The sequence below is a fragment of the Myotis daubentonii genome, chromosome 12 (genome assembly GCF_963259705.1).
Source record: "Myotis daubentonii chromosome 12, mMyoDau2.1, whole genome shotgun sequence".
Taxonomy (NCBI): Eukaryota; Metazoa; Chordata; class Mammalia; order Chiroptera; family Vespertilionidae; genus Myotis; species Myotis daubentonii.
The window spans coordinates 72938742-73009507 of record NC_081851.1 but is presented as its reverse complement, the minus strand read 5'-3'; the positions used below and the strand labels follow the sequence as shown (position 1 = coordinate 73009507).

At 52.3% G+C, this 70766-nt stretch overlaps 1 protein-coding gene across 2 annotated transcripts; it reads left to right on the top strand.

Moving 5' to 3' along the window:
- Positions 1-46132: 46132 nt before the first annotated feature.
- Positions 46133-53596, top strand: LOC132213612 (uncharacterized). 2 transcript variants are annotated; one of them, XM_059660478.1, is made up of 5 exons: positions 46133-46293; positions 48251-48375; positions 48794-48938; positions 51621-53007; positions 53408-53596. In XM_059660478.1, the coding sequence occupies exons 1-4, from the start codon at positions 46260-46262 to the stop codon at positions 51935-51937; spliced, it is 621 nt and encodes a 206-aa protein (XP_059516461.1). In that variant the 5' UTR covers positions 46133-46259; the 3' UTR covers positions 51938-53007; positions 53408-53596. The 2 variants fall into 2 exon arrangements, 1 of the variants encoding a protein (XP_059516461.1); XR_009448036.1 differs by lacking the exon at positions 48251-48375.
- The last annotated feature ends 17170 nt before the right edge of the window (positions 53597-70766 follow it).

Here is a 70766-nt window from a genome sequence, read left to right as displayed (position 1 = left end):
GATTTTGTATTTGCAAGAGATTTATGACTTTTTTCCTTTAAAAAAACAAAATAGTCGCGTCCAGCCAGTGTGGCCCAGTAGGTTGAGCATCCTCCCTGCACCAAGAAGTTCTATTTCCATCAGGGAACATGCCTGGGTTCAGGCTGGGCTCCAACCCCAATAGGGGACTTATACAGGGGCAGTAGATTGATGTTTCTCTCTCCATCTCCCTCTCTCTCTCTCAAATCAATAAAAACATTTTTAAAATATATATGTTTTCGAATTAAGAAATGTCCAAACTTGTAAGGAATTTTTACAAGGTGTTATTTGAGCCAAACTGGCAGCAATGCCAGGCAGCAAGATCTCAAATGATCTGGACAATGACAGTTTTGCAGCTTCTTTTATGCTTGGGAGGGAATATAAGGAAGATTACTTTAAGGTGGGAGAAAGCAAGGCAGGGATTGGATTATAAGAGCGTAAAGATCATGTGTTCTCTCTCTTGAGGGTAGTTACACTTACGTGGAAGGTGAGTTAACCTAGATGCATGGAAACAATGGACAGGGCTTGCTTAAGGGAAATAGAAACCTTTTACTAAGAAAGGTATAGTCCTGGCCAGTTTGGCTCAGTGGATAGGGCGTCAGCCTGCAGACTGAAGGGTCGCAGGTTTGATTTCAGTCAAGGGCACATGCCCGGGTTGCAGGCTCAATCCCCAGTAGGGGATTCAGGAGGCAGCCAATCAATGATTCTCTCTCATCATTGATGTTTCTATCTCTCTCTCCCTTCCTCTCTGAAATCAATAAAATTACATTTTAAAAAAAGTTATATGCCTGGGGCATGACTAATCACCATGACTTTTCCCAGTAAGAAATCTGTTATCAGATCACCCTGTGAGGTTACTTTTCCTAGAGCCTCTTTTTCATTTACACTACAGTTTAACACTTTGGAAGGACCTACACTTCCTTTTTAGGGAATAGACAGGCCTTCTCGCTGCCAAATATATTCTTAGCTGGAGAGACCACAGTGAGTTCAGAGTAAAGGTTATTGCATTGGCATGGCTTCCGTAAGCACTGCCTGAAATTATATGTTGATTTGTTGATTATTTTTCTCACCTACTAAAATGTAAATTCTGGAAAAGCAGAGACTTTGTTTATTTCCTCAAGTGAAAAAATTGTCCATGGACAATTTTTCTAGTTTGGATAGTACTTCAAATTTTAAAAATATGTTTTTATTGATTTGAGAGAGAGAGAGGGAGATGGAGAAACATCAATCTACTGCCTCCTGTAAGTCCCCTGTTGGGGTTGGAGCCCAGCCTGCAACCTGGGCATGTTCGCTGATGGGTATAGAACTTCTTGGTGCAGGGAGGATGCAGGGAGGCCATAATTCACCCAAGCTACACTAAAAGGTGGAGTGGGATGGTAGTAATTTAACTCGTAATGAATTTGGACATTTCGCCACTATCAGGGAGTAGACTATAATAATGCCCCCCCCTGAAAATTTACATAAATTTACATAGCCCTTACTGTGTTCTATGCATGGATCACTTTGTTTCTTTTGAATAATTTCCTTGCATCCCTTGGCCAGCATCCCTTATTTCTCAAGGTAGCTGTAGGCATAGTCATTACCAATTAAATGTGAGCAGAATGATGTATATACAACTGGGTCAGGGCTTTTAGGATTTGAGAACTGAACTACCTGCTTTATTCACACCACGGTTTTTACTTGAAAGAACAACTGACCAGCAAATATTAAAATTCAGACATGCATATCTGGCATTCCATTTTTTGGAAACAAATGTAATTAAGCCTGTCCTAACTGGAATATTTGTTGCCAATGATAAAATTGGTCTTTCAAAGGAAAAAAATGCAAAAAAAAACACATTATATTCACCACCGTGAACTTAGAGATTTTTTCTGATGAGAATGGAGGTAAAATAAACTGTTATTTTTTTTAAGTTAGTTAATGTCAACATTTGAATATCTGCACAACTCAGTGAACCAACATCTCCCAGGTAACCAATGCACAATGTTGCAAAACCATGCATAGTAAAAGAACCAGTCATGTTTAATGTAACTATGAAAAGGTCATTGATATGGTTTCATATTCTACATTGTAACTGAACTTTAGGGAGTTATTACTAAGTTTTAGTGTAGAATCAAAGAAGAATAGCCACAAATATCTAAAAGGGCTATTAAAATACTCCTCCTTTTTTCCAGTCACTTATCTATGTGCTACTAAATTTTCTTTGTATAGTTCAACTAAAAGAACATACCACAGATTGCATGCAAAAGCAGATGTGAGAATGGAGCTATTATTTTTCTCCAGCAAAACACTAAAGAGATTTTCATATAAATATAAAATAATGTCACTCTTCTCATTACTTTTGTAAACTTCAGAAAATATAGTTATTTTCCATAAGATTATTTTATGTTAACATGTAATGGATTATTGTTATTTTTTCATCAATTTATAGATATTTTAAATGATCTCAATTTTAATTTCTAGTATGATAACTATCAATAGCTATAACCCATATAAATAAAAGCTCTTTGGTGTCCTCTATCATTTTTAAAAGTGTAAAAGGTTCTGAGACCAAAAGTTTTGAGAACCAGTGAGCTGGGCCTCCTAACCACCACAGTGGACAATGGTTCCTGATATTTGAAGTGGGGACTTGGAGGTAGGAAGAGCTGCCCTCAGATTATTTTTTAACCGAAGAGGAAAGTGAATTTAGGGTTTTCAAAATTCTTAATAGTGTGGGTTTATACAACTCTCACATTAACAGTTCGGATTACTGGCTCATCAGCATTTGCCTGGACAAGAAGCTGGTCTGAATCTGTTTTTTTCACCTGTAAAATGGAAATAAGATCTGCTTCCTAATGAAGCTTTAATTTCTTTGCTCTGATGAAAGCAGAGGCAAATCATGCCTTGAATATTCCTACCATGATTTCCTTATTCATCTCCAGTCCCTCAAGGTATTTCTTGTCTGCTAACATTGGTAATTATCTCCTTTAGCCAAATTAAACACATGGTTTCTATTTTTAATTGCTCCAAGGTATTGAAAGGAGTAATTGGTAAGTGCTGCCCAAGGATCTTGAAGATGAAAAGTACTATGTAATTATCACCGTGGGAAAACTACTTTCCATGCACTGGGCTAAAATCACTACTTGGGCTGTGGAATTACATTCTAAACCGGGGATGGCGAACCTACGACACGCGTGTCAGAGGTGACACGCGAACTCATTTTTTTGGTTGATTTTTCTTTGTTAAATGGCATTTAAATATATAAAATAAATATCAAATATATAAGTCTTTGTTTTACTATGGTTGCACATATCAAAAAATTTCTATATGTGACACGGCACCAGAGTTAAGTTAGGGTTTTTCAAAATGCTGGCACGCCGAGCTCAAAAGGTTCGCCATCACTGCTCTAAACTGAAGGGCTGCTGGCACGCACACGGTGACGTGGGTTTAGCATCTTTCTGTTTCTTCGCCTTTAAATCTACAGAAGCATCAAGAAGAGTGCCAAATCAGTGAACTTGATGTTCAGCAAAACTAGCAGCGGATATCTGTGGCCTTCAAAATACAAATCGGGGCGGCTAAGCGCAGCTGAGATTAGACAAAAGCCACGGAGGAGGAGGTGAGGGAGACAGGCCCACGCCGCGGCAGAGTTTAACACACAGTAACAGACCTGTTTCTCCAGGCCCGTAAAAGCTATCAAACTATCACCCAGAGGGCCCCGCGTCCTCATAAAAATGGGAATCTGGACACTGACATGTACACAGGGAGAACGCCATGTGATGATGAAGGCAGAGGTTGAGGTGGGCTTGGAGGTACCAAGAGCGGCCCTCAGCTTACTTTTTTAACAGAAGAGGACACTGACTTTTAAAGTTTTCAAAATTCTTAATACTCCGGGTTTATACAACTCTCACACTAACGACCGACCACACCCTGGCAAAACCAGACAGAACAGCCCCGTGGCTGGCATTAGGACCAGATGCAATGACCACCTACCCCCTACCCTAGAGCCAACCATCACAGTCACCGCACCCCCAACTCCATCATGTTTGATGGCTTTCAGTCATGCCCTGGAAGCCGTCAGGGGCCAGGTCTTTGAGCGTTAGCTCACCTGTGACTCGGTGCAGCACCATTTTCTTGGCTGCAAACCCCTTTTTATTGGGCTTGGATGCGCGCAGGTGAATGAGCTCCCTTAGTCTGAGAGCAGTGAGGGCAGGGCGGGTTCCTTCTGCGAGCCGCGAGAGGGCATCTGTGCCAGGCCTCTTGCCTCACCGCTGGTGATTTGCTGGCGATCTTTGGCATTTCTTGGCTTATAGAAGCCCCACCTCGACCTCCGCCTTCATCTTCACACGGCGTTCTCCCTGCGTACATGTCAGTGTCCAGATTTCCCTTTTCATAAGGACGCGGGGCCCTTTGGATGAGGACCTGTCCTGATGGCCTCTGTTGTCCCTATCGTGTAGAAAGAAGTCATTTGCCTTATTAAAAAAAAAAAATCTCAATAGAGTCTTTAACTAAAAATTCAACTTTCTCATTCAAGGAGTTGCAAACGAAGTTTAAATAGAAACTTTCCATGGCTTTAGGTTGACAGTTTTAAAACTCTCCAGTTTCCCGAGGGAACCTATCAAAATGTTTTGAAGGCATAAACTTTGTAATTAATGGGTCTACTGCTCTGCTCCCATGCCCGTCCTGCTGGGAGAACAGCTCTCTCTGCTCTGACCTACAGCTAGAGCAGGAAGTAATGTAGGCACCAACTAAATCCTGCATCAGCTGCTGAAAGAAGAGTGGAGGTAACTCGGGGTGGGAACGTTATGTGTCATTATCTTACACAGTTTTACTCCTTCAAGAGTGAAAAACCACCCCAAAAGCTTTCCCCATCGCTTTAAAAATGTCCTGAACCACCCCCTCCGAGAAACGCCTTCCTTCCTCCAGGAAAATGTAGAACTAGGGGTTTCCCTGGTGGCCTGGCTGGCGGGGCGCCCGGCTCCTCGGGCTGTCACAGGCCCGGAAAACAAAGGGAAATCCCAGCCAAGTCCTCCTGGGCCTGAGCGTCACTAATGGCCTCTTCTTAACGTAGCTAATTCCATCGGCAGCGGCCCTATTTCTTCCTTTTTATTCTTAATTTTTTTAAAAAAATATTTTTTAATTGATTTCAGAGAGGAAGAAAGAAAGAGAGAGAGAGAAACATCAATGATGAGAGAGAATCATGGATCGGCTGCCTCCTGCACGCCCCACACTGGGGATGGAGCTCACGGCCCGGGCATGTGCCCTGACCGGGAATTGAGCCGTGACATCCTGGTTCATAGGCCCACGCTCAACCACTGAGCCACACCAGTCGGGCCCTGTGGCCTTATTTCTAAATAGGTTGCATTCTGAGACACCAGGGGTTTGGATGTCAACATCTGGATTTGGGGGATACACATTTCAACCCCGAGGACCATACGCTCAGGAAGCAGTCTGTTGCTGCAATAGCAGAAGAGAGCCTGCGGGCAGTGAAACCCGAGGGCAGGGCTGCCTTAGCCTCTCCCTGTAGTCAAATTGCCTTTTAAAGTAACTTGAAGTAATTCCTCTCTCTCCGTGGTATGTCATCAACTGAATGTACAGCTACATGTAAGTACGTTTTCAACATTTAAAAAATGGACAGGATGCTGCAGAACCAGGGCCCAGCCAGGCTCCCACCTTGACTTCTGCCGGCGGCACCGTGCGCGGGGCACACCCTGCCGGTTTTCTTCGGTACCTGCGTGTGAGTTTGCCGCACTACCTTGGCCAGACAGCTCCTGCCGGTCCGGGACATGTTTATACATCGTTTAATATACCAAACCACCGAGCGCGGAGCCGAGCTTGATAAATATTTGCTGATGGATGGGCCATCCAGAAACAGGGTCCTTGGCCCCGGGCCGCAGATAAATGGATTCTTTTGTCTGGTGAGAGCATCTCTTTCAGAGCTCTGCACACCGGCTCCTGCCCAGCTCTGGCAGCTGGGGCTTCCTTACATGAGGCACTTAGGAAGGGGCCCTTCTGTGCGTGTCTGAGCAGCGGTGTGGGCGACCCATGCGGCGCTCTGCCCCTGCCATGAGTCACAGGGGGAACTGACGCACTCTGCAAAACCCAGAACGGGGTTTGGATTAGTCATGCTCAGAACCAATTTCTCCCAGAAGCCCAAGCTATTTCAGTGTGATTTTTTTTTTTTTTTTTTTGGAAGCATGAGACAGCAAAACCATACTTGAATACCTCTCCTCTAACATAAGAGCTTCAGTCGCTAAATTCTACCTTATTGGCCCTCTCAGGCCGGCCTACCTCCCATCTGGCCACCGACCCGCAGCAAGAACACTATGAAGGCGCCGTCTATATCAGTGGTTCTCAACCTTCCTAATGCCGCGACCCTTTAATACAGTTCCTCATGTTGTGGTGACCCCCAATCCCATTGTTACAAATTGAACATCATTAAAGCACAGTGATGAATCACAAAAACAATATGTAAGTATATATGTGTTTTCCGATGGCCTTAGGCAACCCCGTGAAAGGGGTCACGACCCACAGGTTGAGAAGCGCTGGTCTATATGTTGGGCTGGGATCAATGAAAATAAGTGGCAATAGTGGCGGGGGAAACAAGAACAAACACAGAGACAATGAACTGAGAATGAGAGCCGTGGGGTTCTCAGTCCGTAGCTGTTGGATGTCCTTGAGCCGATGATCTCTCTGAGCTCCCTGTGGCCTCTGTAAGGGGCAGGAGAGGCCTAGGCCGGGGTCTCTGCCCTGCCATCCCCAGGACACCTGTCCAGAGACGCATGTCCCTCCGGGGACGAGAACCGGGGAGGGCAACACAGGGGTGGCCTGCACAGAGCCACTCAGCCCTTCCTGGTGCCTTGGATTGGACGGCGGAGGTGGGGCTGTCACCTGAGAACACAGGACAGACTTGGCTGTATTTGTTGAGGCAGAGACTCAGTTTGGAATTGTTCTCCTGGCACCTTCCCCAAGCCCTCTGGTTCCTAAAGGAATGATCTAGATTAATGAATTGATTCTTCCAAAGGCCTGAGGGTGAGAGTGCAGCCTTTTGTGTCCCCAGTTCCCTGGGGGGGGCGGGGGGCAGTGGAGGGCCCAGCACTGTCCCAGGAGGTGTGGGCCTGGCTTCGGTTCCACCCTTAAGTCGCAGAGTGACCTCAGCTCCCCATCTGTGCGATGAGGGGGTGAGCCTTGGGAGCCCCAGCCCTGAGCTTGGAGGATCTGTTTGCCTTTCCTTCTTCGTCAAGCCTGTTCCCTTCCTTCCTTAACCTCTCAGTCTTCACTTTCCTTTCCTCACCCTTGCAGAGGCGAGACCTCGATTCCTTTGCTGGCTGGTCTCGGCTATTTCATGATCAGGGCCACCGTTCTCTCAATGGCGATGAAAGGATTTGACGAAGGGTCTCAAAGGCTTGCCATCTGTGATGCTCTAGGCGTCCTGGGAGTCCGTGTGCAAAGTCCCCTGTGGTGCACAGCTGGGTAGAGCTGGGTGCTCTGGGCTGGGGCCACTCCATGCACCCAGCACAGGGCCCTCATCCCTCAGGTGCCCCAGCTGTCACTCACCTACTGGGCCACCACACTTCTCAGGAGGCCTCCATGGAAATGGTTGAGAAGGAGGCCAAACATGCTGTAACGGTGTTTTATAGGCACCAACCTGGTTGAGTAACAGCCTCCACTCGTTCAGTCAAACACGATGTAGGTGTTGCAGTGAAGATATTTTGTAGATGTGATTCGAGCCCGTCATTAGTTGACTTGAAGTAAAATAGATGATGGTAGATAGTCTGGGTGGGCCTGATGACATCGGTGGGAAGGCCGTGAAGGCAGAGCTGAGGCCTCCCTGCAGAAGAAGCCCTACCTGTGACAGGAGCTTCCCCCGGCGCCCCTGAGTCCCAGCCTGCTTTCCTGGGGGCCTTCCCTACGGACTGCAGATGTGGTCCTCCCGCCCCCACAATCACATAAGGCAATGCCTTGCAATACATTTCTTTTTTTTTCTTTATTGATTAAGGTATTACATATGTGTCCTTCTCCCCCCCCCCCCCCATTTCTCCCTGGTGTCTGTGTCCATTGGTCAGGCTTATATGCATGCATACAAGTCCTTTGGTTGATCTCTCCCCCTTACCCCCACCCTCCCCTACTTTCCCTCTGAGGTTTGACAGTCTGATCGATGCTTCTCTGTCTCTGGATCTGTTTTTGTTCATCAGTTTACCAGTATGTTGCTCATTACATTCCACAAATGAGTGAGATCATGTGATATTTATCTTCCTCTGACTGGCTTATTTCACTTAGCATAATGCTCTCCAGTTCTATCCACGCTGTTGCAAATGGTAAGAATTCCTTCTTTTTTACAGCAGCGTAGTATTCCATTGTGTAGATGTACCACAGTTTTTTAATCCACTCATCTGCTGATGGGCACGCAATACATTTCCTAATATCTACTTCCTACTCATTCTGTTTCTCTGACTGACCAGTACACTCTTCTTTGAGGCCTCTGGTTCGACCTGTAGTCGCCAGGTTATTTCTGAAAAATGTGAAACTCTGCTCCCTAGTTCTCTAGTCCTGACCCTCATGACCTTGACTATGTGTGTCAAACGTTTCCGACCAGAATAAATTTGCCCCTACCCTCAGCCACATTCTGGTCAAGGCCAGTGAGACTCTTGAACTCTTGCCTTGGCTTGGTTTTTGCTACCTCACAAGTACTTGACCTTGGAGTTCTTGGTACATTTCGTTTACCCAATGTTACCTTTAATGGCAGAATCCTGTAAATACCTCTTCCTGAGAATGAATATTCCACCACTCTCACCATTTCATTTAACAGCTGTTCCTGAACATCTAAAATAAAGACGAATGGCCAAGTGTAACTAAGCATGGGAGTCCCCAGAGAATACCAGGATCCTGTGTCTGTGAGCGAAAGCAATCCTGCAAATGAGGCCTCGAGGCCTAGAAAGGGATCCTGGAAAAGTGAAACCAAAGAACTCAGAGTCCTTTGCCTTTTTATTTCCAAGAATTGAGCTTTTAATCATCTCTCTCTTCATCCTGCAAATGTGAACTTGCCAAACATCTGGACCATAATTTAAAAAATTTAAAAAACGCAGATTCCGTCCATGTTTGTCCCTGCTGGCTGAGCAGGGGATGGGCAGGACATGCTGACCTTTTTCTAACAGCTCATAACACGGAGAATATTGTCCTCTCAGGTCCAAGAGAACCTGCACCCAGAAGATCCCTTCTTTCGGGGGTTGAGGGGCTGGACTGGGGAGCGAGGGGGTCCCTTGCACTCACATGGGCATCAGTGAAAATGACACAGAAGACAAGCAATGTTTGTCTTGTTGGAGTCTTCAGCTTTCAGACAATCCCAGGCGATGGGGCTCAGGGCTTGCTGACCTACAGTGAGTGTGAGATTTCCCAGTAGAAAGGCTGCTGGCCCTGTCTGGTCTGCAGCCTCGAAGGAGGGCTGGGCCAGCTGGTGTGGAACCCTTTCAGCCCCTCTTCCTCCTGCACTGGGTGCATCCATTTGCTTTGTGCTTCTGGCCTGTGCTGACCTGGAAGGGGGGGTGGGAGGCGGGGGTGGGGTGGGAGGGATGGGCAGTGGCTTCTCCCAGGAGCTCCTGGTTACTCACCCAGCTCTAGATCCGGGGCAGCTGCTGAGGGCCTGTCTGTGCCTGGCAGGGCTGCCAGGAGTGAGGGCTGCCCGGCCTCTGAGCGCCACGGCCCCTTGCAGGCTGCACTGATTCATCTTTCTCCTCCCACAGCTTGCAGCCAGGCAAGGAGGGCTCAGCTCAGAGCCAGGAAGGGCATCACCCCTTGGACACCCTCAGGCTTCTGCCCTTGAGGGGGCAGCAAGCTCCTGGCCTCAGCTGTGCCCACTCCACTGGTCACAGTGGGTGTGCCTGGGAAACTAACAGTTCAGTAAGGTGTGGCTTAGCTGGCACTTGGAGTGTGATGGGGATGAGGCTGAAGAGCCGGGCGGGGTGGGGGGGTGGGGCCCATAAGGCATAATCACAATATAAATTTGTAACTCACCGGGCTGATACTTGGGGAAAATGTTAACGTGCTTTTCCTTTTTGCCTTTCTGAGTATGTGATATTCTCTAGTCCTCCCGAGCATTCACTTCCATGGGGGAGAGGAAGCTGGTTCTAGAAGGAACACAGAAAGAAAACTTTAATATTCACCCTTTGACATTCAAAATACAATTTTTACAGCTTTGTGGATATGTATAGAATTGAAATACAATAACTGCACATATTCCAAGTGTGCAGTTTGATATGTTGGCATATGTGTGCATGCATGAAGCGGTCATCCTAATCAAGACAGAGAATGTATTCAGCACCCCAAAAGTTTCCTTGCTCCCCCACTCCGCTCCCAGGCAACCACTGATTGTTTTCTGTCACTATGGATTAACTTGTTATTTTCTAGAATTTTAGACACACGCAGTATCTACATGTGTTTTGCCCAGTTTCTTTCACTCTGCATATTATTATTTTTTAATATTTTTATTGGTTTTAAAAGAGACAAAGGGAGAGAAAGAGACACATTGATGTGAGAGCAGAACTTCGATCGGCTGCCTCCTGCACACCCCCTACCGGAGACCGAGCCAGAAACCGGGGCATGTCATGTCCCCTGACCAGGAATCGAACCAGCAACCTTTTGGTGCACAGGAGGGATGCCCAACCAAATGAGCCACACCGACCAGAACTCTGTGTGTTATTTTGGGACGCATCCTTGATGTCGCATGACTCAGTAGGCCATTCCTTTTTGTTGCCGAGTAACATTTCATTGTATGAATATCCTACGATGTGTTTATTTACCCCTTGATGACCATTTGGTTGTTTCTGGCTTGGAGCTGTGACAAATCAAGCTGCTCTGGACAGTTGTGCACAAGTCTTTGTGTGTGTGTATGCTTGCATTTCTCTTAGGAACATTCCAAGAATGGAATGGCTGTGTCCTGTCATCACTGTGTTTTTGTCTTTTAAGAAACCGTGAAACTTTTACAAAATAGGTGTCATGTTTTATGCTCCCACCAGCAGGGCAGGAGAACTTCAGCTGTCCTGCATCCTCGCCAACACTTCCAATGGCCAGTTTTTATCATTTCAGCTGTCCTACTGGGTCTATAGGGGTGTTTCATCATGATTGCAATTCTGAATGACTAATAACATTCAGAATAAGGTTTGTAGCAAGATGTTACCCAAGCTAGCCTGGCTATTGCTTGGGGAGAGGCTTCCTAAATTCCTTTATACGGAAGCAAAATACTGAGGTGGTTAAAACAAGGGCTTGGCATGTGCGTAAAAGTGATGGCAAGGTGGGATGGGCCGGGATGAGGCCAGAGTGTGCTCCCAAGGGGACAGCAGCCCAGACTGCAATTCGCCCTTCTGTTGTGGGGTGGATCGCCCCGACCAGGGACTGGAGAGGACAGGGCTGGAGCCAGGATGAGGCCGAACCACCGAGAAGTCCACAGGCTCCACCTCGCAGTGCGGTTTGCTTTGCAGTCAAGTCTGGCCTGCTCACTTCTTGGCCCAAGGAGAGGAAAGATGACATAGGTCTCCGAGGTATTGAACCCCACCCTGAAGAATCTCTTCCTGGTTACACACTAGACTCTGCCCTGACACTTGGGGTTTACTCAGCTGTGTAGAGACCCCTTCCTCATAGGGGGCCCGGAGAGGAAACCCCTGCATGGGGTGGACAGGGAAACCCTGTGCTTTGCCGAATCTAAAAAAAAAAAAAGGAGGGGGGGAGCAGCGGGTGTTGCAAATTCACGATGAACATATGGTAGTAGTTAGTAGCGTGCTGTCATTTGCCAAGTCATTCCAGATTTCTACAGCCCTCCCTACTCTCCCCCCCCTGCTCCTACCTCCCTCTTCCCCATCTCCTACTTCCCCTTCGGTCCCCCCACACTCTAGGCTGACTTGAATCCCTACTTCCCCTTCTCAGCCTGCCCACCCCGCCCACCCCTTCGTCACGTGTGTTCGAAGCAGTGAACAGAACCCCAGCCCCCACTGCCACGCACTTAGTCGACCCATGAGCACATTGCCAAGCTCCGTGTTTTGGTTTTGTTGGACTTTCTTTTGGGAGGTGGGGGGACCGAACATTTTTAATAGATGTCTTTTTCTTCTTTTCCTTTTTTTCTTCTTTCCAGAAAACCAGCATTTCCTGGCTCGGGACACTGTGGAGACTCCAACATAAGTCCCAGTAAAATCAAAGGAAAACGTTAAAAAAAAAAAAAAAGAATTTGTCCCTTGGTAAAACTGTCTTTTAAATTGTAAGGTGTTTTTGTTTGTTTGTTTGTTTTTCCAATGTAAATTATAACTAAAATCTTATTTCTTTCCTGAGTTATTTTGAGAGGCTTAAGCACATTTTTGTCATTTTTGAGAAAAGCACCGCATGTGCCTTCACCATCTTGCCTCATGTGTGTTGGGCACCGCATTCCAAAAGACAAATATAAAACCAGGTGTAATAAAGACAAATGTGTCTCCAGGGAGGATGTAAGCCAGTTTGCTTGCAGCCCATCACAAAAAATCGGGGCTCCCTGAGCTTGGGGTTCCCCAGCTGTGACACAAGCCCACTGCACGTCCAGCATCCACCTGGGCCCTCTGTGTCACCCTCGTGGGACTTGAGGGGCAAGAAGAATGGGCACAACAGTGAAGCTCCTGCCACCTGCTGTGTTGTAATAAAGTCCTTGTCTGTGGTCCAGGAGTCTCGAGTCTTCCATCAGCATCCATGAAACGGTAGACAGCCCGTTCCCAGATTGCACGTGAGATCATGATTAGCGCCGCCACAGTTCTTGATACGTACAGAACCTTGCACCCAGCAGCAGACAGAACACCGACCTCTCAAGCAATGCAGGGACGTGTGCAGATTACTTAGCAGTTTCCACAGCGTGTGCAACCCTAGGACTCGCTCAGCTGGACACAGGCTGCTCCTGGGCTGCTCTCCGACTCCAGGGGTTTTCTGCATCCATGATGGTGCTCAGTGCTTCTCGCAAAGGGGAGGCTGAGGGGCAGAGAGCTGAGGTCATTGCTGGGGTCACCCAGCTACAAGAGGCAGAGCCTGCTCAGCTGAGCTCTCCTGTCTCGAGCTGGAGTGTCTCTTCCACTTATTCGGGTCATCGCAGCGAAGGAGATGCCTGTGCAGTGAGCCACTTGCCCAGCCAGTGAAAACCCTGAGATGTTTCTGGTTCCCACTGGTCTTTGGGAAAGGCAAACGAAACAGAAAGGGCAAATTTCTTGTTCTTGATCCAGGGCAAATTATATGTCTTTAGATAGATATAGATATAGATATAGATATAGATATAGATATAGATATAGATATAGATATAGATATAGATATAGATATAGATATAGATATAGATATAGATGATATAGATATAGATATAGATATAGATATAGATATAGATATAGATATAGATATAGATATAGATATAGATATAGATGATATAGATATAGATATAGATAGATATAGATATAGATATAGATATAGATATAGATATAGATATAGATATAGATATATGGGGGTGGGGTGGGGGGAGAGAGAGAGAGAGAGAGAGAGAGAGAGAAACATCAATAATGAGAGAGAATCATTGATTGGCTGCCTCTTCCTACTGGGGATTGAGCCTGCAACCCAGGCATGTGCCTTGCCTGAGAATCAAACTGTGACCTGGTCCACAGGTCAAGATTCAAGCGCTGAGCCGGGGCAAATATTTGAGGCGTTTGGTAATACCTACCCAGTGACCCTCTAGAAAATGTCGCCTTGCCTGACCCTCCGTATCCATGGTTACGGGGTTTTCAGTCTAGTAAGTGGAAACTATTCATTAACCAACTCATCCTTTCTTTCAACTGGTATTGAGTAATGAGGGGGATGAGTCTGTCCGCGAAGAGCTCCCAGTCTTGCCGGGGATGGTGGTGGGTGGGAGGGTGGTGTGTGTGATCGACAGGTAACCCACGACCACAGTGTGATATGTCCCCAAACACCAGGGGAACACAACCCGTAACTAATTCTGCTGCGGGAGGGGCCTCACCGAGGAGGTGACATCCGAGGACCCAGCTGGGTCTGAATGATGTTGTCAGGTGGAAAGTGAGCGAGGTCTCAGCTTCCCATGTGCAGGTGCCAGGTGTAGAGTTCCCTGGTTGTTCCGGAGCCTGGGCCACCCTCGCCTCTGCCACGTGGGACCCAGCTTTGCCCCCAGTGCTGGTCTGGTCATATTTGGGAGGTAGCAGTGGGGGTGCTGGTTGTATAGCTGGTCCCCTATGTCCCCAGGGTCCTAGGATAGATCGGGGGGCGGGGGGGGGGGGGGGTCTGTCTCCTAGAACAGTTGTGAGGGTTTTTGTCAAAGCATCCAGGGACCAGGGTTTCGGAATTAACGGGAAGGTGACCGCTGTGTGCAGACAAGCCCATACAGAAACAGCGACTTCCAGATCTCCTCAGATCCTCAGACTTCTACAGCTGCCCCCCCGCACCCCCCCCCCGCAGGGGGAGCGGGAATCGGAGGACTACAGCCCGAGGCATCAGCATTGCCTAACAGCTGAGGCTGAACCTTCAGCCTGGAGGTTCCCCAGAACCATTCTACAGGCCTGGGGGTCAGGGGGATCAGGGGCGTGGAGGCAGCTCTCTGGGACTATCTTCCCAGCAAGGACTCAGAAAGGTTTAACAGAAAAGAATGAACGGAACCGACCAGGGTCTGAGGTGTGGGCAGAGTTAAGGGAGCCAAAGGAAGTCAAAGCACTCTAGAGCCAGCAGCGGAGGAGTCTGAAGGGACCAGGGGAGGGACCTGTGTCACCTGTGGGGACGGAAAGGGGCCACATGCTAGCTGACTAGCTCAGGGAAGGCCTGCCCCGTGGCCTTGCAAACTCATAGACCTAAAGCAACCACCAAGGGTGGCCTGAAATGAAAACCTTTTCGTTAAAGAGCAGTTTATAGCGGGTAGTCCTGTCCTAGGCCAGGATCTCCCCTGACAGAAGATCGGCTTCGATCTTTACTGAGCCTATTGTCTTTTTGCACCTAAGATAACAGACCTATGGAATGTCAGGGTAACTTGTAAATTCCCTTTTTCCAGACCCCTCAGGGCACAACCAATGGCGCCAGGGACACAGGCCACAAATCCCCTCCTCACGATTGTTATCATGTTCTTGTTGACTGTTAACTACCCTGCACCCACCTATGCAAAAGGAGCGTGTCTATCATTTTTCTTCTTATCCAATCCCCAAGGATCTCCTCCCTCCCTTTTGCTTTCTCTCACCTCCCTAATCTATCTCCAATGGATTTCGTTTAACCTCCCTATGTCTCCTCCTTTGATGGTAATTTATAAAAGTATGTGAAAAACCACCATTCTCCCAATATGTTGAGATTCTGCTTCCTGGCGACTGTTGACAGTTTGGCTCAAATAAACTCACAAAGAGGAGAACCAAGATGGCGGCATAGGTTAACGCCGGAGTTTGCTGCTTTGAACAACTACTTCAAAAGTGAAACCAAAAAACGGAAGGGACATCACCCAGAACCACAGGGGCGCTGGCTGAGTGGAAGTCCTACAACTAGGAGGAAAGAGAAACGCATACGGACACTCAGAGGAGGCGCAGTGCTGAAGTCAAATTCTGAGGTGCGGAGTGCGCGGAGCGGGCTGGCGGCGGAGGGCGCGGTTGTTGTTTTCAATCGGGAGGGAGTCGCAGACTCTGAGCTCCAGATCCGGGCGAGTCTTTAGGGACCCAGACTCAGGCGGAAGAAGCGGGACTGTCTGGCTTCGGTCAGAGCGAGTGCAGCTTTCTCTCCCAGCTTTGCAGCGGGTGCTGGGACTCAGAGAGGCAGAGCCCCTTGGGACAGGACTGAGAGCCGCCATAACTACTCTCTCCGGCCCACCCTGTTGATCCTGTGCGACCCGCCCCGCCCAAGCCCTGCACAGAGGCATTTGCCGGATAGCCTCAGGCAAAGGCTAGATTAGCACCTCCCTAGAGGACAGAAGTTCTCTCACCGCTGACACAGCTGAATCTCATAGCCACTTGGCCTGGAGGTCAAACCCTCCCTGGAATTAGCTACAGCAATCAAGATTTATCTATAAGACTGCGAACAAAGACCACTAGGGGGTGCACCAAGGAAGCATAACAAAATGCGGAGACAAAGAAACAGGACAAAATTGTCAATGGAAGAAATAGAGTTCAGAACCACACTTTTAAGGTCTCTCAAGAAGTGTTTAGAAGCTGCGGATAAACTTAATGAGCTCTACACGAAAACTAATAAGACCCTCGATCTTATATTGGGGAACCAACTAGAAATTAAGCACACACGGACTGAAATAATGAATATTATACAGACGCCCGACAGCAGACCAGAGGAGCGCAAGAATCAAGTCAATGATTTGAAATGCGAGGAAGCAAAAAACATCCAACCGGAAAAGCAAAATGAAAAAAGAATCCAAAAATGCGAGGATAGTGTAAGGAGCCTCTGGGACAGCTTCAAGCGTACCAACATCAGAATTATAGGGGTGCCAGAAGATGAGAGAGAGCAAGATATTGAAAACCTATTTGAAGAAATAATGACAGAAAACTTCCCCCACCTGGTGAAAGAAATGGACTTACAGGTCCAAGAAGCGCGGAGAACCCCAAACAAAAGGAATCCAAAGAGGACCACACCAAGACACATCATCATTAAAATGCCAAGAGCAAAAGATAAAGAGAGAATCTTAAAAACAGCAAGAGAAAGAAACTCAGTTACCTACAAGGGAATACCCATACGACTGTCAGCTGATTTCTCAACAGAAACTTTGCAGGCCAGAAGGGAGTGGCAAGAAATATTCAAAGTGATGAATACCAAGAACCTACAACCAAGATTACTTTATCCAGCAAAGCTATCATTCAGAATTGAAGGTCAGATAAAGAGCTTCACAGATAAGGAAAAGCTAAAGGAGTTCATCACCACCAAACCAGGATTATATGAAATGCTGAAAGGTATCCTTTAAGAAGAGGAAGAGGAAGAAAAAGGTAAAGATACAAATTATGAACAACAAATATGCATCTATCAACAAGTGAATCTAAGAATCAAGTGAATAAATAATCTGATGAACAGAATGAACTGTTGATTATAATAGAATCAGGGACATAGAAAGGGAATGGACTGACTATTCTTGGGGGGGAAAGGGGTGTGGGAGATGTGGGAAGAGACTGGACAAAAATCGTGCACCTATGGATGAGGACAGTGGGTGGGGAGTGAGGGCGGAGGGTAGGGTGGGAACTGGGAGGAGGGGAGTTATGGGGGGGAAAAAAAAGGAACAAATGTAATAATATGAACAATAAAGATTTAATTAAAAAAAAAAAAAAAAAAAAAATAAACTCACAAAAATTATTTATAGGTTTGAATGTGTTGTTTTTTTTACATTAACACCTGCAAAGATGGTGTGTGTGTGTGTGTGAACACCTAGCTCTTACTCTCCTCCTGCCCTGCCCATTGGCCAAACCCAAGTGGGAGCCAGAGAGCATGGCACGCAGGTCACACAATCCATGTCTGTCAGCCTTCCAGGGCAGATGAGGGCAGAGAAGGGGTGGGAAATGGGACCTAAAGGGAGAGAATGGGGAAGGTTGGAAGGAGAAGCCACGCTCAGAGAGAGAGCTCACAAATTGGTGGGGGAGACAGATACCACGGGCTCCCCAAGATCCTCCCTAGAATAGGCCGGAGGCAGTGCGGGGGTCCTTCCACCCTTTGAAAAAGGATGAAACGTGTCTCTCAAGGATCCTGCCCGGCACCTAAGTGGGTCCAGGGTTTCAGCTGTGGTCAGCAGGCGCCCTCCAGGCCTGCAGCAGGTCTACAGCCACACACAGGTGTCCTCGTCCTCAGAGCCGTGGCCACCCGATGTCACACCCCGAGCCAGGTCCTCTGGCCCTCACGTGGTCATAGAGAGACAGCTACGTGGTCACAAAAACAACCGGAGAGGGAGGGAGAACTCAGAGACCTCCAGGTCATGCGTCACGTACACCGCCCTGCACGTCAGCCGCAAACGTGTCCTCAAGTCACTCGGTTGCCCCAGCGACCTACTGACTGTCATTCTTGCCTGTACTGAAGCACCTTCTCCGTTTGCCACAGGGTCCACCGTAGATCTATTTCTCAGCTCAGACTTGCAGAGAACACAGCTTTGTAAATGTTGCATAGGGTAGATCTAATCTTCCCAGCAAGCTGCCCTCCCCCAGAAATGCAAGCCACCTGTTCAGGGAGTTTATCTGATGCATTCCTGTACCTCATCCCTCCAGGCAATGGCACCAGGCAGCTGTCTCAGCTCTCCTCCCCTCCCCTGCTTCTCTGCAGAATGGCCTCCGGGCCCCAGATGGGGTGGGTCTGTGGTTTGTGTCCCCTGGCAGAGGGGTGGGCCCTGGAATGGGCCAGGTGACTCTGATCCTCCCGGGTGTCCAGGGTGTACCTCCGGCCTGGCCTGGCCTGGCTCCAAGCACAGATTTCAGTGAGGCAGACGCGTGGGGAGCCCTGGAGGTCTGCGTCCGGGAGGGGGTCTGCGTTTGTGTGGCCGGGTGTTGCCAATGTGTTTATTTTGAAAAGCCCAGATGAGGTCTGTGCTGGGTGGTCTGGGACAGAGCTGAGCCCACACCCAGCCGTCAAAACAGGAGTCGTCTGGCCCTGGGGAGCTCAGGAGCCCCACTGTCTCCTGGGGGCCGGGGTGTATGAGCTGTACTCCGGGCTTCCTAAATGGACCCGTTCAGCCCCACCCCTTCTGCAATCCACCTCAAACCCCTGGCCTTGTGTCCCAGGGCATCCCAGAGCTGGTCAGTGGCTGTGGCCCAGGAGGAACCAGCCAAGGCCAGACTGGTTCTGCCAGGCTGCGGCCCTGGGGAGAGATCGCGGCTCTCCTGAAGAACGGGATGTGCCGGAAGCTGCGGGAGGGCCTGGCACCCTTGCCCCAGAAATGCCCTGACCCAGCCTTACCTCCCAGTAATCACGGTAGATAAAGCTTGTACTTAATGCATCAGCCAAGCTGGATCACATGCACAGAAAAGATAGTGAGAGGCGTTGATGGCTGAACAAATCATCAGCATGATCGTGGCCACTGTTGTTTTTTACAAGAGGCTCTGGGGCCTTGAACGTCCAAATCTGGCCCCCAGAAGCCCTCCCTGCTCAGAAGCCTGACCCGCAGCAGCACGCTCGCTCCTCCGGTCCCGTGGCCTGCGTCAGAGGCAGCTGAACTCAGGCCCCGTGACATTTCTGAGCCCCGTCCTCTGCAGGCCCCGGGCCCAGGTTCAGAAGACAAGTAGGTACGACCGGTTCCTGGCCTCCAGGGCTCGCAGCCTCAAGGGGGAGGCAGACACGTACAATTAAGGGAAATCACAGTAATTACTGCTTTTGGAATGCTTGCTATGCGCCAACATCCTTACAGAGAGCATGTCCGTTCCTCCTGACCCCCTGACGGGTGGGGAAGCTGAGGCTCAGAGCGGTCAGGGCCACCCAGCCAACAAGTGGTGGCGCCGGTCAAGTGTACGGCTCCCGGCCACCCTGCCCTGCGCCCCCTCCCGCCACAATGCTTCGGGCATCAGGGGGTCTCCTCTCCTCCCAGACCCCAGACCTGTGCGGGAGGCTGTCCTCTCAGCTGCCGTTCTCAGGTTCAGGACAACGTGGGCCCTGCCCTGTGCAGGTCACCCGTGCTTCCTGAGTCACGCGAGGGGCTCCCTCGGGGCCTCCATGCAGCCTGCCCTTTGGGAAGCAGCAGGGAAAGGGGGTGCACGCTGGCAGACCTTGGTGGAAAGTGGAAGGCGTGAGCGGGGGCCAGAAAGGGCAGGAAATGAAGGACCCCACCAAGAGGTTCCCCTGGAGAATTTCATGGACGGCCCATGACAGCGTGTGGGCAGGATTAGGGGGGTTCCAATGGGGTCACTAGATCGAGCACATAAAAATAGAGATGACCAGATAAACTTAAATTTTGCATAAGCAATAACTAATTTTTTAGCTATAACATTTGGGTCACCCACTAACATTTATTTACTATTTATCTGACATGCAGATCTAGCCTAGCATCGGGTAGTTTTTTTCTGGCAACACGAAGTTAAGGCCAGCAGAGAGAGGGTGGAGGCTGGCCATGGCCCCTCCCTCCCAGGACCTAGTGGAGCGGAGCTTCCATAGGCAGAGAAATGCAGCCAGCCAGCCCCAGAGTTCAGCAAGACAGGGAAGCAAAGTGAGGGGGGAGTAAATACCCCATCTCATTCTCCCCCTGCCTCGGATCTCCTGTTGTACCTCCCTTTAGCAAGGGAGTCCCTCAATGCCATCCTCTGGGGGTCCTGGGCAGAGGGACAGAAAGACCCCACACAGCTCACATACAGATTTCTACCCACTCCTCGCTGCGTCCTCCGTGTTTGCAATTGATTTTACTACTACCTCCCTCTAGGACCTGCAATGGCTCCCACTGCCTCTAGCATTCAAGGAGTCTCCCTTCTCACCCTCTCAGACACAGCCATGCTCTGAGCAGGCCAGACTCTTGGGAGAACAACGACTTCATTGAGGCTCCACCCAGCCTTGGGGCCTTTGCTGGTGCTGGGCCCCTGGGCAGTCATGGAATTTAGAGCTGGAAAAAGCCCCTCCGGGGGATCTATGGGCCAGACAGGAAACTGCAGGCTTGGCAAGGGGAAAGGACACCTTAAAGCTACCGCTCCTCCAGCCATTCCACCCTCCCTGGCCTCGGAGGGCCCCAGCAGGGCTGCCCAGCCCACGCTCAGATGCAGCTGTGGCTCACCCCTTTCAACACGGCCGCGCTGTCCCTACGTGCCACCCGAATCCGCGTCCGTTTCCCTGACCAGAACACACGGCTCTTTTTCTAAGCTTTCCCCTCAGCACAGTCCGGGGAATGTCCACCCAATGATTTTCTTTTCAAATTACATCCTTTGATTACAGTTCAACAATTTAATCATGGTAATTGAATAACGAAAGGCCTGCCTAATTTGGTACTTGCGGTATAATGAGAAAAACACACACGCACAGAAACACACGCTTTGGAATCAGACAACCTGGGTTTGTTTACATTTCTTTCCCCCCCAAAAATGTTTGTTGAGTTTACTCTGGTGAAAGAAATCCCACCGCAGGGAGTGGCCCAGAGGGGTGTGGGCCCCAGGTCCTGTCCCGGCAGAGGGAGGGCCTTTCTGATGGGTGTGACCCCCTCTGCTTTCCGCACCACTTCCCCAGGGCCTGGTAGCATCTGAGCAGGAGGGATTTTCCGTACACGTACACAATTTAATTTTTCACTTAAAGTCAAGGTGATCAGACATCTTTTTCATATATTTTTTTTCTTACAAGGGCTTGCCGATTCAAATGATGGATGGTGCTTTTTCCATGGAAGACAGCATCCTCTCTAGCCTTTGCTGTTCTTTGTTTGGGTCTCCGGATGCCTTTCCGGGAGTCCGGGAGCTCTTTAAACAGCACAGGGAATGCTGCAGCTGCCTCGGCCTTCTCCCTGTGCTCATCCCCCCTCAGGCGGCCGGCTGTCACCACACACACACACATACGCACACACACACGCCACAGCACCAGGTCGGGGAGGGCTTCCCTGTGCAATATACTATACATAGCCCTATAGCCCTGCTGGTGTGGCTCAGTTGGTTGGAGCATCGTCCTGCACACAGAAAGGTTGTGGGTTCAATTCCCGGTCAGGGCACATACCCGGACTGCAGGTCCCATCCCTGGTTGGGGTGCTTATGGGAGGGGAACTGATCGATGTTTCTCTCACATCCATGTTTCTCTGCCTCTCTCTCTATCGCCCTCTCTCTCCCTTCCACGGTCTCAAAAATCAATAAGCAAGGTCTCGGGTGAGGGTTTTAAAAAATACAAAATAAAATGCGCGCGCACACACACACACACACACACACACACACACACACCCCAGCTATTGATTTATGCTTGTTGATGATGCAGCTTTTATAATGTATTTGTTTTTTAGAAACAGTTCTTTTAGTTCAAAACAATGTTGTGCAATTATCTGTTAGCATGTGTGTGTTTATAGGCTATCCCTGAAAGAAAAGGCTTGAAGAAGAAAATCACAGAATGTCTGGTGCAATGAATCCCGTATTTCCTCGGGAACAAACAAGGCAGTGCAGTCCTCTGCCATCTGCTCTCCATGCTTCCAGAAAGCTTCTTTTCCCTCCGGGAGTGGGGAGAAAAATCTCTTCATTACCATCTCAGAGGCGCCCCCTGCAGGACATCAGCACAATCTCTTCCACGAACTTGGAAGTAGAGACACGTCAGGCCTGCTTTGCAAAATTCCCTCAGGGAGGACAGAGCTCAGGGGAGTAGCAAGCGCTGGGAGAATACATAGCACTGTCTCAGAAAAGCTGACTCATGTTGCACCAACTTCCCTACTAATGAGGCGAGAGTCTGGAGGCACAGACTGAGGGGAGAGTTGGGGTTGGCCCGTAGATGGAAGGACTCAGGGGGAGCCTCTGGTCAGTTCAGCAAGGAAAGGAGGGGCAGGAGGAAGTCACAGTGAGTGACCCGCCCAGTCCTGGCCTTCAGAGCTCCCGGGTCACCCCACGTATCCGTACGTCTGGCCCCGATGCCAGGAGCTGAGATGGAACAAGACCAGTGGGGGCAGACGCAGTGCGCTGGGCCCTGTAGGAGGGATCGACAAGGACCACAGCCTCTCGGGACCCCACAGCCTCGTGGGGAGGCAGCCTCACGCGCTGATTCACAGGCCGTGATGGGCAGAACGCCTGACGTGTGGATAAGCAAGTCTGGAAAGCTGATTCCTGTTGGGGGGCCGGTGGAGCCTACGGGGCCTTAGGAAGCTTCTTGGGTGAGGTCGGGTTTAGGCTGTCTTTGGTTAGGAAGCTGGCAGGAGGTAGACAGGGACATGCATTCTGCACAGAGGTGCCGGCTTCTGGACAGGAGACGTGAAGGCTGGGACGTCGCAGGGGTGTGGGGAAGGTGGGAAGTAAGCTGAGAAAAACAGCCAGGGCCAGATCACAAAGCGCACAGACCGCCTCTCGGTGTGGTGTGTGTTTAACTCTCGATTGAGTTTTTATCAGATTTACATGCTCATGGTTTAACGACCCTTGTCCCAGTCCCAGCTCTCACCTCTTCCTCCCCAAGCTCTCCTCTGGTTCTCTCAGGACTCACCTCCACAGCTCTGGATGTTACCCGGCCGTTACTACTATTTGATTTTCCAATTTTGAACATCATTCATTGAATTTCCACTACGGAACACTCGGCTCTCACTCCTTCCCACTGTGCATCAACATGTATGTCCCTGTCCCTTCCAAAATAGTTACATTATCATTTCCGTTAGAGCATTATTTTGCATTTACATTATTACTATTTCAGTGATATTCGCAGCTGAACCACAGTGTGCACTATGGTGACTTCTTCCTTCTTGCTTATTTTTACACTTTTCCAGAAATGAATCTTTGTCTGTCTGGTTGACTGGTTTGCTTTGTTCAGGTTTTGAGGTACTTATCACTAATTAAGCCTCAAAGTTGTTGTCAAGTATGCAAACCTCCTTTCAAGTTGCTCAGAAACCTATGCTTCCAACCAATTTGACCTTCCCTGGAGTCCCTCTGGAAACCCTGCTCCCACCTGGAACATTGCCCTGGAGGCCTGAGCCCTGCGTCCTGGGACCTCCCTTCTCCTCGCTCCTGGCTTCTTAGCGCTCCCTTGCCTTCCTCTTTCTTGTTTTGCATATATATATATATATATATATATATATATATATATATATATATATATTTTTTTTTTTTTTTTTTTTTCAGAGAAGGGAGAGGGAGAAAGAGATAGAAATACCAATGATCAGAGAATCATTGATCAGCTGCCTCCTGCACGCCTCCTACTGGGGATCAAGCCTGCAACCCAGGCATGTGCCCTTGACCAGAATTGAACCTGGGACCCTTCAGTCCACAGGCTGACGCTCTATCCACTGAGCCAAACCGGCTAGGGCTGCCTCCATGTGTTTTGGAGCACCTCCCTTATTAGCATCCTGAGAAAAGGTGCATTGGAGGCAAATTTTTTGACACTTGGATATCTGGAAAAATCTTTTTTTTTAATTACAGTTGACATTCAATATGACATTCGTTTCAGATGTACAGCGTAGTGGTTAGGAAATGTCTTTGTTTTACCCTTGCAATAGATGTTTAACTAAGTTTTTTTAAAAATGTGGTGGAGAAAACTGCTATTTATATTGGTAACCCATGAAGCTAGCTTGACAAGAAATCTGCCGGTTGGTAAGGGCGCCCTCATGTGGCACTGAAGGGCAATGCCAACATGGTCTCACAGATGTAATGGCCCCTGTGAGGCCAGAAACACCAGGCCCCGGTGCCCCCTTGGGTCAGGGCAGCAGCAGGCTCTGGAGGTGAGAGGCTTCTAGCCAGACCGAAGGCTTTGTCTCACTCCACTCCACACGTGTATACTAAAAAAGTATTGAGGATCCCAGTAAACTTATGTGGGTGATTTATACTGGCTTATACTATGTTAGAAACGAAGGCTGAGGAGTTTTAAAATATGTGTTAATCCATTTAAAAAGGCAACAATAAACCCATATCGACACAACGTTTTAAAGAAAAATAACTAGATTTTTTAAAACAAAAAGAACGAAAAGGGTGGCATCGTTTTACACTTTCACAAATCTCTGTTACGCCAGGCTCGGTGGGAGAGAGCTAGATTCTTCTATTAGCCTCAGCACTCAGTCCCTGCGTCACATGTCCTGTAGCCTCTAAGAGAATGGTGAAAAGGCATTTAACATCTGGGTATTGTTTTGAAAGCAGTTTGACCTCCACACCCCCTGACAGGGTCTTGGGACACCCCCACCCCTGGGGCCCCCAGACAACTTTGTGAACAGCTGAATGAAGACTATGGTCACAGGCCTGGCTGGTGTGGCTCAGGGGTTGAGCATTGACCTATGAACCAGGAGGTCATGGTTTGATTCCCGGTCAGGGCACATGCGTGGGTTGCGGCCTCGATCCCCAGTGTGGGGCATGCAGGAGGCAGCCGATCATGATTCTCTGTCATCATTGATGTTTCTCTCTCTCTCTCTCCCTCTCCCTTCCTCTCTGAAATCAATAAAAATATATTTTTTAAAAAATGAAGCCGAGACCGGTTTGGCTCAGTGGATAGAGCGTCGGCCTGCGGACTGGAGGGTCCCAGGTTCGATTCCGGTCAAGGGCATGTACCTGGGTTGCGGGCACATCCCCAGTGGGGGATGTGCAGGAGGCGGCTGATCGATGTTTCTCTCTCATCGATGTTTCTGACTCTCTATCTCTCTCCCTTCCTCTCTGTAAAAAATCAATAAAATATATTTAAAAAAAAAAAAAAAGAATATGATCACAGGAACCACAGCCTGGGTAAAATCTAGAACCTGAAGTCTGTGACGTCCAGGCTCCCTTTTCTTTGCTGTCCAAAGAGCCACCTTGCACTGAGTTGGGCAGGGCTCCTGCTCCCGCGATGATCCAGAGGCAGGAGCAGGGAGGAAACGTCCCCAAATGGTCACTCTCCGTCCGGTGAGTTTCTCACCGGCAGTCCCGCCCCAGGCGGGAGGGTGAGCCCTCGAGGGAGTCATCACGGCCATCTCTGCCTGAGCCCTTTCACAGCGCTTCTCACCCACCTTCCTGCTGGGGCCCGTCTTGGAGCCTGGAGATTTCCAGGCAATACACACAGAGCACCGGTGCCTGGCATTGTCAGAGGGCCCTGCCTGCTGTTCGGGCCCAGCCCTTTCCCTCTAAGACAAGAAAGCTGAGAAAGGTTTCTTTTTTTTTTTTTCTTTTTTTTTTTTCTTAAATATACCTTTTATTGCTGATAGTGTTACAGCTATCTCCCATCCCCCCTTACTCCCCTCCTCCCAGCCCCTACCCCCCCCCCCCCCAGGTCTTCACCACCTATTGCCCATGCCCATGGGCTATGCATGTAAGTAAGTTCTTTGGTTTATCACGTCTGGTCCCCCCAACCCCACATCGAGGTATGTCAGCCTGTTCCATGCTTCGGGTCTTATAATAGGGGTCTTTCCTTAAAACTTGACAGATAGAGAACCAAAAAAACAAACAAACAAATATATGAATAAATAAATAAGGCTTCCAAGGAAGTAAGGGCCACAGAGAAAGCCTGACGCGCTCCTTCATCGCTGTCTCCGATCAAGTCCACGGCGCCTGTGTGCGGGGTGACTGGCTTCCTGTGCACTCGCCCAGAGAGCAATGGCATGAGTTGCTTATCCCCGTTTGGTTTTTGGAGGCCCAGGTGGATTGGAGTCACCTTTCCTGTGAGCCTGGCAACCCCTCCGGTATTTGTTTGCAGGTGGTTTTCTGAACAGCAATAGGTTCTAATCAATCTTCCTGGCTTCATTTCTCAGAATCTCACAATCTCCTCAAGGAACATTTCAAACCTGATTTATCATCATTACCAGGCCCTAAATATTCACCGGATTCTATATTATTTATTACACCTACTTAATTTCCCTGTTCTGGCCTTACGGGTGGAATCACAGAGCATGGGGAAGATTATTCCCGCAATATGTCACCAAGACTCCGCCGTTTGCAGAGCCACACTTGGAATGCTCTGAGCAGCGGCAGGCCCTCTGGTTCCCTCCCAGACTCTGCCCCGCATCCAGGCACAGGCTCCCAGCAGCCCCTGGCTACACGCAGGTGCCCAAGCCTCGGCCACACCCCACCTCCCTCCAGCCCAGCCAAAGCCCCATGGTTGCCTCTGTATGCAGAGCCTGGCAAGGGGCTGGCTGGGCAGGAGAAAGCGATCCCAGGTCAGTCCTGTGTGGGGAGAAAGTGTTCGAAGACTACGCTGCGGTGAGAAGTGGGCACAGGTCACAGGGCTGCCCGCTGGGACAAAACTCCCCTAGATGACCTGAGAAAGGTTTCTTGATTGTCCCTCAGCTAACCCTTGCTACCCTCAAGCACTGTTCGAAGGGCCCTGCCTAAAGGCTCTGCCTTCTGCCCCCCACCTCCGGGGTCCCTGGCCTGCTCCTCGCACCCTAAACTCCACCAGGACGTCATGAATCACTCTTTTCACGTGGTAGGCAGTGGCTAGCAATGCTTTGCCCCTCAGAGAAATCTCTAGTGATGGGGATTTCAGACAAATAGGAGAGCTATCAGAGGGCCATTTTAGGGCAGGAGATTTTGGGGTGCAGTCAGAGCCACCCTCTCCCCCTGGGTCTGGCCCATGGCAGTATCAATTGAGACTTTGTCATCAGTCCCTGGCATCTAACTCTGCTTGATACTACTGGCCTCATCGCAGATGCTCGATGCTTATTGAATTGGGTTAAATTTGGACTCTCTAGGCTACAGTTTTTCCATCTTTAAAACAAAGGGTTGGACTAGAATCTCAGGGCCCTACTAGCTCTCAGGTCTCCTAAGTGCATTTATATCCCTGGGTTGGAAGACGGCTTGTAAATGAGAATAAAACTGTGTCTGTAAATATGTGTGTCTCCCTGCGTTGACAGAGTTCTTGAGCACAGTGACCCAGAGCCCTGCAAGGCCTCCTGATTCGGTCCGACGGACATCCCAGGAGCCGACCCTACCCATCTGCGGGCAGTTTTGTAGGTTTTTTGAATGAGCAAAGAAAAGGGACCCTAAATAAAATGAGGTTTCAGATTTAGAACCAGGGCCATGGCTCACGTGACCACATTCTTAATTCAGCAGTTTTCGAGGTGGTCTGAGGCCCGTTGGGGGAGTCCCCAAGACCCTCTCGGGGAGCCTCGGGGTTAAAACAAAGGCCCCTTGTTGGTTCCTCTGGTTCCTGGCGGCGGAAAAGCACCCCCCAAACTCCTTTCCTTGACTCCCGGCCTTCTCCGCTGGGGAAGCCAGCGTGTGATCCTCATCAAGGTCACCTGACCCTCCCGCAGGCACTTCCCAGGGCTTTGCTGGCATTTCCATAGACCCCTCTGCACGGCGGAGGGAATGGTGTGCCCTACCTGGGACACAGCCTGAAGCAGCCCGGCCACAGCTCAAAGGGGCGCAGGTCTCCTGCTTCTGCCTCAAATGCGCGGGGACGTCGCAACCGAAGTTCCAGAGGCTAGCCGGTGTGTAACATTGAAATGTGTATATTGAGTTATGCACCCAGGCAAACTCGGGAAAGCAAGTCGTGGCTACCGCGGAACTTCTGGGTTGCCTTGCCTGTCACCAATGCCTCTGGGAGCTGGGGTGCCACTCCCCTTTCTTTGGAGAAACAACCGTCTCCAGAAAAAGACACAGCGGAAGGGCCTCCCTGGCTCCGTCCTGCCCTGGCCCGGCCGACCTTGGGCCCCATTCTTGATCTCTCCCCAGGAAGGCAGGCTCCTGTGCCCTGGGGTCCTCCTGGGTCTCTGGTGTCTGTCCCTCCATCCCCCTCCCCCGCCAGCCCCCACCCCCCATAATCACACACTCCTCTCCTGCCCCACCTCTACCTGGTGTCGGTCCCTCTGCAGCCCATTCTGTCATTTGACTCCGAGGGCGCCCAGCGGGAAGGAAGCCCGATCCCCAGGTGACGCTCGGGGAAGGTGAAGTCTGTGGGTGGAGAGGTCGGTGCAGCCGGGGCTGCGGGGTGGGCAGGGGGCGGGGGGGGGGGGGGGGGGCTCCTGCAGTTCCTGCTCCGGCCGCGCGGTGGGGCACCGGGCTCCACACCCACCGCTGACTACACGTCCCGCCGGCCCCAAGCGCCTCCCCAGGCAAGAGGATGTCTTGGGAAAGCTGGGGAGGGGAGGGGGGAGGGGGGGGACCCTGGGGAGGCGGGAGGCGGTCCTCCCTGGCAGGGACCCAGGGAGGGACGTGTGGGATGACCAGCGGCGGTGGACACCTTCTGGAACGCAGGACTCGCTGTGCATTTCCAAAGGTGAGAATGGCCATAGCGACCCCCCACGTCCTTCACCCCCACGGCCACCCCACGGTCTCTCCTCATCATCTTGGGCCCGAAAGCTGCCATGAGCCTGCGCTCTGCCACGCAGCCGCTGTGTGCCCTGGCCCAGGGGCTGCACTCGGGGCCTGGCGGGCCTTGTTTGAATGAAGCAGAGATGCAACTGTCCGCCCAGAGGGTTTGACAGAAGGAGGAGGGCGCGTGGAGTGCAGTGGGGTTTCTGGAGCAAAGGCCAGAATCCCGCTGACCCTGCCTCCCAGAGCCCCCTCGAGCACGTGTAGTGTGCGGCCTCCTAGGCCCTCGGAGCACTGTGGGTGGAGCCTCGGGGGCACCCATTGATTATCCGAGGAGCGCACAGGCAGCTCCTGCCACTGTCCCGGGCCTGCCCGGACCTTAGAGCACCTGCTTCCTGCTCATCTCTGCCCTAACCCAGCGGCTCTGCTGGAGGAGGAGGGGGGAGGGATGGCCTCTAGGCCCCCCCTTGCAAGCGTGCCCCCACGGTTTGTAAGTCTGAGAACAAGCAAACTTTCCTTTTGTTCGAGGACCAGGTGCACCAGGGAGCGAGCGTCCTCGGTAGTGTTGCTTGAAACCAATTTCCAGGTGGTGGAGTGAGCGGCCTCCTGCCTCCATTTCGCTTTGATAAGCGCCCGTTAAAACAAGCTGGAGTGATGGGCACCACGGCCAGAGCCTGGGGTGCTGGGCAGCTCAGGCACCCCTCCCCGCGGGCAGTCCTCACACTGGGCTCTGCCAGCCTGGGCTCTGCACCCCCAGCTCCTGCCCTCCTCACTCCTGCTCTTTGTTTCCTGGTGCCCTCCCCACCCCAATCCTCACCCCCAGTCTCCTGGAGGTGCCCGCACTGCCCACAAATTCTTCATCGGCCAGTAATCCAAGGGGCTCCTAGACTGCTTCCCCCCCTGCCTCCCCCCTGCCTCCCTCCTGCCTCCCCTCTGCTTCCCCACCTCTCCACCTGCCTCCCCCTGCCTCCCCCCTGCCTCCCCCTTGCCTCCCCACCTCTCCAGCTGCCTCCCCACCTCTCCACCTGCCTTCCCCCTGCTTCCCCCTGCCTCCCCCTGCTCCCCCCTTCCTCCCCCCTGCCTCCCCACCTCTCCACCCTCATTTCTCTCAGGGGATCCAACAACTGGGTGGTGTTGCCCTCACCTCATGCCTGTCAGCATTTGGGGAACCTGAGCATTGCTCAGTGTTAGCTGTCCCTCCAGCGTGTGCCCCCTGAGTCTCCCCACAGCCCTCCCTGGCACTCCGGGAGGCACTAACACATGGGTCACGCGGGGGGATGGCCAGCCTCTACTTCTGGCTTCCTGTGTGTCCCTAACTGTTCCCGTGCGTCGGCCTTGCCTCCTCGGTCAGAATGCGCCCCAGCAGTGCCCCTGAGTGCCTGGCGGGTGCTGGGCACATCAGGCACTTAGAGTGCTTGCCAGGTACAACCTATGGAGGCGGGGCAAGGTTGGAGGGGGCAGGGCCTGGACTGCGGCTGTGGGCAGTGGTCGCCCTGGAGTTACTGTGAGTGACAATAAACTCCACTTGCAGAAGGAAAAGAAACAGTTCTATGTTTTTTTATTGTTATTTTTTAAATATATTTTATTGATTTTTTACAGAGAGGAAGGGAGAAGGATAGAGAGTTAGAAACATCGATCAGCTGCCTCCTGCACACCCCCTACTGGGTATGTGCCCACAACTAAGGTACATGCCCTTGATCAGAATCGAACCTGGGACCCTTCAGTCCGCAGGCCGACGCTCTATCCACTGAACCAAACCAGTTAGGGCTGTTATCCCAGGAAACCAGAAACACCAATCAGAAAGGATATATGCACCCCTATGTTCATAGCAGCACAATTCACCATAGCTAAGATCTGGAAACAGCCTAAGTGCCCATCTGTAGATGAATGGATTAGAAAACTGTGGTACATCTACACGATGGAATACTATGCTGCTATAAAAAAGAAGGAACTCTTACCATTTGCAATGGCATGGATGGAACTGGAGAGCATTATGCTAAGTGAAATAAGCCAGTCAATGAAGGAAAAATACCACATGATCTCACTCATTTTTGGATAATAAAGACCATTATAAACTGATGAACAAAAATAGATACAGAGGCAGAGCTGCCTCGAACAGACTGTCAAACTACAGCAGGAAGTCCGGGGAGGGTGGGAGGGCAGGAGGGGGATGGGTAAGAGATCAACCAAAGGACTTGTATGCATGCATATAAGCATAACCAATGGACATAAGACAATGGGGGGTAGGGGAGGCCAGGGTATTGTCAAGGGCGGGGGAAAAAAAGGAGACATATGTAATACTCTTTGTAATACTTTAAAATAAAAAATAAATAAAAAATAAAAATTTTTTTTTAAAAAGTTAAATAACTAAAGAAAAGAGAATCCCTGACGAGTCACCAGCTAGAGCACCGCCTCCCCGACCCGGAGCTGTTGAAATCCATAAAGGCCGCAGAAAGGGCCTCTGAGCGGCCAGGACTGATGTCACAGCCCCACGCACTAACTCGCACATACCTCCCCCTGAGCTGGACCCTCAGTTCTCTGTACTCAGGAATCCCTGCCTTCACGAGCATTCCTAACAAAGGCAGGCGTGTGGCCTGCAAATCCACAGCACATCCGAGTGTCCTGAAACTGCTTGGGGCCCGCGTCTGACAGCTCAGCGAGGAGGTGACCGACAGCCTCCGTCTGACAGCTCAGCGAGGAGGTGACCGACAGCCTCCAGCCTCGGGAGGGAGGAGCCTGAAGATGGATAAAGGGCTGCGGTGAGGCCTGGAGAGCCCAGCAGCCTGGAGGCACGGGCTTGGGACCCGAGCCACACCTCCAGGGCAGTGCCCTCAGCCCACGTCACTGCAGCTCGGGACGGGCATGGATGTTCAGCACGATTAACCCTGAGTTGCGAAGAAAGTTAAATGATGCTCAAGGGTGTGTAAGTAGTTAAGGAAGCACCTTATTCATTTTACTAGTGAGTATGTTTCCCTCCAAAGCGGTTCCAATTCACTCAAGGAAGCTGCGAAGGATCCACCCATGCTGACTGGGTCACAGGCAGCTTCTTCCGTGTCCGCTTTCCCACGCACTTTGCCCACATGCTCTCGTCTGGGTGGCAGGCAATGTGTCAGCACTTTAGTGATGAGGGCAAGTGACTCACGGAGGGTCCCATGGCCTGAGTGAAAGGGCAAGTCTCAGTGTCAAGTGGCCTTGACGCGTCCCCCCTCCCCCCAGCTCCACTTCCCCACGGCTGCCTCTCCGCAGGGTGACTCAGCCCCCAGCCCCCGAGGACTCCTGATGGGTATCACTGTCCTGATGCTGCAAAATGTCCTCTTCCTCGGCTGTCACTTTCCTTCTGGTCTGTCACACACACACTCATATGCACACGCACATGCACACACACACATATGCACACGCACATGCACACACATACACACCATAGCAGCCCAGGGCTGCTGGGTGTGACTTTGACCTTCACTGTGTCCCCATTAGCACTCCTCAGCCCTAGGCATCCCACCACTGATAGCATATGGGTTTGAGCCCTGCATCTCTCCAGACTGGCTCTTCAGGAAGGGCATGGGCTGGGCACTGATGCCATCAGCACCCCTAACCCAGAGTTAGCCAGTTCCAGAGAGGCCGCGTGGCCTAGTGGGCTCTAGGGTCAGATTCTAGCTGTGCCACCTACTAACTGTGAAGCCTTGAGAAAGTTACTTAACCTCTCTGTGCCTTGGTTTTCCCATCTGTAAGATGCAGACAGTGGTGCTGGGTAAACTCACAGGGCTGCTGTGACCGTCGCATCCGTTAATTTGTGCCTGGCATTTAGTAAGCACTTGACCAATCCCAGCTGCTATTGCGAATGCAAGGCCACTCACATAGAGAGCATCTCCATAAATGTCACATCCTTTCCTTAGAATAAGACTGTTGCAAAGCATCTCGAATTGTCATACCAACCCAAAAAGGTAGGTAGGTAGTTTTCCCATTTAAAAAAATATATATTTTTATTGATTTCAGAGAGGAAGGGAGAAAAAGAGAGAGAGAGAGAGAGAGAGAGAGAGAAACATCAATGATGAGAGCGAATCATGGATCGGCTGCCTCCGGCACCCCCCACACTGGGGATCGATCCCGCAACCCGGGCATGTGCCCTTGACCGGGAATCGGACCGAGACCTCCTGGTTCACAGGTCGATGCTCAACCACTGAGCAACACCAGCCGGGCAGTTTTCCCATTTGGTAACTCAGGCTCCTGAAGCACAGAGAAGGGACGGGCCCATGGGCAGTGTGCCAGGCGGAGGCAGAACTGGGATTGGTGCCAGGGTGCTGTGGTCTGCGTGTCTGTGTGCCCCCACAGGAGGCATGAGAAAGGGGACTGGGAAAGGACTAGGTCCGAGGGCTCTGCCGTCACGGTGGGGACAGTGCCTGTGAGGGAGACCCCAGAGCAGCCGTGGGCAAACTACGGCCCGTTTGAAATGAATAAAACTAAAAAAAAAAGACCGTACCCTTTTATGTAATGATGTTTACTTTGAATTTATATTAGTTCACACACACACTCCATCCATGCTTTTGTTCCGGCCCTCCGGTCCAGTTTAAGAACCCATTGTGGCCCTCGAGTCAAAAAGTTTGCCCACCCCTGCCCCAGAGGCTAGCCTGTCTCTCCGCCTGGGACATCACAGCGGAAGTCACCATCAGTGACGCAGAGGCGGCCCTCGCCGGACACCACACCTGCTGGCACCACGAACGTGGACTCCCGACGCCCGGAACTGTGAGAAATACATATCTGTCGCTCAGGAGCCTCGCAGGGTCTGGCGTTTTGTTATTTCATCCTGAACAGACCAAGACACCCGGTCTACCTGACGTCTGAGTCACGATCTTTCCCTGCCGCCCGCCATCACAACTGCCTCTCTCAGGAGAGAGCCTCCTGGGGATGGTGAGCAGAAAGCAGGCTGGCCGCCCCTGAACACGGGAGCTCCCCTGCCCAAGTCCTGCTCTGAGAGGTGGAGTCACTCAGACGTTACAGCGTCAGCCCCCAAGGAAGAGAGCGTGAGAGGCAGGAGCGCACACTTGTTTTTCAGTAACTGAGACGCCTGAGAGGCAAAGACTGGCCATCACCATCATCCAGGGCTGTTCTGGGGCTGGGTTGCTACGCAACCAATCATCGAACATCTCATTGGCTTAAAACGAGAGTGATCTCTTTATCATTAGCTCCCCTGGTTCTGGGGGGCTGGCTCGGCTCAGCCAGGGGGGTCTCACTCAGGGTCCTTCATGTGGTTGTGGCTGGTGCCACAGTCATCTGCAACGTCTCCTCCCTCTCGGCTGATGCTGGTGGCCAGAGAGGACCCCGTAGGCACCGTGGGCCAGAGCACCTATGAGGCCTTCCCGTGTGGCCTGGATTTCCTCACAGCACGGCGGCCGGATTCCAAGAGCAAGAGTCCCCCACCACAGGGCGGAGGTGCCTGGCACCTTTCTGACCCAGATGTGGAAGTCACAGAGTGCCGCTTTGGCAGTGACTTCTACCCATCAAGGCATCACTAAGTCCCAGCCAGGTGAAGGAGGGGGGCAGAGGCCACGCCTCAACGGGAGACTGTCAAGCGGAGTGTGTGACCTAGGATCTACCGTCTGTGAAAAATACAACCGGCCACATGGCAGGCTTTCCTGGAAGAACTTCCCATTTGAAGGGAAAAGCAATGAATGGTACATGGAGGCTCCAGCAGTGGCCTCTCCCTACAGCCACGCCTGACAATAGCTCCTTCGGGCAACCGGCCACAGGAGACATGGTTGGAAGCAAGATTGCTCTGCTAACGCTTCACTGAGATCAACAGGATTAGGCTGCAGTGACTGCATCCTCCGACTGTCCTCACAGCATGTCATCCGCAGCCATGCTGTGACCGGCCGAGCTGCCAGGGCCTGCGCGTGGGAGTGCCCAGTCACCTCTGGAACAAGCCCACCTGCTGGAAATCTCGCATGTCCTTGATCCTGACCAACCACTGACAAGTCTTAAATCCTCCCCTCATCAGCTTTTTCCACGCAGACGAGGCTGGAGGGGATTTCCCTTTTGAAGTTCCCGAGTCAGCCAGAGCCCAGGAAATGTACTCCCTCTTCCCCAGCCCCTCTTCCTGTGGCCCCGGTCCCCACCCCGAGGGCTCTGGGAAGCCCCAGGGCCCAGGGGGAGGGCAGGAGGCAGGGCCACCCCAATCTGCAGGACCCACCCCCAGATGAGCCTGGGAGATGGTTCTCAGCCCAGCAGGCTCCGAGGAGGGCACCCAGGCAGCTGGCCAGGGAGTAGGGGGCAGCCTGACTCTGGGCAAGGTGACTGTGACTCAGACACTCTCAGGGCTCAGGACTCTGGGGGTGGGAACCACCAACCAAGAACTGTCTCCAACAAGCCAGCTGTTTTTGCCCACATCTTCTCAGGTAGTTCTCACAGCCATAATCCTGGTTTCAGAGGTGAGGAAATCAGGTTTAGAAATAATAAGTGGCTTTGCCTCCGGCCTCCATCCTGAAGACCTGGGGCTGGGATTTGAACCCAAGACCATCAACCACTTTCCGTTGCACCAGGAAGAAGAGAGGAAGGAAAGAGGGAGTGGGCCCCACAGGGAAAGACCCTGTTTGTTGGGAACCCAACTCAAGAGCTTTGTGCGAGAGAGCGCCCTGCCCTCACCGGGGTGCCTGAGGGCTGGGAGCCCCAACAGGAAAGGCCGGTTTCCTGCGGCCTCAGCCTCGGGCTCTGGAGCAGTCAGGCCAGACCAAGAATTTCCGGCAGGGCGGGCCCCTTTGTGGCTGCCATGGCCCCCAGAGCTGCCAGTCACAGAGCAGAGCCTCTGACAGGAGCACCTACCCCCTGACCCCTGTGCCCACACGGGGAGTCACTGATGTGTCAGAACAGCTAACGACCTTCTCCGGAAGACATGGAGGAGAGAGGATGGGATTGTGGGGTCGGGGCTCCCGCCCATCCTTCGCAAGCCTCATTCCGTCTCCGTAACCATCACCCCTTAGGGTGAGGCTGGGCCAGGTGTCCCGTGAGGAGCCGGAGCAGCACAGCCCGTGTCCACTCATGGGAATGCCGGAATACCGTGCGCCCTCATCACCTCCCCGCAAAAGACAGAGTCTGGGGAGCCTTCCGAGAGGGATGAATGACACAGGAGAAGTGACTCCTGGGGAGGGGGCGGGGTGTAGTGAGTCCTGGTTTGCCCAGAAGTGCCCATCAGGACCGCCTGGTGTTTGGCCTCACACCCACCTCCCCCCACGCAGGGCCCAGCAGGGGCTCCAGGCCACGTTCCCACGCTGCTCCTGCTGGCACAGGGCCAGGCCCCAGTCAGCGCTTTCACTGTCTGCCAGCTCAGAGCCCAGCACCTCGGGGTTCGGCCTAAGGGGAATCAGTCAGTTTCAATTACCTGCTGAGGGTGCAAATCAATGGCTCTTTATTTCCTGAAAAGCTCCAGGCTCAGGGCAACAGCCCAGACAGACCTGCAGTCTCTTCCCACGCGGGGAGCCTCCGTGAGCTCCTGGTGAAAACGGAGAGGTGTCCGCCACATACCCACTGGGAACTGAAGCTCAAGGACCGACTGCTGGTGGAGTGGGGTGCAGTGGGGGCGGGGGACTTGAACTACCTGGGGACCTGAACTCGTTTATTCATTCAACAGATACAAGTATGTTCAAGTGGCTACCACCCTCCCGGCTGTGGCTGCCTGGGGCACGGTGGCCATCCTGCCATCACCACAAAGCCCGGGGAGGGGCAGGAGCAGTGAGGGGCCAGGCCTCACTTTCCACCCTGTCAGTGAGGGGACTGAACGGAGGATCCCTGAGGGGGCCCTCCAGCTAGATGCTCCTCTCCCAGCCCCACATTTGGGGTGGGGTCACCTGCACCATCTCAGGAGGGTGGCTCCTGGCTGGCCAGCCCAGCCCGCCATCGGCGCTCTCAAGCATCCCTGACACTCAGGGTCTCTCCGGTCAGCAGCCTGGCAGCTGGGCCTGCCTCTGCCCAGCAGCGCCTTGTCGGGGTGTCCACAGGAGCCAGAGCCGGTGTGGGCACCCCCTACGCACCGCTGCAGCCCTCAGCCCACCTGGCCTCCTCTCTCCTGGCTCCCTTTCAGACTGAGGACTGACCCCTCGGGATGGCTCAGCAAGTTCCTGAGGTCGCCTCTCAGACTTCTACAAGTCAGCAGGGGTCACCGTGCCTGTCTGGCTGACCAGGGTTTTCAGGGGGCTCACAGGACAAAGGGGCAGCGGGAAGATTGAGGTGCAGATGACCATGACCGGGTGGGACAGCCAGTGTCCCCTCAGGCCTGGACCCCCAGGGCAGGTCTCCCGCAGCTCTCCCTCCAGGCAATGCCTTCTGGGCACGACCCCCGCCTGGCCGCCCCATGGCCCTGCGGCCACTGCAGTGGTCATTGTGCTCAGACTGCGCTGTACCTGAAGTCAGGAGCCCCCTATCCCCCCCCCACTGCCCCCCCCCCGCCACTGCAGGGGAGGAGCCGAGGCCTGTGCGCCTGAGGCTGCTCGAGCCACCGAGGGGTCATGACCAGAGGTCACAAGAAAGGGCAGCCCAGCGGGTACCCAGCAAGGTGTCCAGAACTGAACCGACACCAGACCCTTCTGTCCCAGACTCAAGGCCCCTACAACCCTCTGCCCTCTCCTCCCATGAGGAACTTTTTTGAACCTGGGGACCTTCTGGCTCTGCCCCAGGGGGTCCCGGTCACTCGGCTGCACTGCAGGGAAGAGGGGAGGCGGGGAGGGGCTGCTCCGTCTGGCCAGGTGGGAGGCAAGGTCTCCTTCCCTTGCAGGGACTGAGGCTTCGACGTGCCACTCATTCATTTATTCAATAAGAAGGCACCCACCTCCTCCTGTGCCAGCCACTGTGGAGGCGCTGGCCCGGGGCGGTGAGAACGCGGTGGACAGGACCGGCTGTCTGTGCAGGGGTGGGTGACTAATGCGAGGGATGAAGGAGGTCTTTCTCTGGAGGCGAGTGGGTGCCTGATGATGAAGCAGAGAGCCACGCACACGCACCCCAATAAAACTCCCCTGGGAAGCTCTGTGTGGCTGGGCGGGGTCCCACACTTCGTTATCTTTGCGTTCCCAGGGCCGCCATATGGGAATGGTTACTCTATGTCATGCTAGAGGAGGGATGTGAGGAGGGCTGGGCGAGCAGGAGCGAGCATCCCATACAATGATGTCACCCCTCTACCGCACAGCCACCCCCAGGTTGTTCCCCCGCCATTGAAAGGGCTGAGGTTCCCCAGTGCTGAACACGCCAGGCACCAGCAGCCATAGGCCAGACCTCCTGCTGGAGAGGCCACCGTCAGCCGAACACTTGAGATATGACGTCCTCTTGGTCAGGCCCAAGCTTTGGGTTGCCCAACGAACGCGCATCTTTCTCCATCCTGCCTGCACCCACGTGGCTGGAGAGAACCGCATGCCCTGCCAACTGACCTCACCCGAGTGGGCACCCAACACGCTGTCCCCCTACACTACACATCCCCGCATGCTCACTCCGCCTTCTTCTCTGTCCTCTAATGCCACTTACCCTTCAGCGAATCGTTTCGTCTCACATGACATCGAGAAAATGGAAATATTAGAAGGAGTCCCTTCATTTTCCCACCACCCCGATTCCTACCGAAAGCCGACTCTGCCTTGAGCTCTGGATCCCATCCCTCTGACCTTCTCAATATCTTTGCTCAAGAAATTATTTTACTATCTTCCCTTCCGTATCATAATTTCCCTCTATTGGGATCATTCCCATCAGCATATGTAAAAGCTATAGGAGCTCCTGTCGCTTTAAAAACAAAATACTTCCCCCTTGGTGCCCCTTCCCCTCCAGCAGCCACTGCTCCAATTGCTTGCTCTCTACCACAGCGAAATCTCATTAAGAAGCTCTCCACAGCTCAGCCGGTGTGGCCCAGTGGTTGAGTCAAACTATGAATCAGGAGGTCATGGTTTAATTCCTGGTCAGGGCATGTGCCCAGGTTGTGGGCTCGACCCCCAGTAGGGGGCGTGAAGGAGGCAGCCGATCAATCAATGATTCTCTCTCATTATGGATGTTTCTCTCTCTCTCTCTCTCTCTCTCTCTCTCCCTTCCTCTTTGAAATCAATAAAAATACTTAAAAAAAAAAAAAGAAAGAAAAGCCCCCTACATGCTGCTCTCCTCCTTCACTGCTGTTCTTTCAGACCCACCCGGTTGGGCTTCCATCACCACTGCTCCTCTGAAACTGCTCTTGTCCAGGCCTCCAGCACCCTGCACGCTGCAGAAGCCAGTGGTCACTTCTCTGCCCACTTGTTGGATCTGCCAGCAGCTCTGGAATGGTTGGCTGTCTCCGCATTGTTTTCTCAGCTTCAGTGAAAACCACCTCCTTTCTCCACCCCCCTTTCCCTCCCCCCCACCCATCTCAGGCTCCTCTGTTGGTTTCAATCAACCTCTAAATGTTGTCGCGTGTCAGGCCTGGTCACAGGCTTTCTACTATGCTGTAGACACTCTCTACCTAGATCCATGGTCGGCAAACTGCAGCTCTCAAGCCACATGTGGCTCTTTGGCCCCTTGAGTGTGGCTCTTTCTAAGCCTTAGGAGTACCCTAATTAAGTTAATAATAATGTACCTACCTATATAGTTTAAGTTTAAAAAAATTTGGCTCTCAAAAGAAATTTCAATTATTGTACTGTTGATATTTGGCTCTGTTGACTAATGAGTTTGCCGACCACTGACCTAGATGATGTCATCTAGGCTTTGAAATAAACATATGCCAATGCCTCGCCACTGAGCCACAGGCTCATAGCCACTTGACATCTCTGTTTGGACATCTACCAGGCATTTCAACATGAACGTCGGCAAAACAAAACTTTTGATTTCTGTCCCCACCCCAATCTGGTTTTCCCATCTTGATAATTGGCACCAGCACGCACTGTTTCCCAAGACTATAGTCATTCTGGATCCCCCCCCCCCCCGTTTCTCTTTCTAGCCCCATGAGCTTCTCACCCAGTCCTGTAAACTCAACCCAAAACATCCCAATGCCAACTTCATTCTCCATCTCTATCACTACCAGTCTCACCACATGACTGTTAGAGACTCCAATCCTTCTCGTGTCCCCTACAACCCATTCTACCATGAAGCCAGCATGATCTCTGGAGATTTGAAATAAGATATTGTCACCTCTTTATTTTTATTTGAATAAAACCTAGATGCTTTGCCATGGCCTAAAATTTCGTACCAAATGGGACCCTACCTGCCACTCTGAGCTCAACTCTCCCCACTCCTCCTCTACACTGATCTTCATCCTGTTATCACATTTGGGGAGAAGGCCGAGTGCCACCCGAGGGGGAGCCCTTCAGCTCTTCCCTCTGCTTAGAATATCCCTTCTCAGGAGCCTGTCTCAGCTCCAACATGGCCTCTTTGAGAGGTGTCCTCTGACCTCTCCAGGCGCTCTCTCTGATTACCCATCATCGTCAAAACAATCTGTTTACTTGCTGGTTGTCTCTCCCCCCAGTTCAGGTGGATGCTCCGTGAGAGCAAGGCACTTCTCAGTCATGTTCTCTGCCATATCTCCCGCACTGGGACTTAGCCACCACATTCGTGGGTGTTCAATAAACAGCTGATGAATAAATGAACAAATGGAGACCAGGCAGTGAGGATGGCCCAAACAAAATCTGACATGGTCCCAGCCCCATGGGCTCAACTATGGAGGCGCGATGGGGACAAGTTGGCATTTCTAATGCAACGTGATAAGCACTTCCTTCAATGCCAGGATGGGTGCTGGGGGGGGCCCTGGAGGGGCACCTACCCAGAGCATGTGTGGGGTGGGCTTCCTGGGGACGTCATGTCCAAGTTGAGACCTACCAGAGAGTAGATAGGTATAGGGGAGGAAGAGGATCATGTCTCAGGCTGGGATACCTGAACTTACAAAGAGCCACAGGCGAGTGAGAGCACAGTGAGGGGGTGTCCGAACCAGCACCTGCAGACCACCTGGCCTGCCTCCCTGGAGAAGGGCGGGCCTACCTCCTTCCTGGGCTGCTTGGAGAGGAGGGCCTCACGTAGATCAGATCAGACATTCCTTCATTTAGTCAATGCTAACACTAACCACCGGGCCACATGCTGCGGGGGCAGACATGAAAGGCTCAGGCCCCTGTGACTGAAGAGACAAAGCTTGAGCTCTGAAGGTGAAGGAAGGGCCAGCCCAAGACCACGCCATGAGACCCCAGCCACTGGCTGCAGAGGGCACTGCTGGATCCCTTGGCCACACACGGGCCTGGGCCTCCAGGCTGAAGCAGGGACACTCCCGCCAGCCTGCAGGGACTTGTCCCTGAACTGGTCCCACTGCCTGAAGAACCTGTCCTATTGCTCATGGGCTCACACACTCACTCAGCGCACAGATATGCACGTCACCTCTGCGCTGGTCACATACACACACCACACCTACCCGCATGACCTCACACAGGCATGGACGTCCACCCACACGGACCCGCTCCACCCCGGGCGGCGAGCCCCGGGTGCGACACTCACAGGGTGCACAACACACTCCTGCCCTTTGGAAGACCCTGTGCCTCTAGGAGGACCACACGGGTTCCAGCAACACTCTCTTCCCAAGACGTTTACAATATTACAGGCAAACCAGAACGTGGTGATGCCATCTGAACTGTATAGATGTGATAGGGTATCAAGCGGGCCTCTTGGAAGAATTTGAGCCAGGTCTTGAATAAAGTCAGGGAATTGTGAGAATGCAGAGCAAAGGGTTTTGTTTGTTTTTTTAAGGATACTGAGTTCATCAGACTCTTTGGGCTACAAAAAAAGATAATGTATTGATCGACTCATGGGATTGATCAGGCTTCAGGCAGTGTTGGATGCAGAGGCTGGGATGACGTCAGCAGGGCTCTGTCTCCCTCCGTAGATATTTCCCCGCTGGGTTCCACCACCCGGGAGGCCATACTGACCTTATCAATGAAAGGACACAGAAACTGCCTTGCCAGGAGCTCTAGGAAAAAGGCTTGAAGAATTCACATTGACCTCGTGATCTTCTGAACCAACCCTTGTGGTCAAAGGCATGGAATTCTCTGAGGCAAGTCCCTACATCCCTAGCCTCTCCCGGCCCACGTGGAATGGATTTCCTAAGAGGAAAGCAGCCTCTGGTTATCAGAAGAAGCAGGGAATGGATACTCAACAGGGGTCAAATACCCCTGCCTTAAACATGATCCCTCCCTTGGTTATAGTACTTCACATTTTTAAACAATTTATTCACTTTGGTTGTCAGGAGATCATCTTGAGCCAGGTATGGCGAGCATCCTTGTTTTACTGTAGAACAAGAGCACTTCCAGACATTGAACTTGGTTTTTCTGTTCTATAATAGAGGCAGAGCAACCCCTGGGAGTCCGCTGGGCCATCTCCTCTACAAGGACCAATGATCTTGGCGATCTCAGTAGAGCCTCCTCAGGAGGGGTGGGGAACGAGATGGGGGATTGGAGCTTGATTCACCGAGTTTCGGGTGCCTTTGGGATAACCAGGTGGAAGTGCCCAGTAAGCAGCAGGGTATACAAGACTGGCATTTCCCCTGTGATGGCCAGACACCCACGGCCATGCTGAAAGCTCCTTTTACCCTGTGTCTTAAAGTGGCCAGTCAGGGTGCATCCAGTCAGAGGACAGTGAGGCCAAAGCCCTGAGCACAGGCAAAGGGTGGGGACTGGGGGTGCTATATGCCAGGAGATCTGCCTGCACACGCCTCCTCTGTGCCAGGGAGAGCCGGGATCAGCCCGGGGCCTCCTAGGCCCAGCTGAGAGGACCTGGAGACCTGGACCTCTCACTGAACATGGACCTCTTCTCTCCTGGTGTCTCAGCTGCCACCTCTAACATGCCATGGGGCTGTGTGAGCTGGTCTCCAAAGACAGCCATCCCCATGATGCACAGCTCCCGGAGCCCATGCCATGATATAGTCCCTTCCACACTGAATCTAGGCTGATCTGTGGCACACACCATTCAACAGAATGTGGCGGAAGCGATCCTCTTAGCCTTTAAGAGAAATGGCAGCTTCTAAGAGTCTCATGCTCTACCGACTGAGCTAGCCAGGCACCCAAATGGCAGCTTCTACTTCCTCTTTCTTGGAAGGCTCGCTATTGAGATACCTTACTCACCATGTGGGATACCTGGCTATCTTGCTGAAGGGACCATGGGGAGAGACCATGTGGAGAGGATTAAAGGCCAGCTGACCTGTCATTGTAGGTAAACGTCCAGGTGACCCAGTCCCAGCCTTTATCTGAATGCACCTTCGTGAGAGACCCCCAAGCAAGTCCAGCAGAAGAACCAGCCAGCTGAACCCAGTCAACCCACAGAACCACACGAGACAACGAAACAGTGCTTGTTTTTAAGCCACTGAGTTTGGGAGGCTGCTATTCAGTGATAGATAACAAAAGCAATGTTCCTGTTGGGGAGATTGGCTGATATGCTGAGTCTTGCGCCACCTTCCTCCTAGCCCTCAAACCTGACATGGTTAAGTCAGGTCTTGGTTAATGACCAAGACAATATCACATTGATAGCCGTTCTGAGCAGGCAGGCCGGTCTTAGGACACGTACAGGGAGGAGACCACACATGCTGTCAGATTCCAGGACTGAGCTTCCAAAAGACACAAAAACCCAGTTCCCACTGGGCTGGAGATGCGAGCAGGGGGCTGGATGGCTGCCCAGCTCCGTCTCAGTGCCGCCCAGAGAGGCAGAATGGCTCTGAGGCTGAAGCCCGTGGTGTGACGGGACCAGATGGCTGAGCCGCCTCCCACCCTGGCTCATGGGGGAGGGGACCAAGTGAGCCATGCCCTGTCACCTTGGCCTTGCCTGGGTCCCCCTGTGTTTCCCATCACAGCAGCCCGACCCCCCTGCCGCAGCCTCCATGCTTCACCTGTCCTGGACCTGCTCCTTGCCGACTCCCATCCCTTGCAGGCCTGACACCACCCTTGCAATTGTCATCACTTCTCCGCTCTGGGGAATCTTTCCTTCTCTTTTCCCCAGACCACCAGGGTCACAGGGTCATGGCCACAGGTGCCCTGAAATGAATCCTGTATGACTCTTGTCCCACTGCTAGGCCGTGAGATTCTAGAGAGCAGCCACTACAGCCTCATTTTCCCTCCAAGACGTTCCTTATGAATTCAGTCATCAGTCATTCACTCAACAGTCTGCCAGGTGCCAGCATCTCTGCTCGGGGCAGGGACATAAAGTGAAAACCATCGTCCCTGCCCTGGAGCCATGTTTGGTCCAGTGAGACAGACAGGCATGTAAATCGCAAGGATGACACGGTCATGTAAGGCTAGCTCAGGGGGGTGTGCACAGTGCAGTGGGGACACAGAGACGTACCCACACCAGGTAAAATTCACTCGTGATGACTGTCTTCCAAGCACCTCAGAGGAGCCCAGCCTGGCCCATGTTTTATACTTTGCAGTCATTCTGAATTTTATGCATATCTGCACATTCATGTGTGCAAACACACACACACACACACACACACACACACACACACACACACCTTTTTGCATAAGTAGTTACACAATCTTCTGTATCTTGTTTTGTTTTTTGTTTTTGTTTTCATTTAACATATCATACCATGTCACTGTAGAGATACCTCATTCTTGGCTAATGACAGCACAGTATCATAGTATTCCATCATAAGAATGAACTATCAATAGTCATTTATGCTTTTTCTAATTATTCACTATTATAAATAATGCTACAATGAATAAACTGCTTACGTGATTTTGAATGTGTCAGATGTTAGATGTCCATCTAACCTTTATTATTTATTTATTTATTTATTTATTTTTAAATATATTTTTATTTATTTTAGAGAGAGAGGAAGGGGGAGAGAGAGAGAGAAAGAGAGAGAGAGAAACATCAATGATGAAAGATAACCAGTGATCAGCTGCCTCCTGCATGTCTCCCACTGGGGATGGAGCCTCCAACCCAGGCATGTGCCTGTGACCGGAATCAAACCCAGAACCCTTCAGTCTAAAGGCTGAAACTCTATCCCCTGAGCCAAACCGGCTACAGTGGTTGGCAAACTGCGGCTGTGAGCCACATGCGGCTCTTTTGCCCCTTGAGTGTGGCTCTTCCACAAAATACCACGTGCGGGCACACATGTACAGTGCAATTGAAATTTCGTGGCCCATGCGCAGAAGTTGGTATTTTGTGGAAGAGCCACACTCAAGGGGCCAAAGAGCTGCATGTGGCTCGTGAGCCGCAGTTTGCTGACCACTGGGCTAGGACATCCTTTATTTATTTTATTTATTTAAAAAAATATATTTTTATTGATTTCAGAGAGGAAGAGGGAAACAGAAACATCAATGATGAGAGAGAATCACTGATTGGCTGCCTCATGCACACCTCACCCGGGCAAGTGCCCTGACAAGGAATCAAACCGTGACCTCCTGGTTTGTAGGTCAATGCTCAACCACTGAGCCACACAGGCAGGACTAACCTTTATTTTTTAAGAATGCAACACCAGGCTTTACACAGCTTTTCTGCCACTCTCCTACCAGGACACCCAGCAGCCGGGACAGAGAACTCTGGCCGGCAGAGGAGAAGGGAGAAGGAGACAGTGCTTCACTTTAAAGTGCTTCTCTCGTTCCTTCTTTAGTTTTTAAATGTAACTTAATACACACAATTATATATACACTAGGGGCCCAGTGCACAAAATTCGTGCACGGTTGTGGGAGAGGGGGATCGGCCTAAACCAGCATCGGACATCCCTCTCACAATCCGGGACCTCTGGTTCCTAACTGTTTGCCTGCCTACCTGCCTGATGCCCCTAACTGCTTGCCTGCCTGACTGATTGTCCCTAACCACTCTGCCTGCCTGCTTGCCTGCCTGATCGCCCCTAACTGCTTGCCTGCCTGACTGATTGTCCCTAACCCCTCTGCCTGCCTACCTGATGCCCCTAACTGCTTGCCTGCCTGACTGATTGTCCCTAACCACTCTGCCTGCCTACCTGCCTGATCGCCCCTAACTGCTTGCCTGCCTGACTGATTGTCCCTAACCACTCTGCCTGCCTGCCTGCCTGATCACCCCTAACCGCCTTTGCTTTGGCCCCCGCCACTGTGGCTTCTTCCGGAAGGACGTCTGGAATGACATCCAGAAGGTCCTTCGGCTGTTCGGTCTAATTAGCATAGTGTGCTTTTATAATTATAGATTTCATATCTGTATGTTAAATATATTTTAAATAAATAAAATTTAGTAACACTATCATACAGACATGAACTACATATATAACTAATTTAAATATAAAATTCCTCAGGGGACGTGTGGTCTGGGAACCACATGCAGGGGCCTCCAGACGAAGGAAGGGCAGGAAACCCGGCCCAGCTCTCCCGGCCGAGTAGAGTCCGGGGCACAGTCTCGTCTGCAGCAAGTGCTGCCCTGGGTGGCTCGGGTGCAGAAGCCCACGTGTGGCGTTTCTGCTTTCACCGGCGTGGGTCAGACCATTGGTCCCTGCCTCCTCCAGGAGGGCCTGCCTGATGCCACCGCTGGTGTGGGGGATGCAGACTGAGCACTGGGACAGGGATGGTGCCCAGAGAAAGAGCCAGGCGTGTCCGAGGTGAGGAGGTGAGGGAGCAGGAGGCATTCCCAGGGCTGCCCTGGCGGGGGTGGGGCTGGGACCAGGGCGGGGCGTGCGCACGACGGGCGCTGTGCTGCCTGATTAATGCGGTTCACCCTGAGCGCTCAGAGGAAGTGACCGGAGCGTCTCCCTAGCAGTGATCACCGGTGTGAGTCTGCTGCCCGCTGTGTGCGAACACATACACACACGCACACACGCACACACACCTCTGACATCCAGCCCTTGGCTCCTCAGTCTGGCTGCCCAAAAAGGCAGTCACCCCTGGAGACCTGGCATCAGACAGGGCGAGGGAGAAGGCTGCCAAGGAGAAAGGTCATGGGCGTGCTACAACCCCTCCTGGTGTGCAGGTGCGCGTGCCTGTGTGCTCCTGCGTGGGTGTGTGTGCACGCACACAGGATGCCAATTACCCTTTCCCAACCGAGCCCTCGGGAACATTCTCCAGTGTTTACTACCCTCCAAACTCATTACCTTATCTCAGGGGCCCTTTGGAGCCTTTGACCCAGAGCTGGGCGAGGCAGGAAAGGAAAAGACGGGGCTGGCAGGAGAGGAATTTGCCCTGTGCCGGGCCCCGGGCACCCGCGGGAGCAGACTGTGCCTCTGAACTGCCTCTAGCTGGGTCCCCGTCACATCGCTGCCCCCACCCCTGTAGCAGGCCCTCTGGCCACTCTCTCTAGTCCCTTCCCACCCGTGCCTCTTCCACCGCAGGGCTCCTCCTGAGATGTCCGTCCTCCGTGCATAGCTCAGCTGGGCTGCCTCGGACTAAGGCAAGTTCTTTTCTATGACCTGGAGGCCCTTTGTCGTCCGGGCCTCCCCGTCTAGCCTCACCTGTCCGCATTCCCATCTCACTGGGCTCCAGGCACCTCCCACAGCCGTTCCCGGAGGCATCTGGACCCCCTATTAGTTCCTATGGCTGATATAACCAGCGACCGCGAACACGGTGGCTCCAACCACCCAGATTCATCATCATCCGTTCCCACAGGGCAAAGTCCAAACCTGCGTGGAAAGGGGCTCCATCAGGGGGCCGGAGGGCTGTGTGCCCTCTGACGGCACGCCCTTATCTTCTCCAGCTTCACCATGCCACCCGATTCCCTAGATCACGTCCCCTTCCTCCATCTTCAAAGCCAGCAGTACAGCATCTTCCCATCTCCCTCTCTGGCCTTTGCTCCCACGGTCACACCTCTCTCTGCCTCTGACACCCTGTCTTCCTCTGGCAAGGGCCCTGGTGACTGCCCTGAGGCCCAGCCCGGATAACCCAGTCTCCCATCTGAAGAGCCTGAATTCAATTCCATCTACAAAGCCCCCCTTTCTGTCTCCCTCTCCTGTCTCCAAGTAGCCCCTATTTGTACCTCCTCCCTCCTCTTCATCCAGAAAACGAAAGAAAGGAACAAAACATAAGAAAACCCTCATGTATATGGACACCCCTGGCCTGAGCAAGTCTAAGACTGGCCAGCACAGCCTTGGTTTCATCTGCTACTTGCAGCTGGGTTTGAGCCTCGCTTTTTCTGCTGGACTTACATCCTCACAGTGCCCAGCACAGGGCCAGGCCGACGGTGACCCCTGGACTGGGTGAGGTCAGAGTGGGAAGGGGAAGGGGTCAAGGTCAGGGATGGGTCAAGGCTGGGGAGTGGCTGCAGGGAGGAGGACCCCTTGGGGCTGTTAATCCTCCCCCTTCCAGGGCAGGATTAAACTCCGCACACCCTCTGTCCTCCCCCCCTCCCTCCGCCACCTCCAGAGCCCCGCACCCCAAGCAGCATCAGTCACGGAGGCAGAGACTGGGGGCTGGTCAGGATGGGGTCCTGGTCAGCATCAGCCTGGCTGATGCCAATTAAGACCCAAGAACCCCCTGCCCCTCACCCTGGGCTCAGATCAAAGCCCTTCCCCAGATGACATAAATCTGCAGGGCCCGGGCCTCCGCTAACGAGCTGCTCTGACGCAGGCAGCGGGGTCCCGGATCCTGTTTCATACCAGGTTACAGCCCGCCAAAGTGAGGGGCCAGCCAGGCCTGGGACCCCCGAGCACCCCGTTGCCCCACAGTGCCCGGCTTTGCTCAAGAAATCCCAGGTCAGTGTCCTGGGGGGACCTGAGGGACCCCACCGCGTCCTCGGGGCGCTCCTGCCCCTCCGGCCCCAGAGCTGTTCTCAGCGCCCGTTGTCTGGCCGCACAAGAATTTTAACCGCTAACATCTGTGCTCAGGAGACTCCGGAAGAGCAAATGTCTTCACCTCCTTTGATTCCCTTCACACAGAGGGCTTTTTAAATTTTAATTTGAGGTGACCTCTGACCCGAGTTCCCATTCCCATAGATTCCAGATATTTCCTGTGCCCTCAGATAACCTCCCAAGCCAGCCCTCACCTGACCAGAAGCCCCTGCTAGGGGGCACTGCCTCCCCCAACCATGGCCCAGGTTGGGCTAGAATCCCCCCTCTGTCCTCACCCCCGGCCTCTGGTTCCCTCCCAACACTCCCTTCTCTTTTCCCAAAGGCCAAAGATGCCTGCAGCCCACCAAATGCCACCCCAGGGCTCTGGGTCCAGCTCAGCCCCCAGGAGTCTGGGAGCACCTTTGGTCCTGCTGCTAGGAGTCCCAGACCAAGCATAGAACCGTTGATGGAGCCCCCACCATGCTCAGGTAGCCTGGCCACTCAGGAACAATTGTTCCTAACCTACATGCCAGGAAGCCAACACTGGGGGTGTGTGGGGGGGGACGGACATCATGAGCACAGAGCTAGAGTGTGGCAGAGCCAGCACCATCAACAAGGCCTGTCAGCCATGAGGGTGCCTCTGGGAGGGGGCACAGGGCTGCTTGGTCTTGGAGCTGCTGGAGCCTCCTTTCACCTGGGGGTGACCAGCACTGGAAGCACAGAGTCCCCAGAAAGCCACGAGGGCAGAGAAGGGAGGGGGACTGCCGGGGTCCAACCCCAGCAGGTCCAGGGGTCCCCAAAGGTGTGGACGGAGTCGGCGAAGAAGGAAGGACACGGAGACAGTGTTCAGTTGATCAGCAGCCTAGCCAGGATCTCTAGCCAGGATCTCCAGCCAAGTTCTGTTCAGGTTCTCCAGCGAAGTTCTGGTTAGGATCTCCAGCCCGGTTCTGTAGCCATGTTCCCTCGCTAGGTTCTCCAGCCAGGTTCTGTCCAGGCTCTCCAGTCAGGTTCAGCGTCCAGGTTCCAGTCAGGTTCTCCTGCCAATCTCTGTAGTCAGGTTCAGTCCAGGATCCCTTGCCATGTTCTCCCGCTAGGCTCTGTCTCTAGGCTCCGAGGCCAGTCCCGGTCCAGGATCCTCTGGCATGCTCTCGCCAGCGAAGTTCTTCTGTCTCTAGGCTCCGTGTAGGTTCTGTCTTCTGAATTCTGTCTCCTGAGTTCTGAGTTCTGAGTTCTGAGTGTTTCTGTCTTGTTACAACTGTATTTATACCAGTTGATTTAATCCTATCAATCTCTATTACAAAGGTTAGGGCGTTTCTTATCTCCATTCCAGGGAGAAAAGATTATGTAGTTTAAGCATGATTGTTCGTAGTTAAAGGGATTAATTACCCGCCTGGCACTTAGTTGAGGGGTTTTATTCCCTCCCTAACTTCAGGGGAAAATCCCTACCTGGGGATTCAACCTTTCTCGGAGAGGTGACCTTGGTTAAAACACAGCGCCAAGAAGGTGAGCAAACATATTAAGAACAGTATGCCATATATGCTAGGTCCCTTGAAACAGCAAGCATGGACCGGCTCCCGGCAGGGGACGGAGCAGGGCTGGTCAGACCCTCGCCTCCATCCCTCTTTCCAATAGTTCTGGATGGAGGACTAGATGGAGGAGCTGCCCCTGTGTGGGTCCCGCTGTGCACCCCGACCACGCTAAGCTGTAGGGGTGTCCCGGGCCCTGGGAGCTGGGAACAAGCACTAAGAGCAGACAAGCAGGAGCGCGCTGTGAGAAGTGGCCCCAGGACTGGAGCCCGGAGGTGAGGGGCAGGCTCCCGGCAGGTGGGGCCTCCCCCAGGGCCTGTCACACAGAGGCCTCCGTAAGTCAGCCCCATGGCACTGGGTCAGGGCCCAGCGGCCGTCCCCACAGCACGGCCACTCCCAGCAAGTGGCTGCGGTTCCCGGAGCCCAGAGCCCTGATGATCCACCAGTGGCCCAGTGGCACCACGGGCAGCCTCACTGGCCCCACTGCCAGCCCCAGCCTCCTCGCCAGCAGTTTGACCACATGCCTTCCCGCTCCAGCCCTCCCCCCCCCCTTCTGCACCCCTACCCCAGCCCCCCTCCGGCCTCGTCATGCCCAGTGACCCAGCCGCCCTGCCCGGCCCAGCGCACACAGCTGACATCACCTTCTCCAGTCCTTTCCAGCAAACCCATGAGTCTTGGCTTTCCTCTAATCCACCTTCCTCCTCAGTCAAGAACGCGAGACCTGGCCAGGGTCTTGGGAGTATCTGGGTGGCCTCACTTTCCCATTGGGGAAGCTGAGTCCCTGGGAGGCCAGGAGCCTGTGTCAGTTCACGGGCTGCGGCAGAGTTAGACGGGGCTCTCTGCCCAAAATGGGCCGATCCCGGGCTCCATCGAGATGCCAGTAACTGAGCCCTCACTCTACACCTGCCCAGCGGGGCCAGAAGCCAGGATCCAGACTCCCTGGGTCCCGGCTGCCCTTGGCATTGAGGCTCCAGGAGCAGCGGGAGGTCAAAGGAACCCCCCAGCCCCTTCCCACCGCCCAACGGGGAAGTGGCCAGTTCTTCCCCGGAGAGGCACTTGTTTCAGAGACAGTGGAGACTAGAAGGGTGCAAACCCCGCCAGGAAGAGGAGTCTGGGCCCCAGCTTCACAGAGGCCGGGAGGGAGGGTGGGTGAGGGGACCCCCCCCAGGACCGAGAGCTGAGAGAGGAGCAGACCGCGCCAGGCGCTGGCCCATCCTCATCCTCATCTGAGAACACCTGTGCCTCAGGAGGCAGGAACAGCTCGCTGCTCCACGGGGTCAGCCTCCCCCAGGAACGGGTTAGAAATACACCCTGCAAGTCTGCCATCTCCACCAGGCCCTCTGAACCAGACACGCAGAGGTGGGCCAGCAAGCCCTCCATCCGTGCTCACAGATAAAGAACAGCCAACGCAGTTCATCGGTCTGCCACCAGATCGGGCCCTGCCCATCCAGCCCCCCAGGGGGGCTCCCCTCTGCGTGCCCCTGCTGTGAGCCCCTCCCACCACATCAGGCAGGACTTCCACAGGCAGGACATTCCAGAGGGGTCTGGAATGAGTCTCATGGCCAGAGATGTGCCCTGTGGGCCTGGGTAACCCCAAAGGCACTTCCCCACCCACTTGCCTGCCATGTTGCCTCTGTATTCCAGACAGGATTCTGCCTCAGTTTCCCTGCCTCACACTCCAGCTCACCATGGTCCTCAGAACTCTGCCCTGGACCTCACCCACTCCCCGGGCCCTGGGCCGTGCCTGCACTGTGCTGGTCTCCTCACGGGGACGCCACGCCCAGCTGCTGTTCTTCCCGGTGCTAACTGGGTCCTTTGTAGACAAACAACCATCCCTAACCGTACTGCGGTCGCCCCAGACCTCCACTGATTTCTCACATCTGCACCAACCGGAACCCCACCCTCCCACCCTGGCCATGCCCTCATTGTCTTCTTTCTCCGGAGCCTCTTGGCTGGAGTAGCTGGCCCACCTTTCTCTCCTTACTGCTCCCTCATCCTCACGGACGCTCCTGTCATGTTCAAGATGATGTGACAACCAGCAGACAGAGCATCTCTGTGGCTGGAAGGTTGAGGTCATTTCATGACAGCCTCTCCGAAGACATCCCAGTCACAGATGTGCTGCCATGTGCTTAGCTGGCCTGCCTGACCTTTGTCCCTTGGAATTTCTGCACGTCGGGGGCCCTGGGTTCCCTCTGCCCCAGGCCGCCCTCAGAGACACGGGAGCCAAGCTCACTGCCTGGCCCTCCTCGGAGCTTCTTTCCCTGATCCCCTAGTAGACACCGTGGCTCCGTCTCCCCCATCACCGCAAGCCAAGGTCTGCTGTCCATTCTAATTGATTTTTCCAGACAGTTGAACACACACCAGTAGGCACTGGACTTTCTACTTGAACCATCTGGGATGAAGAGAAACCTTTCCAAACCACACTGTATTGCTCCCCACCTCCTGGAACGGATAAGAGCAGACTAAATAAAGCCTTTTCTCAGGACCACTAAGTAACTATTAGTTTTTGAGCCACTGTGAAAGTGTTTTTAATAGCTCTCACTGCAGGGAAATACAGAGAAATGAAAAGAAAAAACGAAGGGTCCCGGCTGATATCTTACCAGCTAGCGGCAATGACTAATGATTTTGCGTTGTATAACTTTCTGGACTTTTTCCTAAGCAAACACACTTTACCAGTTTGGGACGCAAATTCAGTCCCTCTTATTTATTCAGTAATTGCTGGCGCGGCATATGTTCATAGGAACAGGAAGCCTCACTCCACACCCACTGTTACATACCTAACCCCTCTGCCCCAAGGAATCTGGGAGCCCTAGGTCCTGGGGCAGTCATTCTGATTGCAAACGGCAGTTGGAGAGAATGGAACACCCTGAGGTCCCGGCTCCCACAGCTGTGGCGTAGCGCATGGTATTGCTATGGAAACGGCCTTGCAAAGCCTGCTGGGATCATGCCTCGCTGGGCCTGCCCCTCGCCCAGAGTCAGGCTCCAAGGTTAGCTGATATCTCACACGTCCAAGTTCAGCCATGTTCTCAAGGTAAGGGTGACCACGGCAGAGGCAGCTGCCTCCAGGGAGGCTCCTGTCCGTCCCCCCACACACTGGGCCCAGCCCCATCGAGGCCCTGAGGCTAAGCCAGGTCACCAGCTCTGACCCCCGTCTTCCCAGTGCCATCCCCTGGGGGCTGGGGGCCTCTCTGGCTGGGGCACTCCACCCCAATCTTCATCAGAGGAATTTCCACTTCAATAAGGAAGGGGTCTCTGTCCTGGTCCCTTTCTCGCCGATGTCCCCTCGGCCCCCTGCAGGCACTGAGAGGAGCCTGCTCCCTCCTTGCCAGGGGAAATCAAGGCGAATTAGCCTCGCCTGTGGGTGACCAAGAGGGGCCTTCAACCCCATAGCCTGCTTCCCTGAACAAAGTCAGTTCTCATCCGTTGTCTAGAAAAAGAAGCTGATAACACCGTGTATTAAAAAGAAAGAAAAACGTTCTGACCTACCAGGCTGCCGTCCACCCATTCTCCAGGTGCAAACGTTGAGGTCGTTCACTTCTCGAAGAGATCACCAGCCTCCAGCACCAAAATTCATCACACTGCAGTTTTCCCAGGAATTCTCCTCTGGCCCCAACCCCCCAGGCCAGGTAACCACAGCTGACCTGCCCCTCTGGCCCCAGCCCCCCAGGCCAGGTAACCACAGCTGACCCGACGGTACTACTTATGGGGCTCCAGGTGCAGCGGTGACCACCCCTCGGGTCCAAGGAGGAGGGTTTTCTTTCCAGGCCAGAGACGACCCCCACTGCCTGGGCCAAGGACACATCTCATCAACTCAGGGGTCGTGGCAGGAGCTGGGGTGGGCCAGTCCACGCAGCGAGGGCCCCTTGGCCTCCCTGAGTGCTGAGGGTAGGCCGGCTGGCCTGCGTGTATGGATGGATGTTCTTTGAGAGAATTTTAAATATGTTTGTCCCAGATTGAGAAAAGAGAAAAGTAAAGGGGCCGGAGTGCTTGGGAGCTGGCCCTTCCGCTCTCCAGCGTCCTCTCCTCCGCCCACTGGCCCACCCCCGGTGTGCGCCTCGTGTTTGGCATTGGGGCGCCCCTCTGCCTTCCACTGGGAAGCACAGCCAGTGTTGGGGGACGAGGAGGTCCTCACCTTCCCTCCCCCACTCCAGCTCTGGGGACGGCACTTTCTGCTCTGGGGGTCAGGACATGGAAGGCAAAGAGCTGGTGCCACCCGCCCCTCTCCCCCAGCTTCTGGAAGCAGAGGGCCCTGCACAGAGCCGAGCCCAAATTCTCACACTCAAAGCCAAACAGCCAGTGTTTGGCCTCAGGCTGGGTGGACGGGTGGACAACTCATCCGACCAGCTCTGCGAGGCAGGAGGCGAAGGGAGGGAAAAGGCAAGGACAGTAGCACCTCCGGAAGCTGGAGGAGGAGCAGCGGAGGGCTGGGGCTCCCCAAGAGGTGGCAGCTCCCCGGGCAGCGGGGGCAGGGCACGGGGACACCTGGGGAAGCCATCGCCTGAAGCCCCTCCCAGGAGGCTCCCTGGATTCTCAGTTAACAAGTGAGTGGAGGGACTGAGGGAGGTTCTCACACAGGTTCTCACACGGTGTCCGCCTTCTCACGTTCCCAGGTCAGCCCTCCCCGGACTCCTCTGCCTTCCTGCCTCCAGCCTCTCCCTGCCAGCCCATCCGAGCCTGCTGCTTCCGTCCTCTCCTTAAAGCACCAGTTTTATTAGGTGTCAGGGTTCTGCTCCCGAAACTTCCCTGGCTCCCACACCTGAGGAGATGCAGCTCAAATCCCACAGCCTGCATGTGAAGGTCTGTTTGTCCGGGACAGCCTGCTGCACTGGCATCATGAATATGGCACCTCCTCGCCCGGCCGGTGTGGCTCAGTGATTGAGTGTCTATCAATGAACCAGCAGGTCACAGTTCCATTCCCGGTCAGGGCACATGCCCAGGTTTCGGGCTCGATCCCCAGTAGGGGGCATGCAGGAGGCAGCCCCCTCTCTCATCATTGATGTTTCTATCCCTCTCTCCCTCCCCTTTCCTCTTGAAATCAATAAAAATATTTTTTTTAAAAATAATAATAACAACACCTCATCTCATGCAAAACGTGTCCCAGTTTGGGCAATAAATGATGCGGTCAACTTGCCTACCGTCCACTCCCAACGCCACATGCCAGGCTGGTGTCCCACGGTCTCGCCGCGAACCTTGAGTCTCCGAGTCAGTGCTGCTTAACTCTGGCTGCTCATTAGAACCACTTGGGGAGCCTTTAGTAAATACCGCCGCCTGGGCTCACCCTAAAGCCATTTAATTAAAACGGAATCTCTCCAGACAGAGCCCAGGCTTTGGTGGTTGTTGTTTAAGCCCTGGGTAACTCTGGTGTGCAGCCAGGGTTGGAAATAATTGACCGAGTCAAACAGGTGTCCTGGATCCCTGTCCCTGAGCCTGTCTCAGACATTGTGTCCCTGACTGTTTTCAGAACTTGCTCCCATTGTCTATCACCGTTTTTGAGTCCTACCCAAGCCACCAAGCTCAGTTCCCACACGGCTTCCCCTTCGTCTGTCTCAACCCCTGAGCTGAAAGGGCCTCCCCTCCCCCACTCCCCCACCCACCCACTTCCCCAACAGCTGCGCTGTATTAAGCCACAATCTAGGTCCACGTGTTCCCTCCTTCATAGTCTATGAGTCCCGTGGGGTGGATCATGTCTGATTCATCCCTGGGACCCCAGGTCCCAGACCCAACTTGCAGTCAAGGTCCCCACCCCTGGCTGAGTGACTGTTACTGCTGACCCTGAACTTGGGCAGCACCACCCACCACCATGCTGCCTCTCCAAGTTAACTTTCTTTTCCTGGGTGTGTGGCCTCCCATCCATCCATCCATCCATCCATCCATTCTGCTTTGTGTCTGAGGCTGCCTTTTCCATCTCCTCTTCTTGATTCCCAGAACTATTGGAGAACTCATCTCCAGCCCCTGGGCAGCCCATCGAACTGTGTTGCACAAAAATGGTACCCGGTAAATATTGATTGATATCAACTAATTAATGGACAAACAAAATGAGATAGATCCTTATAGTGGAATATTATACCCCAACAAAAAAAAATGAAGCTCTGATACAGACTACAATATAGATAAACCTTGAAAACATTATGCCAGATGCCAGACACAAAAGGCCGTAAATGATACGATATCATTCATGTGACATGTCCAGAATAGGCCTAGAAACAGAAAATCGATTAGTGACTGCCAGAGGGCAGGAGAGGGAGAAAGTGGGACTCGCTGTTCATAGGTTCGGGGTTTCTTTTTAGGTTAGAAATGCTCTGAAGTTGGATAGCGGTGACGGTTGCGCAACCCCGTGACCGTACTGAAAACCACGGAACTGCACGCTGTAAAACGATGAGCTTATGGTATTTGAATTGCATGGCAGTTAAAAGGAAGCATTGCTGACGGACCTTCCCTCCTTGACCCTGTTCTCGGGCTTCAATAGCCACTAGAACCACCAGGATGTTTGCTCAAAGCGCAGCTTCTGGGGCCTCACCTCGGAGCTCCGGAGTCAGCAGATGGGAGCAGAGCCCGGGGACCTGCATCTGACGGTGGCTTTCTAAGGGCCGCTTCCCTGCTCCCCGAAGGACTTGGGTCCGAGCACTGAGGAGGCAACCTCAGAACCTCAGAAGACAAATAAAATTCTTGAACCTATTATTTCAGGGGGGTGGAAGGGGGAGGGAAAGCTGAAGATTTCAAACACAACCGAAACTTTGTTTTTAGTCTGCTTCTTATTAAAAACAGACCGGGACCCAAAGAAACCCCATCAGGGGTAGGTAATGAAGTAATCATGATCATCATAAAAGAACAGAATGGAAACACTGCCTGGCCTGGAGCAAACCACAAAAAAAAAAAAAAAAAAAAAAAAGGTCTTCTGCCTCCACTGCTCACCCGAGCCACTCAGATGAAAATACCCGCCTCACCACATGGAGACACTAATTTGGGGAAGGAGAAGTAAAGGTTAGAAAACCTCCCCTCGCTGCCCCTGCAGGGACCCACACCTATAGACACCTCCTCCAGGCCGGCCTGCTCCGTTTCGGTATGCGCACCGTGATTAGGGCTTTCTCTGGGGTTACAAGGAAGCAGAGTTGTAAATCGGTATTAGGATGAGATCAAAAGGAACGTCTGCATGCAATTATTTGGTTTGCAGGCCAGCATGCAGAGGCACGGCTTTCAAGCCCTGCCTTGGTCACGTGGCCTGCTCTCCCATCCAGACGCACACATGACTTCGGATCCCCACGACGGAGGGAAGACAAAGGCTTGGGTTTGTATCACTGTTGCTCCTTTGTTCCAGAATGAAGTCTTACTCCACTAAGCTCAGAAGGGATCCTCTCCGCCATCTCCCCTGGCCGGGCCTGAACCATGGCAAGAGGCAAGCTCGCGAATAACCTCTTGCCCTGGAAACTGGCAGTTTCTGTAATCTGAGAGCAGGCATCCCTTGCTTAACAGAAATTCACTTAACAGAACTCCAAATCGATCAGTAAGGGGTAAATGAGCAGACATAACGGTTGTGATGCCCGTCTACTGAGCTCTGGGTGCTGTGCTGGGCAATCTCACACCCATGTTCCCATTTCATTTAAATGAGCCATCACAACAACCCCACCGCGGAAGTATTATGATCCCCCCCAGAACAGCAAAGAATCAGAGGCTCGGTGAGGTTGTCTGCGTTTCCCACGGCCACAGGGCAGGAAGTGGCATTGTTAAATCAAGTAAAAGATGTTCTCTCCTGGTTCAAGTCCCAGTCGGGCCACAGGCCTGGGTTGTGGGCTCAAACCCCAATAGGGGGTGTGCAGGATACAGCCGATTCTCGCTCATCATTGATGTTTCTACCTCTCTCTCCCTCTCCCTTCCTCTCTGAAATCAATAAAAAAAATCTATTAAAAGGAAAAAAAGTAAAAGACCTTAAAGGAATGAGCCAGGAAAAGAAAATTCTGGGGTTGCAGGGGTCCTGTGAGTCCATCTTGTGGTGGCTGGAGGGCGGAGGCTGCTGTAAGTCACACATGCACGAAGGAAAGCAAAGCCCAGTTCGCCAGATCACATCCAAAGCACTCAGCACTTTGCCAAGCCCAGCCGCCACCTTCATCGATGGGCGTAAAACCAATGGGTTGCGTTTGGGAATGGGTCTGCTAGCACAGAGGCGTTGTCGTGAGCGCATTCTTGCCATCCTAAGTCACAAGGCTCTGGTCTGGGCCCCTGCCTTCCAGTCCAGCCTCATTTGTCGCTGCCTCTCCATTCCGCTCTGGGTTCCAGCCGGATGGCACATGGCTGTCCCCCGAGGGCACCATGGCCCTTGCTGCCTCGGGCCCCGGGCTCCTGCTCTCCCTCTGCCTGCCCTTCTCAGTGACCCCAACTTCACTCATTCCCTGTGACGGGAGGGAAGCGTCATGCGGCCAGGGACTTTGGTTGGCTTTTTCACCACTGCATCTCCAGAGTCTAGAACAGAGCCTGGAACATAGTCAACACCACAAATACCTGTTGAGAGAACCAGTGAGTAAACGGATGAATAAATAACATTTCAGACTCCAGCTCCCACCTTATTCCCTCCGTTGGGTTTTCTCTGGGTCACACGCCCCTGGTTAAATGCTCTGGTTTCTGACCTGCCTTTCTCTTTATTGTGTATATTCAGGTGTGTGATTATGTGTCTAATGGATGACTCTCCCACAAGACCTCCATGACGGCAAGGGGTGCACCTGTTCCGCTCACCATGATACTGTCGGTGACAGTTGTGTGATAGGGTTGTGTAAATATGTGATGGATGAATAAATGGCCAAGCAAGTCTTAAGGAGGTCAAGACTTTCTGAGCTATTTTTATTACATGGCACTCAGAACTAAGAAAAAATAGGTTGGGAATCAATACATGGAAAAGGCAGTAATCTGATTTTTATAATGGGCAAAGGCGCTGAATAGACATTTTTTCCAAAGAAGACATCCAAATGGCCATCAGCTATATGAAAAGGTGCTCAACATCACTAATCATCAGGGGTGATCCACAGGGATGATCAGAATGGCTCTTATATTTTAAAAAAACAAGAACAACAAAAAACAAAGAACGAATGTCTCAAGGATGTGGAGAAAAGGAACCCTGTACACTACTGGCTGAAATATAAATTGGTACGGCCATTATGGAAAGCAGTAGGAGGTTCCTCAAAAAACTAAAAACAGAACTACCATAGGATGCAGCAATCCTACTGCTGGGGATGTGCTCAAAGGAAGTGAAAGCAGGACCTCGAAGAGATATCTGCTCCCTCTGTGGTTGCCCTAGTCATAGTAGCCAAGACGTGGAGTCCACCTGAGTGTCTGTGGACACGTGAGTGGATAAAGAAAATGTGATAGGTACATATTTATAGTACATAATATCCTATATAATAAAAGCCTAATATGCTAAGCATCTGGTCATCCAGTGACTGGTCGACTGTTCAACCAATCAAAGCGTAATAGGCTAATGATATGCTAAGACCGTTCAACTGCTTGCTATGACATGTACTGACCACCATGGGGCAGATGCCCCGACTGGTAGGTTAGCTTGCTACTGGGGTCCAGCCGATTGGGACTGAGCAAGATGGGCTGGACACGCCCTGGAGCCCTCCCGCAGTCCCTCCCCAGCCCTGATCGTGCACTGGTGGGGTCCCTTGGCCTGGCCTGTGTCCTCTCACAATCTGGGACCCTTCGGGGGATGTTGGAGAGCCAGTTTCAGCCTGATCCCGCAGGCCACTCCCCTCGGAGGGCACCTGACTCAGGGCTCATGGCTGGCAAGCACTGTGGTGGCAGCACAAGCCTCTCTGGATTGGGACTGATCGGGCGCGAGGCAGGCGCAGTGGGGCCCGGATGAGCAGGAGCAGCAGGTAGGAGCTGCAGGCAGGTAGGAGCGTTGGACTGTAGGTTTTGGCCCGATCCCCACAGGCCACCCTGAAGGACCCTACCTGTGTATGAATTTGTGCACTGAGCCTCTAGTATATTTATAAGGGAATGTTATTCTGACATTGCCGGGAGCCGGTCCATCCTTGCTGTTTCAAGGGACCTGGCATATATGGCATACGGTTCTTAATATGTTTGCTCACCTTCTTGGCGCTGTGTTTTAACCAAAGTCACCTCTCCGAGAAAGGTTGAATCCCCAGGTAGGGATTTTCCCCTGAAGTTAGGGAGGGAATAAAACCCCTCAACTAAGTGCCAGGCGGGTAATTAATCCCTTTAACTACGAACAATCATGCTTAAACTACATAATCTTTTCTCCCTGGAATGGAGATAAGAAACGCCCTAACCTTTGTAATAGAGATTGATAGGATTGAATCAACTGGTATAAATACAGTTGTAACAAGACAGAAACACTCAGAACTTAGAACAGAATCAAGAAGACAGAACCTACACGGAGCCTAGAGACAGAAGATGGACCCCAGCATCTGAACCTGACTACAGAAATTGGCAAGAGAACCTGACTAGAACCTGGTGACTGAACCTGACTGGAGTACCTGGACAGAACCTCTCTGGAGAGCCTAAGCAGAACCTCTCTGGAGATCGAAACCAGAACTTGGCTAGAGATCCTGGCTAGGCTGCTGATCAACTGAACACTGTCTCCATGTCCTTCTTCGCCGACTCCGTCCACACCTTTGGGGACCCCTGGACCCGCTGGGGTTGGACTCCGGCATGACATTAAAAAGAGGACATTTGCAACAACGTGGATGCACCTGGAGAGCAATATGCTAAGTGAAATAAGCCAGACAGAGAGAGATAAATACTGCATGCTATAACTTATATGTGGAATCTAAAAAAAAAGAAAGAAAAAGTCAAACTCATTGAACTGGAGAGCAGATTGGCGGTTACCGGGAGCTGGGAGTGGGAGAAATGGAGAGATACATGGTAAGGCAACAAACTTTTAGATATTAAATGAATACACTCTGGGACCTAACGTACAGCATGGTGGCTATCGTTAACAATACTGTATTGTATACTGGAAATTTGCTAAGAAGGTAGGGCTTAAGTGTTCTCACCACCAAAAAAAAAAAAAAAGTAACAATTTGAGGTGATGGATATGTTAATTAACTTGATTGTGGTAATCATTTCACAATGTGTATTTATACCAAATCATCACGTTGTGCACTTTAAATATATACAATTTTATTTGTTAATTATACCTCAATAAAGCTGGGAACCAAAATCATGTCTAAACGGCCAATTATTTCTCTCCAGGAGAACACATTCCTGGTTTCCGAATGAAAATCGGTGGGAAAACGAGGTTCATTTAAAAGTCCGTCGCCTTGTAGCCATTCTTGATGGAGTGCCTGTGCCCCATTAAGGTCGGGGACCTTCGTGAGATTAATCTGATTTACTGCTCATGCGCTTCCTGAAGCATGTGGTGGCGGGCAGAAGATGTGGGCTGTGAACGCCTGGGGGGATGTGTAAAATCTTCCCAGGAGCCAACGGCCGATCCGTTTTCATGGCTCAGTTTGCAGGGCTGCCCGGCAGACCCTGGTGTAAACCTCAGCGGCCTGGGGCAGGCTGAAAGCCGGGACATGTGGAGGCCAGAGACAGGGCTGGGACAAGCCACCAGTTGACAAGTCCCCCCCGCAGACCACCCTGCCACTTCCTCTTTGTTGGTAAAAGGTTTGTCATCTGTGCCCACGGGGAGGGGGACTACCTCAGTCGTGGGGGTGCTGATGGGCACGGGAGGCCTGGGGACTGCAGAGCTCCTGGAACCGGGCAGAAGCCACTGGAGCCAGAGCAGGCAGAATCCACGTGCAGGGCAGCTGGTCTCACTGAGGCCCCCAGTCAGCCAGCACGGCCACTGGCTCCAGGGCCAGAGGTCTGATTTGTCACCTCTCTCTTGGTGCTCACGGGGGCAGGGGATTCTTTCAACACAGGCAGGTGTGCTTTTTACCTGCCCTAGTAGTCTGGGTGGGTCCTGCTGGCAGCAAGAAAGACAATAGTAAAAGCCCCTCACTCTTTTGTGTGGGGGGGCGGCGGGGGGGGGGGGGAACAAAATATACAAAATATAACACTTAGCGTGTTAACGCTTTTTAATTTTATAACCCAGTGATGTTAAGTAAATTTACAATATCATGCAACTATCACCATTTCAGATCATTTTAATCATCCCAAACAGAAACACTGAACCTATTAAACAATAGCTCCGCAGCCCTCCCCTCTCCAGCCCCTGGTGACCTCCATTCTATTTTCCATCTCTCTGAAATCACCTACTCTAAGCCTCATGTAAGTGGAATCCACAATACTTGCCCGTTGGTGTCTGGCTTATTTCATTTAGCACGGTGTTTTAAAGTTCATCCGGATTGTATCATGTGTCCGAATCTCACTCCTTTTTAAGGCTGCATAATATTTCGTTGTATGAATATACCACATGCTGTGTATCCATTCATTCATCTGTTGGTGGCCCGTGGGTTGTTTCCACCCTTTGGCTATTGTGAATAATGCTGCTATGGACATGGTGTGCGAATAGCCCACCATCTTAGTTTCAATTGAGATCTTAGTTTCAATTCTTTTGGGTGTACACCCAGAAGAGGGGCTCCCGAATCATATTGTAATTCTATTTTTAAAAGTAGAATTAGCCCTGACCAGTTTGGCTCAGTGGCTAGAGCGTCGGCCTGTGGACTGAAGAAGTCCCAGGTTCGATTCTGGTCAAGGGCATGTACCTTGGTTGCGGACACATCCCCAGTAGGGAGTGTGGAGGAGGCAGCTAATGGATGTTTCTCTCTCATGGATGTTTCTAACTCTCTATCCCTCTCCCTTCCTCTCTGTAAAAAATCAATAAAATATATATTTTTTTAAAAAAGTAGAATTAGTGCTGCCATGAACAGGAATGCTAAGAAGCAAAGTCATCAGCTGGGTGTGAAGTGGGAAGGGGACGTGGAGGATGTACAGAGAGAGAAGATATGTAATGATCACTTTAGAAAGAGAATAAAAACTGACTAGGGCAACACTTCAGGATTGCCAGGTTGTGTTGCATGATCATTTGAGGTTTGTGGTCATGAATTTAAAATGAAAATTGCCTCCAGGAATCTTGTGTGTGTTTACGTGCTTGGTACCTATCATCCTTTACGTACCATTTAGCACTTGCTCCGGCTGCTCCCGATGTGTGTACGCGCAGTATCCCATAGGATTGAGGCCCAGGGCTTAGGTGACCATTCCTCCAGTGGCGGGCAGCTAGTCATTTCCAATTTTTCACTAGGATAAGGGAAGCTGCAGTGAGGACTCTTTCCCTGCTGCCTCGGGCACAGAAATCTCTTTCTCCAGGGATGTAGCAAGAAGCAGATTTTCTGGGTCATAAGGTAAATGCATTTTAAAGTTCAATAGATTCTTCAAGTGCTCTCCAAAGTGACTCTACCAATTTACACTCACCCCAACAGACTATGAGAATGCCCCATAGCTTCACCAGCCCTAGGTTCATCCGACTTTCTATTTTGCTTGTCTGAGGGAATCAAAAGGGGTCTTCTCCTTGTTTTAATTTATATTCCCTTTATTATTAGAGAGCTACATCTTTTCATAGGTGTCTTGCCCACTTGGGTTTCTCTCTCCTCTTGTGTAATGTCCTTGCATATTCTTTGCCCTGCTTTCTTTTGCATTGTTTACTTTTTCATATTGATTTATAACAGATACTTATATATTCGGAATATTAATTATCTGTATATTGTAACTGTTGCAAATATTTTCCTTAACTGGTTGCTAGATTTCAATGTTGTTTAATGGTGTCTTTTGATGTGATTGACTTTATTGGTATTCTTTAATTGCTTTTGTGTTATGTCTTATTTCACAAGCTTTCCCTGGCACAAATCCATAAAAATAAGATATTTTCTTGTAATCCTTTTGTGGTTGTTTTGACTACACTTTTTATTCTGAGGTGATTGTAGATTCACATGTAGGTGAACGAAATAATACAGAGAGATCTTGTGTACCCTTTGCCCGCTTTCCCCCAGTGGTGACATCTGGCAAAATTATAGTGCAAATATCTCAACCAGGTTACTGGCATGGATACAATCGAGATGTAGAGCAATTCCTTCACCTTGACGAGCCCCTTGTTGCCTCTTTACAGCTATATCCACTTGTCTGTGCCCTAGTCCCCACCCTCTGCCACCCCATCCTTAACTCTGGCAACTACTGATCTGTCTCCATTTCTATAATAATGGAATCATACACCGTGTAAGCTTTTTGGATTGACTTTCTTCATTCAGCATGAGGCCCTGGACATTTAAGTTGATTCGTGTAACAATAGTTTGTTCCTTTTTTAAAAAAACAATATATTTTATTGGGTTGGTTTTTTTACAGAGAGAAAGGGATAGGAATAGAGAGTTAGAAACATCCATCAGCTGCCTCCTGCACAGTCCCCACTGGGTATGTGTCCACAACCAAAGCACATGCCCTTGACTGGAATCGAACCTGGGACCCTTGAGTCCGCTCTATCCACTGAGCCAAACCGGTCAGGGCAGTTTGATCCTTTTTCTGCTGAGAAGTATTCCCTGGTATGGACACAGCCCACTTTGTTTGACCATTCCTCTGTTGAAGGACGTTTAGGTTTCTTCCAGTTTGGGGCTATTACACATAAAGTTGTTATGAACGTTTGTGTATGGATTATTCAAAAGCACAGTTGTAAGGCGGAATGATTAGGTGCATGTTAAGGTTTTTGAGAAACTGCCTTTCCCCCCAGTGGCTGCGCCATTTTACATTCCCACCTGCAGCGTATAAGTGACCCAGTTCCTCACACCCTGGGAGCAGCGGACGCTGTCCTTATTTTCATTTTAGCCACGGTCCTAGGTGTGCAGCGGAGTCTCCTGTGGTTTTAGCCGGCATTTTCCCAGTGGCTAAAGATGTTGACCATCTTGCCACACGCTTATTTACCACAGACGTAAATTTCCTCTTCAGGGAAATGTCTGTTCGTGTCTTTTGTCCATTTTCAAATGCACTTGTTTTGGGTTTTTTACTGTTCAGTCTGGAGGGGTCGCTCTACATTCGAGGATGCTAGCCCTCTGTGAGATAAGTGTTCTACAAATCCTTTCTCCTCGCCTTTAGCACATCTTCTCCTCTCTTTACTGGGTCTTTCACAAAGCAAAAGTTTCTGCCTGGCCAGTGTGGCTCAGTGGTTGAGCGTCAACCTGTGAAACAGGAGGTCACGGTTCAATTCCCACCTGGGTTGTGGGCTCAATCCCTAGCGTGGGGCTTGCAGGAGGCAGCTGATCAATGATTCTCTCTCATCATTGATGTTTCTCTCTCTCTCTCTCTCTCTCTCTCTCTCTCTCTCTCTCCCCTTTCCCTTCTGAAATCAATAAAAATATATATATTTTAAAAAAGCAAACATTTCCAATTTGGATGAAGCCCAATCGTGCTTTTGGCGTCAAGGCTAAAACATCTGCTTAGCCCAAGGTCTCAAAGACTCTGCCTATGTGTGTTTTTCTAACCGTTTTCAAGTGCTATGTTTCATATTTAGGTTTGCGTTCCATTCTGAGTTACTTTTTGTGTAAGGTGTGGGGTCCAGGTGCAGATTCATTTTTTGGCCGATGGATGTCCAATTGTTCCAGCGCCATTCATCCCAAAGGCGCTCCCTCCTGCCCTGAGTTGCTTCTGCACCTTTGTCAAGTCCATTAGGCATATTTGTGTGGGTCTATTGCTGGGTTCTCCTTCCTGTTCCATGGATCTATGTGTCTGTCCCTCTGCCAACACCACGCAGCCTTAGTTACTGTCACTATATAATGTCTGGGAAGTTGGGTAGATTAATTCTCACTTAATGTTTCTTTTATAGAATTATTTTAGCTATTCTAGTTTCATTACATTTTCACATACAAATTAGAATAAGTTTTCTATATCTATGAAAAAATTATTTCACAAGCTTTTTTATTACAGAACTATAAAAATAATCTGTTTTCTAATTCTTTTGTATGTTTAAAAATATTTTGCTCCTTAAGTAATCTACAGTTTTGTATTATGAATGGTGCAAAGTAGGGATCAAGCTTGATTTTCAGTTTCTGCAGTCATTTCTCCCCACATTTTAAAGTGAATGCTTTTTCACTTATTTGAAATACCAATTTTATTGTGCTCTAACGTCCCATATATCTGAGCGTCTGTTTCTGCACTCACTGCTCGGTTCCACTGGTCTGTTTGTCTATTCAGCTGGTGTTGGGGGTTTTTATTCTTTTCTCGTTTTATTTACCTTTATTTATTCCAATGTGTATTTATGCCAGCAGCACCTTTTTCCTATGTTGTTTTAATTTCTATAGCTTTAACGATATTTTCTGTATCTGGCAGGATATAAGTTTCCCTTCATTGTTCTTTTTCAAAACGGTCTTTTCTTATGCATTTTCCTCGTGTGAATATCAATCATCGCCATGTCCATTTTAATTAGAAATCCCAGGGAGGTGGTTATGGGGATTGTACTGAATTTATAAATAACTTCCACAATGGATCTCTTCGTAGCATTGTTTTCTTAATACAGTATATATCCCCCTTTATTTGGGTCTTCTTTTGTGTTCGTTATTAAGTTTTATGGTTTTCTTCACATAAGTCTCTAACATTCTTTTGGGGGCTCGGTCTTAAGTATTTTGTGAGTTTTCATTGTGTTGTGAAGAGGATGGTTTTCACATACATTTTCCGATGGGTCGCTATCATGTAGGAACATGGCCTTTTGGCATGTGTGTTCCCATAGGATACTCTGCAGCCCCTGCTTCTCCAGCTCCCACTGGCCGTGATGTGGGAGGGGCCTGCACAGCCGGGAGAGGGGCTGGCTGGGCAGCACATTGCAGACAGAAAGGATCTTATGAACGCACGGGAGTCTGCTGTTACTTTAAAGGCTTACCGTAGGGGCTTGGGCCCATAAACACTCAGACGAAGAGGTTTTATGAGTGTTGGGGCTGAACCCACCCCTCCCTCTCTCCCACCCCTCCCCCTGCCTGCACTGAGCCAGGCCAGGGAACCTGTTCTGTCCACAGCAGGGGTCTCTGGGTGTGTCACTTCCCCTTTCCCCACCCTCTCTGGCCATGCTGAGCAGGATCCTCACACACACACACACACACACACACACACACACACACACACACACTCTGGGTCAACTCCAGCAAAGCATGCCTCATCACTTCTCGTTGCTGACTCAGCTCTTTGGGGAGGAGGCGGTGGATCTTCAAACCAAGTGGCAAGCAATCACCCACATCTCTGGGATGACAGAGCAGCTCAATGGTCATTCCCAGAAACACACCTCGCAGCTCCAGGCAGGACGTGTGGGGGTGCACAGGCCTGCTCCCTGATCCCTGCTCCCCGCCCCTCTCCTGCAGCAGCTCTGTCCTCGGCAGGCCACCCCTCAACTTCCCAGATCCCCGGGGGCTGCCGGTTACGCTGCCGCCTGCGAGCTGGGTTTAGAGGAGTCACTCCAGGCAGCAGGAGATGACCAGTCTCTCGGGGGAAGGGGAGTTGTCCTGCCTGGGAAATGGCGGCTGTGATTCAGACCAGGGAGAAGGAGATTCATGGCCCAGTGTGGCTTCTGTTTGTCCCATGTTGTTGTCTAGCCCCATTACTCACCCCGCAGGCCAGGGTGACACAGCCAGTCTAGTGCTTACTCACACACCGCCTATCCCCTCTGGGCCTGGGGTGTGGTGGTGTGTCCTTCCCAGACAGATGGGGAGCCCCTTGGGGAGACAGAGCCGCATCCTCTGTCTGTGGCCCCAGGGGATACAGCAAGGGCCTAGTGATAGCTGCCTGCCCTGTTCAGAGCTGCTGTCTCCAGCACATCCGTTCCAACAGGGTACATGTGTGTGTGGGGGGGGGGGGGCGTGCGATGCCCACACCCCAGCCTTGTGATGGTTGCACACGTTCCAAGCTGTCCACCAGCCCATGCAGAGAGCCCTGAAACTGGCTGCTACTTCAGGGTCCTGTCCACCAGCCACAAGAAGGAGGGGGGAGGAGTTCTGCTGTGGTACCTCCACTCCTCTCCCCCCCACTTCTGCTGGTCAAGCCCCTCCTGCTCAGGCCCCCTGCTTCTGCCCCCTCTCTCTTCTGGCCACGCTCCTGTCCCTCTGGTGGGACGCTGATGCTCGGTCCCCCAGGCCCCGGCGTGTGTTGGCAGTGGTTCTTCTCTACCTGCTCTCAGCCTGCATGTGCTCAGAGGGAGGGAGGCGGACTTCCGCTCCCACAGATGTGGGTCCCCAAGATGAACCATTGACTCCCTTTGCCATGACGGGCCACCTGGCAGTGTGGACCCACTGTGGGGATCCGCTCAGAGTCTCCATCTCTCTTCACCTTGAGTCCAGTGCCCCATGAGTCCCCTGGGCATTGGTACTGCCAGGGGCTCAGGGGTTTGCCCGGCCCCAGATGTGGGATGTGGGCGATGTGGAAAGAAAGGAAAAACCCAACGCTTCCCCACGGGGACTCGTGGGCCCGGTGGGCACGCCCAGCCTGCCCAGCATCTCACCTGGCCTTCTGAGTCTGAGCACGAGTTCCGTGTCCCAAAGAAGGGCGAGGCTCTGGAAGATTGTCCCCAGCCCTTCAGAGCAGGCGGACCAGCGTGGGACTGAGAAAGCCCCTCCCAGCCGACGATGCTCCGCCCATACCCACACCTCCTCCCTGAAAGCTCTGGGGACAGATGTTCCAGGCACAGGTGGGCCAGGAGCACCGGGCCCAGAGCAACAGGAGAGCCCCCCACCCCCACCGTCCAGCCCAGGCCCCGGGGCCCTGGCTCACTGTTTCTGGGCACAGCCGTGTGAAGAAGGGGCCTGGAACGGCCATCGGCCACACGGCCAGGGAACGCCATTCTCCTCGCTCCCTCCTAGACCCAGAGGGAACACCAGGTTCAACCAATCAACTTGTACTTTGGCTGCACCAGCTGCGGATCACACCCCATTCCCATAGACGTGGTCCCTGTCTCAGCAGCACCGGGCTTCCCGGCCCTTTCTGCACGGGGTGGGCCCTGAGGCTGGACACTGAGGCACGGCCATGACACACAGCACAAGGCCTACCTGCCTTCCCGTCAGGGTCGCTCCATGACATCAGGGCCAAGACGTCTTCCTGAGCCGGGGTTGGAGGATGAAGGAAGACGTGTGGGTGTTAGTGAGGCCACAAGGGCGGACCCAGCAGCTGGGCTCCTCCACCAGCCAGCCCGGGGCTGACCGGCTGCTTCTATGTTGGTGGTTAACGTTGTATAGAGATCCCTCCTGCAGCAAGTGAAACCCATCTGCTCGGGCAGGCACCCAGGCCCAGGGCAGGCAGCCCAAGGCTCCAGGCTCCGGCGGGGCAGGCCTTCCTGCTGTAAAGCTCTGTGTCTGATGGGAAATTGGTGGGGATGGGGGAGGGTGGGGAAGGGTGTGGGGGAGGCGGTCCTTCCTTTCTGGTCTAGGAGCCTCTGGCGGCTCAGCCTTTTCTTCAGTAGCGTTTTCACATGGATCCTGAGTCCTGGGTCTGGGCAAACCCCCTCTGGGAAAGCAGCGTCAGAGCTGATACCAGACGGGGCTTACACCCCAGCCAGGCAGGAAGACAGGGAACCTCACGGCCAGCAGAGAGGGAGACGGAGACAGAGATGGGGCGGGCATGCAGGGGGCGGGCACAGCAGGCAGCTGGGGCCCTGGGAGTGGGCGGGGAGGTGACGGGAGCACAGCCATGGGACCCCCATCCCACAGGACGGGTGGGGCTGGGCAGGTTACTGCCAGGGGATCGGTCGTGGACTATGGGGCATGAAGCAGGACAGGGACCTCCTAACAGGCCTGAGGTGAGAATGCTGCCTCTCTCGTCTCCATCCCCGTGGGGAGGGGGGGAGTGGCTCCCAGCCAGGTCCTTCAGCCGCCAGCACAGCAAGCTTGGGTGGGGCCCCTTCACTTCCGGGCCACCTTCCCCCTGTGCTGGGCTCCTCCGGAGGTGCTCAGAGGCCTGCCGGGAACCTATCTCACACCAGAGCGCACGTTAAGCTCTGATGTTAAAACAAATGCAATGCAGGCCCTTCCCTGAAGGACTTCCTGGTGGGGAGGGAGCGGGAGCAGCAAATAGATGGCACAATTGTGCAAGGATAATGGGATACATAGCCGGTCCTGGGGGCACCGAGTGGAGGCCCCCCGAATTGGGGTGGCAGGAGGCAGACTGTGCATCCTGCAGGGACCACCGCCACCCAGCCCAGCCTCGGCCCACTGCTCCCAGGCCCTCCTGGCGCTCCTACCCTTCCCTAGGGTGGCCAACAGCCAACAGGAAAGAGAGCACCCTCCCTCGGGGTGCTTCCCCCAAGCTTGTTTTGGGCTGAGGACACACACCCCTCTCCAAAGACCCAGCCAATTAGCCGGGCTGGGTGACTAACCCTTTGCACCTCAGAAAACCCAGAGTGACTTAGCTAAGTGGCCGAGTTCCCTGTCATGTGACCATCAGTTGCTCACAGGGGCCCGATATTCAGGTCACACATCCATGTTATTGAGTGCCTGCCATGTGGGAGGTCTCATGCTAGGTGAGGCTCACACTTCCCTGAAGGTAGGCAGGTGTTGGGTTATCATCTGATGCTGGGTAACTAACCACCCAGAACTTAGTGACTTAAAGCAACAGCCACATTTATTCTGCTCATGATCAGGACTCAGCAGGGCCAGCTGTGTCTGCTTGGCCTCAGCTGGGGCAGCTCAAAGGCTAGGAGCAATCAGCAGTCATCTGAAGGTGCTCACTCACGTGCCTGACACCCAGCTGGGAAGAGCCAACAGCTGGGGGCAGGATCAGCGGGGCTCCTCGAACACCTGCCCCTCCAGCACCACAGCTTCTGAGTGGCCAGGCGGACATCTGGCCCCAGGGCCCCTGGGCATGTGCCCGGGCAAGAGGAAACCA

Coding starts and splice junctions, on each gene's coding strand:
- LOC132213612 (XM_059660478.1), top strand. CDS start 46,260: ATGGTGCCCAGAGAAAGAGCCAGGCGTGTCCGAG. Junction 46,294..48,250: donor AAGAGCCAGGCGTGTCCGAG/GTGAGGAGGTGA, acceptor GCTCTGACGCAG/GCAGCGGGGTCCCGGATCCT. Junction 48,376..48,793: donor CTTTGCTCAAGAAATCCCAG/GTCAGTGTCCTG, acceptor CTTTTCCCAAAG/GCCAAAGATGCCTGCAGCCC.